This window comes from Salvelinus namaycush, chromosome 30, assembly GCF_016432855.1.
Source record: "Salvelinus namaycush isolate Seneca chromosome 30, SaNama_1.0, whole genome shotgun sequence".
NCBI lineage: Eukaryota > Metazoa > Chordata > Actinopteri > Salmoniformes > Salmonidae > Salvelinus > Salvelinus namaycush.
The window spans coordinates 10122795-10194883 of NC_052336.1; the positions used below are offsets into that span (position 1 = coordinate 10122795).

The 72089-nt window shown below is 43.0% G+C and overlaps 1 protein-coding gene and 1 pseudogene across 3 annotated transcripts; both read right to left on the reverse strand.

The window, feature by feature from the left end:
• Positions 1 to 21565: 21565 nt before the first annotated feature.
• Positions 21566 to 51470, reverse strand: LOC120024935 (ubiquitin carboxyl-terminal hydrolase CYLD-like). Of its 3 annotated transcripts, XM_038969306.1 has the most exons (19): positions 51093 to 51470; positions 48002 to 48378; positions 42558 to 42727; positions 39361 to 39604; positions 38084 to 38392; positions 36533 to 36638; positions 33467 to 33568; positions 32774 to 32890; positions 30948 to 31357; positions 30528 to 30693; positions 30211 to 30352; positions 29900 to 30022; positions 29640 to 29731; positions 29475 to 29541; positions 29166 to 29298; positions 24839 to 24947; positions 24561 to 24679; positions 23649 to 23865; positions 21566 to 23353 (listed from the first exon to the last, which is right to left on the reverse strand). In XM_038969306.1, the coding sequence occupies exons 2-19, from the start codon at positions 48077 to 48079 to the stop codon at positions 23169 to 23171; spliced, it is 2889 nt and encodes a 962-aa protein (XP_038825234.1). In that variant the 5' UTR covers positions 48080 to 48378; positions 51093 to 51470; the 3' UTR covers positions 21566 to 23168. The 3 variants fall into 3 exon arrangements, with proteins under 3 accessions (XP_038825234.1, XP_038825236.1, XP_038825237.1); XM_038969308.1 differs by lacking the exon at positions 32774 to 32890; XM_038969309.1 differs by lacking the exons at positions 32774 to 32890; positions 33467 to 33568.
• A 6296-nt stretch (positions 51471 to 57766) lies between these two features.
• On the reverse strand, positions 57767 to 62407 carry LOC120024792 (annotated as a pseudogene).
• Between the last annotated feature and the right edge of the window lie 9682 nt (positions 62408 to 72089).

A 72089-nucleotide genomic window follows, 5' to 3' on the forward strand; every position in this document is an offset into this window, starting at 1 on the left:
CTCCCAGAGGGTGACACAGATGCAGGTTTTGGTCCCCCACTCCCAGAGGGTTACACAGATGCAGGTTTTGGTCTCCCACTCCCAGAGGGTGACACAGATGCAGGTTTTGGTCCCCCACTCCCAGAGGGTTACACAGATGCAGGTTTTGGTCCCCCACTCCCAGAGGGTTACACAGATGCAGGTTTTGGTCCCCCACTCCCAGAGGGTTACACAGATGCAGGTTTTGGTCCCCCACTCCCAGAGGGTTACACAGATGCAGGTTTTGGTCCCCCACTCCCAGAGGGTTACACAGATGCAGGTTTTGGTCCCCCACTCCCAGAGGGTTACACAGATGCAGGTTTTGGTCCCCCACTCCCAGAGGGTGACACAGATGCAGGTTTTGGTCCCCCACTCCCAGAGGGTTACACAGATGCAGGTTTTGGTCCCCCACTCCCAGAGGGTGACACAGATGCAGGTTTTGGTCTCCCACTCCCAGAGGGTGACACAGATGCAGGTTTTGCTGTGAGGCAGTGAGCTGGTTGGTATAGTGTTGATGGTGGGGGGTAGACCTGGACCATCTCTCTCTCACACAGGCCCAAGGAGGAGAGGGGCGGGCTGGGGAGGGTTGGCTGGCTGGCCTGGTCCTGGTCCCCTGCTGCCAAATGCGTCTTAACACCTGGAGTCCTGGCTGGGCTCTCTGAGTGCTGCAGCATAATGAATTGTTAAAGGGGGCTCAATAGGGGCAATTCACCTGATAAAAAAAAAAGAGATATCGAATGTCGGCGAACACAAAAATGGGCCATTTAGAAGAGGCCCTGGTTAGGGTTATTGTGCAGTTAAGCTATAACCAGTCATTTAATGGGCTCTCAGTCATATGTTTTGATACCTGATTTATTTGTACATTTAAGCAATTGAGAAGAGGGCCTCTACCTTGTATAACATATGGTCTATCGGATTACTCATATGTGGCATAAGATTGTTTTGTGTATCATCTTTCTCATAGAGTGCATGCCACATATGTTTTCCAATTTCCCATATCACGTATGGTGGTAAACTTGTGAGATATTTGATAGCATGCATTATAGTGTAGTATAGCCTTGAAGTATTTTAGAGACACGGCTTGGAATAAGCACTGATCTTAACTGAACTGTTTTCTGCCTCTTACAATGAGTACTCTGCGATCACTGTGTTTGCTCAAAATAAGGCCTTTTGTGCATTGCTGCAGTCCGCTGTTTGCTGCAGTTGTATAAAGCTGTGACAAGGGACAACAGCAGTGTTGAAGAATACAGAGAGCTCTGAACCAATGAAGTGAAGTGAAAGAGAAAGGGGAAATGACAACATTCTCCTCCAGAGACATACTGCTGCAATGTCTCGTGTGGGTAGGATACTACTACTGGTCCCATTTCCTGTTCTGTCCTCCTGGGTCTGCTTGAGCATGACTGTGGTTTCCACTCAACAGTGGTCAGCTTTTAAACCACTCCTCAGGACCAGGAAGTTCAGTATGGGTAGAGTCGACGACATCCCTCAGAAACATAGTGATGTCAGAGAGAGGTAACTTGTGCCAAATTAGGCAACACTGGTATACAATAATGGTTTAGTAAAGCATAAATTGCATAAATCCCAAATGTAAAAAATTGAAGGTATAATGACAATTGTATGCTTCTGATAGAAAGCTGTCATTTTATATGGTCTTTATTGTTTGAACATTCCACCAATGCCTATTTCCTTTAACGACATGGTCAGGCTGAAATAATGGAGTGTTTTGCTCTGAGGTATTTCCCTTCATAATACAGCTCTTGTATCCTTCTAGGTGTATCATCAATTGAACCATATCTTGTCCTCGTTCTCTCTTGTGCTTTACAGTCAAAATACATCTTCAAAGCTGCTATTGTGGCAAATAATTGAACATATCAGTTCACAGAAGTTAATAAGGTATACTTTTGTAATGTAGGAGGCTTACATTGACAAACGGATTGCATTTACTCCTCACTGCCTTGCTTATTATCAGTAACTTGTAATATATGCAAATCTCCCTGCTTGAACTTTACAATCTTTCAGTTCAGGCCATTCATCTCTTTTTAAGTGTTCATTTGCATCTGGAGAGTGCCCATGCATCATGCCGTGTCATTTTGAAGGCAAATATTAATCAATTTTGCGTCTTGAATTGCCCCCAAGCTGTGCGTAATGGGCGATAGTGTGGCTGTTTCTCTGTCTGGATGGTTCTTCACGTACTTCTCTGTTCAAACTTATGAAGATAATTAAGGAGTGGATGAACATTCATCAGGAGCAGACGAAGGCATAAGCCTCCTTATCACGTGAGAGCACAGTTGCCCTGCCCAGATCTGGGGCTAACAGCTAGGACTTGATGCTTCTCTCTCTTATCCTATGATCAGTCATAGGAAGTAGACTCACTCAGTCCTATTGTTCATTATGGAGATATTGTAGAGGAATAATCATAAAATAAATTCATCATAGCAACTGGGATTATGACTTCTTCATGGATGAGTTGAAAAGCCAGCTGGCATGTTGGGAGTGTACTGGCAGTGTGTGTTTACTCACAGTGACTCGTTATAGAATTACAGTCAATGCCTTTTCAGACCTGTTCGAGTCATACAGTATTTAAGACTTTACAGTAATACAAACTGGCCTGAGTCATACCACCCACTGGGCACAGACGTCAGTTCAACGTTTAGTTTTGATTTACACTTGGTTGAGTTGTCAACTAACGTGAATTCAACGTGAAATCAACAAAACATTACCATGTGATTGGATTTAGATTAAAAGTTGGATGAAAAAAATACAAAAATCCCTTACGTTGATGACTTTTTGCAAAACCAGTCAGTTTTACACGTTGATTCAACGTCATCACATTGAATCTTTTTGTTGAAATGACATGGAAACAACATTGATTCAACCAGTTTCTGCCCAGTTGGCAGACTGTTTCAACAGATTTCGTTATTCTGATACAGTTCGCTAACACCAGTCACAACTTGTCCAATGGACTGCAACATCATTATTAAGTTACAGGAAATTGCCTATTCATAAATGTCATAGCTGAATAAAATACTACTATACTGCTATGTGTAAGGAGATTCCCTTGATTTGAATCGTGCTTATGCCTTAATGCTGTTTACTGTCCAACACGGCATTATAAGAGAACACTAATGAGCTTAAACATTGTGCCATGTTTGCTAGCAGAGTTACGGCACACGCGCGCGCACACACACACACACACACACACACACACACACACACACACACACACACACACACACACACACACACACACACACACACACACACACACACACACACACACACACACACACACACACACACACACACACACACACACACACACACACACACACACACACCAGGCAGTGGTACGCAGAATGACTCAGACAGGCCTTGGCCTCATTAAGGTTTGTTATAAGTGGTGAGATGGATTCCATCCGTGTGTGTCCATCTGTGTCTCAGCCTCCTGGGATATCACACTCTCTCAGGCATGGCACTCGTCCACACAGAACCCCCTTGTATTAGTCACACTGAATACATTGCAGAGCGTCATACTATGTCATACCACATCAGGCCAGGCACCCGTTTCTGAGGAGTGTGTGACAAACCACATTTTTTTGCTCACAGAACAATTGGCAAACTGCATGGAGGCTGAATCCTGATGAAAACACTCAATTAAAAGAGGTACATACACAGCAAATACAGAAGCCACCCCCGAGGGGCCACGCCCACACTACAAAGTGTCATCTGACCAGCCCACAGACAAACGATGATAAAGTGATCCTCTCATGACTTTGACAGGCATGACAGACAGCGCCGAGCCGGCCCATGCAATAACACACACTGTGGTTTTCACTGTGACAGCATGATCAAAGCAAACACCACCTCTGATAATGCTCGCAATTACCAGCAGACCCTTGTTTTGTTTCGCAAAAGAGTAGTGACACTTTTCAGAAATCACAAAGAGAATTTCGACATACTTTAAAATGCTCTAAATCTATAACATACATTAATGTTAAGACGTATCATCAATGAACATGTTCACCTTAAAAATATATATATATTTTGCTATGTAACTTGAACTTGTCTTGAGATGATTTAGCCTTACATTTTGAAACATTGTTACTGTTTCTCTGGGTTCATAGATAACTTTCTAGGCATCCTCACGATGAGGTACATACTGTATAAATCATTTTGCATGAGCTATTTCTTTGAAGTTAATGAAAACAGGTGTATTTGGACCTATGCATCCAATCACAGCCTAGGACTGCTGGTGACTTTTAAGCACTGGAAAGGACAGTATTAGATTTTTCAAGAAGTGGTAAAAATGTGACAAGCAAGGAGAGTGGGAAAGCAAAAAGATCAAGCATGTAATATCAGGTGAACAATAATCCCCTGGAGCAGAAATACTAATGTATTTTTTTATTTCACCTTTATTTAACCAGGTAGGCCAGCTGAGAAAAAGTTCTCATTTACAACTGCAACCTGGCCAAGATAAAGCAAAGCAGTGCTACACAAACAACAACTAAGAAGTTACACATGGAATAAACAAACATACAGTCAAAAAATACAATAGAAAAAGTCTATATACAGTGTGTGCAAATGAGGTAAGATAAGGGAGGTAAGGCAATAAATAGGCCATAGTGGCGAAGTAATTACAATTTAGCAATTAAATACTGGAGTGATACATGTGCAGAAGATGAATGTGCAAGTAGAGATACTGGGGTGCAAAGGAGAAAAATAAATAAATAACAGGGGATGAGGTAGTTGGATGGGCTATTTACAGATGGGCTATGTACAGGTGCAATGATCTGTGAGCTGCTCTGACAGCTGGTGCTTAAAGTTAGTGAGGGAGATATGAGTCTCCAGCTTCAGTCATTTTTGCAGTTCGTTCCAGTCATTGGTAGCAGAAAACTGGAAGGAAAGGCGGCCAAAGGAGGAATTTTCTTTGGGGGTGACCAGTGAAATATTCCTGCTAGAGCGAGTGCTACAAGTGGGTGTTGTTATCGTGACCAGTGAGATATACCTGCTGGAGCGCATGCTACGGGTGGGTGCTGCTATGGTGACCAGTGAGCTAAAATAAGGCGGGGCTTTACCTAGCAAAGACTTATAGATGACCTGGAGCCAGTGGGTTTGGCGATGAATATGAAGCGAGGGCCAGCCAACGAGAGCATACAGGTCGCAGTGGTGGGTAGTATATGGGGCTTTGGTGACAAAACGGATGGCACTGTGATAGCAAATTGGATGCAGTCTGAGTAGAGTGTTGGAGGCTATTTTGTAAATTACATCGCCGAAATCAAGGATCGGTAGGATAGTCAGTTTTACGAGGGTATGTTTGGCAGCATGAGTGAAGGATGCTTTGTTGCGAAATAGGAAGCCGATTCTAGATTTAATTTTGGATTGGGGATGCTTGATGTGAGTCTACAGTCTTACCAAACACCTATCAGGGGAACATCAGGGGAATATCAGGGGAACATCTGGCGAACAATAGTCCCCTGGAGCATAAAGGCAGAAAGAATTATATGAGGGGAACATCAAGCGAACAACTTCAGGGCTCCCGAGTGGCGCAGCCGTCTAAGGCACTGCAGCTCAGTGCAAGAGGCATCACTACAGTCCCTGGTTTAAATCCAGGCTGTATCACATCTGGCCGTGATTGGGAGTCCCATAGGGTGGCACACAATTGGCCCAGCGTTGTCCGGGGTAGAATTTGTTCTTAACTGACTTGCCTAATTAAATAAAGGTTAATAAAATAGTCCCTTGGAGCAGAAAGAATAATATCAGGGGAACAATAGTCCCTTGGAGCAGAAAGAATAATATCAGGGGAACAATAGTCCCTTGGAGCAGAAAGAATAATATCAGGGGAACAATAGTCCCTTGGAGCAGAAAGAATAATATCAGGGGAACAATAGTCCCTTGGAGCAGAAAGAATAATATCAGGGGAACAATAGTCCCTTGGAGCAGAAAGAATAATATCAGGGGAACATCAGGGAAACAATAGTCCCTTGGAGCAGAAAGAATAATATCAGGGGAACATCAGGGGAACAATAGTCCCTTGGAGCAGAAAGAATATTATCAGGGGAACATCAGGGAAACAATAGTCCCTTGGAGCAGAAAGAATAATATCAGGGGAACAATAGTCCCTTGGAGCAGAAAGAATAATATCAGGGGAACAATAGTCCCTTGGAGCAGAAAGAATAATATCAGGGGAACAATAGTCCCTTGGAGCAGAAAGAATAATATCAGGGGAACAATAGTCCCTTGGAGCAGAAAGAATAATATCAGGGGAACAATAGTCCCTTGGAGCAGAAAGAATAATATCAGGGGAACAATAGTCCCTTGGAGCAGAAAGAATAATATCAGGGGAACAATAGTCCCTTGGAGCAGAAAGAATATTATCAGGGGAACATCAGGGAAACAATAGTCCCTTGGAGCAGAAAGGCAGAAAGAATAATATCAGGCAAACAATTGTCCCTTGGAGCAGACAGGCAGAAAGAATAATATCAGGGGAATATCAGGGGAGCAATAGTCCCTTGGAGCAGAAAGAATAATATCAGGGGAATATCAGGGGAGCAATAGTCCCTTGGAGCAGAAAGAATAATATCAGGGGAATATCAGGGGAGCAATAGTCCCTTGGAGCAGAAAGAATAATATCAGGGGAATATCAGGGGAGCAATAGTCCCTTGGAGCAGAAAGAATAATATCAGGGGAATATCAGGGGAGCAATAGTCCCTTGGAGCAGAAAGAATAATATCAGGGGAATATCAGGGGAGCAATAGTCCCTTGGAGCAGAAAGAATAATATCAGGGGAATATCAGGGGAGCAATAGTCCCTTGGAGCAGAAAGAATAATATCAGTGGAATATCAGGCAAACAATTGTCCCCTGGTGCAGAAAGGCAGAAAGAATAATATCAGTGGAATATCAGGCAAAAAATTGTCCCCTGGTGCAGAAAGGCAGAAAGAATAATATCAGGGGAACAATAGTCCCCTGGTGCAGAATGGCAGAAAGAATAATATCAGGGGAACAATAGTCCCCTGGTGCAGAAAGAATCCATTCTGTTCAACATCAGCAGCCAGCCATCTCTTCTGTTAATTATAGTCATATCGCCCTATTGAAGTCTGCTGTCCCTTAACATATTCCACTTTATTTTGAGGCCTGTTTTCTCTGGTAATGAAATGTCAACTCTCTGCCGGTTCCCCCGTGTCGCAGAGTGTTGATCAAAGTGACCTTTGTCCCTGTTCTCTGCGCTTCGCAAATCAATACACACAGTCAACAACACCTTGACAGATGAAGGCACAACATATAATAAATGACAATTCACCATCACAATGGCCAGAGCATATCTGACACCTACTGCTCATAGCAGTCATTTTCAACACAATGCCAGCCTGTTATGTTCAGAGTGGGGTTCATTTGCCGGACCTGTCTCATTCTCTCACAGGTGTTGATATTACAGAGGAGCGACTTTGTTAAAAAAACACTTAATCTCACAGTCATACATTTGTCCTAGTATATACGCCTGTCCTGGCTAAGTGCTGACAGAGGGAATGGTATGACTACAGTTGTAGCTCTTTTTTTTATTATTGTTGTTGTCTTTCAGAAGAGAGGTTATATCGAAAGCAATTTTCCTCTTAAGGGAGCAAATTGTTCTAAGGAAAATTCTAACTACCGTCACTCTGGGATGATTGGCAGTGTGTTTGGTGTGGTTGGTTGTTGGCAGACAGGAATGAAGGGGGGAGGAAGAAAAAAGGGAGGAAGAAAAAAGGCACAGTGCATATTAAAAAATGTGTTGTGAAATTTCACACACTCCCTAGACCGGATGAAAATGGCTGCTGTTTTTCCAGGTGGGCTCAGATGGAGCGGTGGAAATCTGACGCATGTACTGTATGTACACAGGTTTAGAGAGAGGAAATGCAGTGTGTTCTATAGTCTACTTTATAGGGGGATTCAGGGAGGGAGAGAGAGAAGAGCCCCTCCAGATGCTCATTCATTGTGTAGGCTCCACAGTGGGTCATCAGAATGATAAAGACTGGCCTTTTTCTCTGTGTTTCACATATTTGTAAGGATCAAGAGGATTTGTTTCCGCTGGCAACCTTCCAGTCACCTGAGACAAAGGAGAAAATGGGAAGGAAAGGGACCCTTGGATTTCAGAAATGCTCTTAAACTGTCCCCTAACCAATGCAAATCCCATTAAGACACAGTTCCTTGTAGTCACTTCAAGAAGGTGTGAAAGTGTAAAACTAACCCTAACCCTAGCTTCATGTCTACATCCTGGTTCAACTCTAACCCTAGCCTCAACCACAACCCTAACCGTAGCCCTCAACCACACCTCTAACCCTAGCCTCAACCACAACCCTAACCCTAGCCCTCAACCACAACCCTAACCCTAGCCTCAACCACAACTCTAACCCTAGCCTCAACCACAACCCTAACCCTAGCCTCAACCACAACCCTAACCCTAGCACTCAACCACCACCCTAACCCTAGCCCTCAACCACAACCCTAACACTCAGCCACAACCCTGTTGGAGTTGTCTGCTCTGCTGTCCCCACCCTGCCTATCTCTGTCTCTTTCTTTCTCTGTCTCTCTGGCACACAGCTCTCGCCCTGCCTCTGTCTTTCTTTCTGTCTCTGCTTGGCTTTTTATTTATTTCTATTTAACCCTTATTTTACCAGGTAAGTTCTCATTTATAGCAACAACCTGGGGAATAGTTACAGGGGAGAGGAGGGAGTTGAATGAGCAAATTGTAAGCTGGGGATGATTAAGTGACTGTGATGGTATGAGGGCCAAATTAACACCCCTACTCTTACGATAAGTGCTATGGGATCTTTAGTGTACACAGAAAGTCAGGACCCCAGTTTAACATCCCATCTGAAAGATGGCACCCTACACAGGGCAATGTCCCCAAACACTGCCCTGGGGCATTGGGATATATATTTGACGAGAGGAAAGCATGCATCCTACTGGACCTCCAACACCACTTCCAGCATCATATCTGGAGTCCCATCTAGGGACCAACTAGGACCAACCCTGCTCAGCTTCAGAAGCAAGCCAGCAGTGGGATGCAGGGTGGTATGTTGCTGGCTGCTGCCCTGCCTATCTTTGTCTCTCTGGCACACAGCTCTCCCCTTGCCCTGCCTTCCCCTGCCCTGCCTCTGTCTTTCTTTCTGTCTGTCTCTGCTCTGCTCTGCTCTGCCTCTCTTGGTCTCTCTGTCATACAGCTCTCTCCCTGCCCCGCCTCTCTCTCTGCTCTGCTCCCCGCCTTTGCCCTGCCTCTCTGTCTATCTGGCACCCAGCTCTCCCCCTGGGCCCTTGAGCCAACAGGTCCCTGCTGCAGCTAATTGCCCAGACCAGACACTGACATGTCTCTTATTATAGACATAATGAATTATGAAAGTGACTGAGCAGTCGTCGTCGTCCCCCACTCATCCTCCTCCCTCACACCCCTCAATAAACATGTTTGTTTTGGGTCTGGCTCAACCTCATCCATTAATGTTATTATTTTCCCTAAACATTACATTGATTCAATTTAACACCAATCAATTTGAAATGGTTCTGACATTCAGATATGACCTTAAAACGAGGCGATCTAAGAACTATGATTAGGATTAAACTTTCAGCTAATGAGGTGATTTCTCTTCCTGGAAGTGCGTCAGACAAGACCCAACAGGAATGGTCAGTAAAAATTAGATCAATTATTGCAAACTGAACAGGTTTAACTTGATTACCCCTTTGCACCCGCTAATTTGTGTAATTAATAACCCTGTTTCGACCGGGACAAAGCAGTTTATTAATATCAATCTATATCTGTGCTCCTTAATGAAATGGCATGGGCAGGTCATCCGTTAGGCAGGTAATGTCATAATCAATGGTGCCAAAGACACATGTTAATTAATACCATTATTAATTGTTACAGTTATAGTTGAACGCTACACGCTGTCAGCTCCTTTGTCCTATTATGTATGGCAATCAGCGGATTGGAAATGGCAACGTAATTAACCATTCAGACAGGCAGTGCTGGGAATCCAAATGAGACGGTATCAGCTCTGACAGCTGGCAGGCGGAGCGCTGCACATACTGGGCGTCGAACAAAACCAGCATTATCCACTGACCCGGGAACAACAGGAAAAGGGATGTATCGCAAACTAATAAATACATTCACAGTAGCCGGCCTGCCATATCACACAAAGGCCTGATGAAATGCCTGCTTGATGCTTTTGTCTGGGTACAAGCAGTGCTTATGCGTTGGCTGTGCGTTTGGGTGGTGTAGTACTTCAGCCTGGCCTCAGAGCCATACGAAATATACTTCACGTATTTCTGAACACCTCCAAGACATATGATACCTACTAATGATCTAGTTACTTCAGACAGAAACAAAAGTAGGTTGGTTAGTCAGGCAGGAAGGGTTGGCGTAATTCGTGACAGTCTAGCAATCCAAATGTGTCAAAGCTAACCCTTCCCCTAACTCTTATTCCAAAGTTAAGGCTCTATAGAGCTTGACAGCTTGTAGCCTAGAACCCTGAAATAAGTTACCTCTTGTTCGTTCAGCCATCCCTATGGGAATGAATGGGGATAGAATAGGGTTTTGAAATTAACGCTGAAAATAAGGTCTGAGGCTTAGGAGATTTATACATTTTGTTCTATGAGATAATAGCAGTCAGTTAACATGACCTTTATGAATTATGAAGCCTTTGTGTGATTTATGTTTTTTATTAATACAAAAATTCTTCAAAATTCACAAAAAGACGTTAGCTGATAAGTTTTCCTCATAGGCTTTGTCCAACGAACCATGGTGGAGTTAGTGCCTACAAAAAAGACTTCATGACAATTTCTCTCTATTGAATCCACATTGCAGAATTAAGCGTGATTGAAATTTAAAGGCAATGTTCCCGCTTTAAAGGAGACTGCATTCAAGGTAAACGCTGCATATGTCGGCTCAATCGGAAATTACCTTTACATTTTTAATTGCAGAATCTGTAATGAATCAGCTTTACGCAAAAAAATATATACTAATTTAAACAGCTAAATGCATGAATTTAGTGCACTTTGAGATTAACATTGAGAGATTAGAATATTGAGAAATTAGATATTTTTCAGGTAACTTCACTTTACCACCTGCCACAGCAGACACTCCACTACTCAATTACAGTGGCTACTGTGAGTACTCTCTACTCTGGAACACTCTCTACTCTGGAACACATACAGTACTAGTCAAAAGTTTGGAAACACCTACTCATTCCACGGTTTTTCTTTATTTTTACTATTTTCTACATTGTAGAATAATAGTGAAGGCATCAAAACTATGAAATAAAGTGTTATAAAATATATTTAGATTTGTTTATTTGAGATTCTTCAAAGTAGCCACCCTTTGCATTGACAGCTTTGCACACTTGTGGCATTCTCTCAACCAGCTTCATGAGGTAGTCACCTGGAATACATTTCCGATAACGTGTGCCTTGTAAAAAGCGAATTTGTGAAATTTCTTTCCTTCTTAATGCGTTTGAGCCAATCAGTTGTGTTGTGACAAGGTAGGGGTGGTATACAGAAGAGAGCCCTATTTGGGAAAATACCAAGTCCATATTATGGCAAGAACAGCTCAAATAAGCAAAGAGAAATGACAGTCCATCGTTACTTTAAGACATGAAGGTCAGTCAATTCTGAAAATTTCAAGAACTTTGAATGTTTCTTCAAGTGCACTCGCAAAAACCATCAAGCGCTATGATGAAACTGCATCTCATGAGGATCGCCACAGGAAAGGAAAACCCAGAGTTTCCTCTGCTGCAGAGGATAAATTCATTCGAGTTACCAGCCTCAGAAATTGCAGCCCAAATAAATGCTTCACAGAGTTCAAGTAAAAGACACATCTCAACATTAACTGTTCAGAGGAGACTGCGTGAATCAGGCATTCTTGGTTGAATTGCTGCAAAGAAACCACTACTAAAGGACACCAATAAGAAGAGACTTGCTTGGGCCAAGAAATGGACATTAGACCGGTGGAAATCTGTCCTTTGGTCTGATTAATCCAAATTTTAGATTTTTGGTTCCAACCGCCGTGTCTTTGTGAGACGCAGCGGAGGTGAACGGATGATCTACGCATGTGTGGTTCCCACCGTGAAGCATGGAGGAGGAGGTGTGATGGTGCTTTGTTGGTGACACTGTCTGTGATTTATTGAGAATTCAAGGCACACTTAACAGCATTCTGCAGCGATATGCCATCCCATCTGGTTTGACCTTAGTGGGACTATCATTTGTCTTTCAAGAGGGCAATGACTCAACACACCTCCAGGCTGTGTAAGGGATATTTGACCAAGGAAGAGAGTGATGGAGTGCTGCATCAGATGACCTGTCCTCCACAATCACCCAACCTCAACCCAATTGAGATGGTTTGGAATGAGTTGGACCACAGAGTGAAGGAAAAGCAGCCAACAAGCGCTCCGCATATGTGGGAACTCCTTCAAGACTGTTGGAAAAGCATTCCAGGTGAAGCTGGTTGAGAGAATGCCAAGAGTGTGCAACACTGTCATCAAGGCAAAGGAACTGCTACTTAGTAGAATATATATTTTGATTTGCTTAACACTTTTTTGGTCACTACATGATTCCATACATGTTATTTCATAGTTTTGACTGTGACCTGTCCAATGAACCAAACTGATTAAAGAATCCCACAGTACCCAAACACACTCTCATTTGCTGCTAGAGAGAGAGAAAGTCTATTGTCTGCATCTCTCCATCACTTTCTCTGTGTTGTCTGTTGCTGTCGCTCGTCTGCCCTCTTCTGTTGCTGTCTCTTATTATTCGATGTTGCTGTCTCTTGTCTACCCTCACTCGTCCTGGTTGTAAAAAGTTTAAAAGTAAACATTTGTTTTAATAGTCATTTCACAGGCTTTTTCACCTCATCTGCAATTCTTTGTAAACCATTATTTACTTCTTCACTGTCTATATTTCACCTGTTATAATTTGTGCAAATAAATACGACTAATTATAATCTATAGAGCAGCTTGAAGTGATACAGTCTACTGTGTGCTCAACCCACCTCTGTTCTCTCTCCACCTGCCCTCTTCTGTCACTTTGTCTGTGTCTTGTCTGTTGCGGTCTCAGGTTCTTGTTTGTTACCATCTCCTTTGTCTATCTTCTTCTGTAATGGTCTGTTCTGTTCTTCTGGTATCTCTCTCCATCATATCCTACTCTTCTGTTGCTGTCTCTCTGTCTTGTCTGGTGTGTCTCTCTCCATCATCACTTACTCTTCTGTTGCGTTCTCTGTATCTTGTCTAGTGTCTCTCTCCATCACCTACTCTTCTGTTGCTGTCTCTGTGTCTTGTCTGGTGTGTCTCTTGACTTTGGATAGCCTAGCTGTCCAAGGGCTAGTTAGGGGCCGTCAATAAATTACACAATTAAATGAGACAATATTTTCATGTTGCACACCTTTTAGTATTTGTATATGATTTTCTACAATTTATAGTTAGTTTTAGGTTTTTCAGTCATTGAAATTTGGAGCTATTGGGATTGTAACATATTGTCCCATGTACATTGTGTAATTTACCTATGGTCCCTAATTAGCCCCATAGGGATATCCAAAGTCAACCCAAATATATTACAGGCATTATGATCGTGTCATGTGCAGCTGCACTCCTAATTGATGATTACTTGTGTGCTGCCAGCTGTGGACAGGACTGAAACAAACCCAACCTTAATTTAAGTTGTGATGCAGTCACAACCACAACTCTTACAAAACTCAGTTTTGGACGAGACAGACTGCCCTGCCCAGTCATGTGAAATCCGTAGATTAGGGCCCATGGCTGTGCCCCTGCCCAGTCATGTGAAACCCATAGATTAGGGCCTAATGAATTTAATTAAATTGACTGATTTCCTTGTACGAACTGTAGCTCAGTAAAACTGTTGAAATTGTTGCGTTTCCATTTTTTTCCAGTATATCATTTATACCATTTTGCAGATGCTTTTATCCAAATCGATTTACAGTCATACATTCATCCATTTTACATCGGGATTGAACCCACAATCCTGGCGTTGCAAGCACCATGCTCTACCAACTGAGCCATGCAATGAAATGCTTACTTGCAGGTTAACCTCTCAATAATGCAACAATAGAAAAAGTAAATAGCTAAGTGAATAGAAAGAGTAATAAAAATAAAAGCTCAATTAAATAATTTCACCAATTTAATACACTTTTATAAATAGTTACATAGTCTATATGGAAATAATAAATGTTTTATTTAACTAAGCAAGTCAGTTAAAAACAAATTCTTATTTTAAAATGACGGCAAACCACGGCCACACCCTCCCCTACCGGGATGATGCTGGGCCAATTGTGTGCCGCCATATGGGACTCCCGATCCCGGCCGGTTGTGATACAGCACGGGATCAAACCAGGATCTGTAGTGACGCCCCTAGCACTGAGATGCATTGCCTTAGACCGCTGCGCCACTCGGGAGCATAAGAATCATGATACAAGAATGTTTACCAGTAGAATGGACAGTTTATAAGACCTCTATGATTCATTTCATTTAGTCAGTTCTACCACCTCAACATTGCTCATTTAAACAGGGTTAACTATAATGTTGTAGTAAAGTTCAGCTTCAGTCCACAGGGGGGGACTTTGTCACTGTCAGAAGATGCAGTGCCTTCGGAAAGTATTCAGACCACTTGAATTTTTCCACATTTTGATATGTTACAGCCTTATTCTAAAATGTATTAAATAGTTTTTTTCCCCTCATCAATCTACACACAATACCCCATAATGACAAAGCTGGATGGTTGTATGGGGAGCGTCGCTGCACAGCTATTTTCAGGTCTCTCCAGAGATGTTCGATCGGGTTCAAGTCCGGGCTCTGGCTGGGCCACTCAAGGAAATTCAAAGACTTGTCCTGAAGCCACTCCTGCGTTGTCTTGGCTGTGTGCTTAGGGTCATTGTCCTGTTGGAAGGTGAACCGCCCCAGTCTGAGGTCCTGAGTGCTCTGGAGCAAGTGTTCGTCAAGGATCTTTCTATAATTTGCAGAGAGATCCCAGTCCCTGCCGCTACCATGCTTCACCGTAGGGATGGTGCCAGGTTTCCTCCAGACGTGTGGCTTGGCATTCAGGCCAAAAAGTTCAATCTTGGTTTCATTAGACCAGAGAATCTTTTTTCTCATGGTCTGAGAGTCTTTAGGTGCCTTTTGGCCAATTTCAAGCGGGCTGTCATGCGCCTTTTACTGAGGAGTGGCTTCCAACTGGCCACTCTACCATAAAGGCCTGATTGGTGGAGTGCTGCAGAGATGATTGTCCTTCTGGAAGTTTCTCCCATCTCCACAGAAGAACTCTAGAGCTCTGTCAGAGTGACCATCGGGTTCTTAGTTACCTCCTTGACCAAGTCCCTATTCCCCCGATTGCTCAGTTTGGCGAGGCGGGCAGCTTTAGGAAGAGTCTTGGTGGTTCCAAACTTCTTCCATTGAATAATGATGGAGGCCACTGTGTTCTTGGGGACCTTCAATGCTGCATACATTTTTTGGTACCCTCCCCAGATCTGTGCCTCGAAACAATCCTGTCTCGGAGTTCTACGGACAATTTCTTTGACCTCATGGCTTGGTTTTTGCACTGACAAGCACTTTCAACTGTGGGACCTTACATAGACAGGTGTGTGCCTTTTCAAATCATGTCCAATCAATTGAATTTACCACAGGAGGACTCCAATCAAGTTGTCGAATCTAGCTACAGAAACGAAACCCATCGAATACACTCGCTGGAAAAAAAACTTTTCCTCACTTTTTTCCTTATATAAACTCTCCTTAGCTTGCCCATTCACTGAATATACAGTTAAATAACTCTGACTGACACCCAATAGATTAAGGATGCTGAACTCTAACGCTAGCATGATGTGTAGTTATGGAAACTCAGACTGAAATGTAAAATAACATTTTTTACCATCAAAAGGTTCGGGGCTGGACCATAAACATCCGGGGTTAAAGCCCAGAACCCCAGGCCTAATGTTGCCACTGCCCTTAAGCCAATTCCCCTGTTTTTTTAGTTCTCCTAACCTTTGTAGTTTGTTCCCCTAACCTGCAACGTAAATTCTCCCCATAATTCTCCTTTGTTGTTAGCACGCAACAAACAACCTAGTTTCAGATAAAGACTTGCAATACTAAATGCCCTCCATAATGTATAAATTACACCATCCAATTCGTATGCTACGACCGGGTAAGATGTATGATACTATACACCCTCAAATTCCTATTATATTTTGTACGACCGCTATTCCATTCATAACGTAACATATCATATGAAAGGTCACCACAGATTTACGTACAGAATAATACGAATTGCCATGAGACAACATTGTATACTTAGTCTGTCCCCATCCCCCTTCTTTAATTAAGGATCGGACCCTTTAAAAAAAAAAAATCGCCTAAAATGACATACCCAAATCTAACTGCCTGTAGCTCAGGACCTGAAGCAAGGATATGCATAGGAAACACTTTGAAGTTTGTGGAAATGTGAAATTCATGTAGGAGAATATAACACATCAGATCTGGCAAAAGATAATACAAAGAAAAAAACATGTGTTTTCTATTTTTTTTGTTCCATCATCTTTGAAATGCAAGAGAAAGGCCATTATATGATTTAGGAGTCTAGGCACAATTTAGATTTTGGCCACGAGATGACAGCAGTATATATGCAACGTTTTAGACTGATCCAATGAACTATTGCATTGCTGTTCAAAATGTTGTATCAAGTCTGCTCAAATGTGTCTAATTTGTTTATTGATACATTTTCAAGTACATAACTGTGCACTCTCCTCAAACAATAGCATGGTATTCTTTCACTGTAATATATCCTGTAAATTGGACAGTGCAGTTAGATTAACAAGAATTTAAGCTTTCTGCCCATTTAAGACATGTCTATGTCCTGGGAAATGTTCTTGTTACTTACAACGTCATGCTAATCACATTAGCTCCACCGTCCCACGGTGGGGACACTGATCTTAATACAGAAAAAAGGGCTTTTCTCTTTTCTGAAATGATCACACTCATTTCTCTTCTTACACCTCTCTGAGAGCAGGGCTGAGTTCTCCTGGGTTCTCAGAGACTGTTATTGGTAAACATCCAGACAGGCAGATGCTCTCTCAGAGATCTGTTGTAAACAGAGTAGTTCTAACCCGCCCTCCTCCGCAGTTCAACCTGCCCTCTGCACCCCCCACATGACATGTACTTCTTAGAAGTATCATCCTGGAATGTGTATAGTCAGAGGCCACCATACAACCCAAACAACAGGTATTTTGTGTACATATTGCTTCAGTTAAGACCAAAGGCCAATCACTCAGCATGTGCTTTGCTGATATTATGTCTGATGTCTTGGCTCTTGGTATTTGCAGAGGGTCAACTGTAAATAGCACATTTAAAAGCTATGTAAAAAAAAACTCCAGTCATGGGTTTCAATCAGAGCTCTAATGTTATTGATACCATTGAAAATGGTTCTGGAATGAATTCCAAACAGTCTGATCATTGTTTGGTATTTAATTATTAACCTTTGCATGACCCTCAGTATATTTAAGCAATAAGGCCCAAGCAGGTGTGGTATATGGCCAATATACCACGGCTAAGGGCTGAGTGCTAGGACACAGCCCTTAGCCGTGGTATATTGGCCATATATCACAAACTCCCGAGATGCCTTATTGCTATTATAAACTGGTTACCAACATAATTAGAGCAGTAAAAAAATAAATGTTTTTTTTCATACCCATGGTATATGATCTGATATACCACGGCTTTCAGCCAATCAGCATTCAGGGCTCGAACCACCCAGTTTATAATGATTGATCATGACCAATGTTATTTGGAATGGAAAGTGAATTTGACATGTGGAGGCACTGTTCAGGGCAACTGTGCTATATTAGAAATGGTATAGAAACTCTGAGTTTCTCCTATCCAACATGCATTATACCCCATACAGCAGACAGATGGTATTGGTGCAAACGTCTTCCAGGAACAGTAAGACAGGACTGAGAAAGTGGGTGGCTGAGGGCTAAAACACACACACATAATGGTGTGGCTATAAGGACTATCTGAGTTGACCTTTGTATTTTATTCTTATTTTTGCACTGTCTCTGTGCACTCACAGGGCCCTACACTCTTTGCACACTGATACTCCAACACACAAAACACTCACTCCCATCATATACATACTTTTACACTGACTCTATATCCTGATGCCTAGTCACCTTACCCCTATACATATCTACCCCTAATGATCCAGTATCCTTTCACATTATAAATATGCTACTGGAACTGAACCTGTATGCTTACTTACTTTATCGTGTTCTTCTTATTTCTTATTTTATATCTTGTGTGTCTTTGTTCTACCTTGTTATTTTTAGTATTACATTGTTATTGATTACTGCATTGTTGGGGTTAGAGCTTGGAAGAAAGGCCTTTCACTGTACTTGTGCATGTGACATTAAAACACTCACTCATATTTAATCTGGAAAGCAGCTTGCATGCCAATCCAGTCAGCACCTGTAAACAATGCAGTGTTAAAGGTAGCAGCAGGAGGGGAATAGGCAGTACACAGGTGTGTGGGCCTACACGCACACACACAGACACCACCAGTCCCATCCCACTGCCATTGCTGCCACGTCTTGCTGTCACTCCCAGCCCTCTTATCATTACAGGCACCATACAGACCCCCAGTTGGAGCCACCGGCCCAGTGCCATACAGACCCCGGTGGGAGGCCACCAGCCCAGCCTGCACCCCCCGTACACACACACACTACAGAGCAGTGATGGGCAATAAAAACACTTCACACCTTAAGTGAAAGATACGACTTTAAATATTTTACGCACATCCTGCATATGCAATTTGCCCACACCTGGCTGTTAGAAGGAACAACATCTGGCAACAGTTGCTTTAGAGGCAATTAATTCTTCATCCGTCACTAGCATCCTCCTACTGAACATCATTTCAGAGGGGGGAGTTGTTGTGTAAGCAACACAGGTATGTGAAGAGATACATACATAAGTGAGTGAACCGGTTCATCTGTGGAGAGCAGAAGGGAGGTGTAGTACTTGACCCTCATGTTGCATCAAATAGAACAATGTTTTCTGTTCCAAGACGCATGCGTCATTCCTACATCAAAATGTTGAGGTATGATTACAAACTCATTTTGGCAGGGAATAGTATTTGAATTAGATTAGTGTTTAGAGTTGGAGTAGTTTCTCTGTGGCAAAAACATGTCATTTAATTTAAGTATGAAAAATAACTGCTTCTGCAGCTGGCCATTTGAACAGGATTGCGAATGAATGGAAACTATCTTACAACACATATTTAAAAGGTCTCAAAGTGATTGAAGAACTGCAGAGTTAATACTTTCAGTTCTAAACATTAGTTTGATTGCACTGCTTTGACTTCATCAGACTGTGACCTTTAAAGCCACTAAATAAAACCCCTTATCACAATAGAGTTAAAACAGCACCTAAGTGGTATATTGAGTTAGGACTGATTGGCTTGAAATTGTTCTCTCTCAGCTCCCTTTTCATCTTTAGTGTCGGAAATCACTGTTTTCCTGTTGTCTGAATGGGCTTTTACATTTACCTTCTCTCTCCAGGCTCTGATAGGATTTCTTTGTTTACTGGCTGTCTTTCCCATGGGAATGAGACTGGATTTCAAGTGCAATGAATGCTGAGAGCAAACCAACCATTCTGCATTCCTATGTATAGTAGACAGGCAGCAGAATCACAACCTGATGTGATGGGAGGCTGTTTACAATAAAAACCATACCGCCCATGTCTTTTTCAAGGTCCCGTGCATGGAGTAGATGGGAGAATACCAAGAACAACATCAGCCAATCTTGGGAAAGTATTAAAAAAATAACAAAATAGTCCCATATTTTAACTCGGGACTGACTATTATGAGTGAGAAAGAACAGGAAATTCAGCCATAAAAAAAATACTTCAAACACAACACCAAAATAAAAGTGAGAAAGTGATCCTGAGAGTGTCTGTCTGGGCTTCTGTTGTGTGTGACCGTACCATAAGTAGACAGGGGTTGGAGAAGAATATAGCCTGGGATCCGCAATGAATATCGCGTTGCTTCACTTCACCTAAACAGCACAGTAGTAAAAGCAATATTCTGTGTGTTTTCCAGGCTAAGTAAGTTCTAGGTCTTTCCAGAGGCCCAATCCACCAGTGTAATATTTGCTCCTGTCCAGTGGAGAGAATATAGGTTGTAGACCCTGCCCCTTTCCCAGCAGCTCCAACCCAGCGGTGTTGGAGGGCCACTGGCTGTTTATCATAAACAGCCCAGCAAGGTCCATCTGCTTTGATTTTATTTTGCATTCTCCCCCAGGGCCTCTGAGCTGGAGTGAGAATAACAATACTTGAGCCCATCTGCTCCTGAAGTACCAGTCCCGGCTAAATTATCACACGCTACGAGCGGCTGGCATATGCTGTGGCATTAAGATACAAGAGGGCATTGTGGCGCCAGCTGTTGTGTTGACAAATACTTATCTGGCACTTCTGAAGTCAGCTTGCTAAGCTGGTTTCAAGTTTGACTAAAAACTAAATGGGTGTAAGGTGTGTAAGAGGGTTCCTGTGGGGGAAATGTATATATAATATAGGTTGATTTATCTATTTGTTGCTAAGTGTCTGGGGAATTGGGTCATAGGGTATATGGAAGTCAATCCCAACATATAGGCCACGGGGATAATAACAATGACAAGCCAGTCACACAAGTGGTCAAACAAACTGCCATCTTAAAACAGATCTGTCATTCTTTATTGTTAAGAATATTGCACCTAATTTGTATTTATTTCCTGGACAGCAGATGATTGACTGTTGTTTTAAAGAGGCCTAAACTGGGGCCCATATTGTAATAATCCTATGACTAAAGGCATAAACCCACTTGCTCACACATTGTCAACTGCTCAAACACAGATGAGACTTTTCTCAAGCGCTTGAAATGCTGCAGCCCTCAGACAGGCACTGCAAGTCACTCACTAAGCTGGAAATGTAGCCATGCACCCGCTGGGCACACACTGGTTGAATCAACGTTGTTTCCACACCATTTCAATAAAATACCATTGAACCACGTGGAATAAACATTGAATTGATGCCTGTGCCCAGTGAGTTATGACTAACTCAAAAAGCATACCCTTTTCCCCATTTTAACAATGATTGATTAGAGATATGTTTAAAACATGTAAAGTACTTCTGCCTTTTCCAGTAGACTAGTTTGAGGTGATAAAAAGAAGAAAATAGAACCTTGTGTTAAATGTGCTGTCTTGGCCTCGAACTCCCTGTCGGACCAGTGTCCAGCTGCTGTGTCTCTGCCCACGGGGAGGTTAGTCCCATCTGCACCCCGTCTCTCTGACAAACGCATCGACCAGAGCAGAATCCCCGCTGTGCTGAGCCCCTGCAGAGACACCATGCTAATGAGACCTGCACCTCTGTGACAGGTGAGGACACAGACACCAGAGTTGTCATCAAACTACACGACAAGCGTACCCCAATGCACGCATACTCAGATGCACAAAACAAAGCAAACTGCCAGGCACATGGCAAACATCTCCAACACACAAATAAACACTTTTCATAACTTTCAAAACGGGGGTTTTAATTTTGTTAACATTTACGAGAACAGCATTGACATTCATTTCCATCCGTTATATACGTTTTATACTTTACAGATAGATGCACAAGTCAAATGTTCATAGATATCCATATCAGAGACTCACAGGCTCCCGTGGAGTAAAGAAAGTCCTCCTGTCTGTCTGTGACGAGCATTAAACTTCAGCAGTGCAGAAACAAGCACACACAGTAATAATGTCCCCTTTGAGGGTCCCTGGGAAAACAATCACAATGGGGCTTTGTGGAGGTTGTAATCATCAGGAAACCAGGATTGAACCTCCTAAATCAGGCCTACATCATGACATTAAACTACACTACCCAGCATGCCACTGGTGGTAACATTCAGTAGTATTAATGGGACGGCATGAATCACAAGAACTCACTTCAATATCTGGTGAGAGATGGGAGGAGTTCCAGATAGCTTATATTTAATATATTTTTAAAATTTCCTTCAAAAAATAAAAATACGAGAATGTAAATATATTCAGATTAAAATATAAATTAGGAATATACTGTATTTTGAAGTTACTTGATTTTGATCCACGGTTGGGGAGTTAACTGTCACAAATGTATGAAAAAGACACAAAAGGCATATACTATTGTCTCATCAGATAGATAAGTATTGAAAATGACAAATGGCAAGCAGGGGTTTTGCTGTCTTGAGTGCAGGTAAAAGTTTAGACATGAAATAATTTTGTTTTCTGACACACAACGCCTTGAGACTTACAAAACAGAAAAATCTAAATAGAAAATTTCAGTTGAATTTTTCCACAAACTGTTAATTCAAAAACACCTGCCAGGCTTTAGAGTACCTGACCTGTCCTCTGACTGCATGGAGAACTGTCATACAGCCGCCTTTACCATATATCCATTTGGAACACACACACTTTCATGAAATCTACAGGGTATAATAGGTAAATATGCCACCCAAAGTATTCTGGTTGATCCTAATGCTATATTCGGTTGACACAAATATACTGTTGGTGGTGGTACACATCTGACATAATGGATCATGGTACTAACTAAGGATGTCTTAAGACACGCTGTTTAAACAGTATACACATGAATTATGGAGCGCTCCAATCTCTTACACTGATTAAGAAAAGCAGGACTCCCCCTGCTTTAGGTAAATGAGGTGGCCTCTGTCCTTCCATTAACATTGTTTGTTTTTGTTTCGCATGTTTGGTCAGCTGAGGAGAGCATGCCGTCCCCCTCTCTCTCTCCTCTTCCTCTCCACAGGAAGAGAATAATATTCAGCGGGCTTCTCGTGTCTCCATCGACCGCCGTCCCCCACCACTCAGCTACGAGGCACAGGGAAGCTACTGACGTCAAGATCAGCTTGTTTTGTTGTTCACCACAGAGGGAAAACAAGAAGAACAACACTTCAACAAATGCACAGTGCAAATAAGCTTTTTCTTTTCTCTTTTATAGTCTCTTCACTTTGGGCAGAGTAGACTGAGGAGACAGGGGCAGGCATTGAGGAGGTGGTGGGGACACAGGGAGAGAGCTCTGGACTGCAGCTCTCCCGTCTGTCTGTCTGGGAGTCTCTTGCCCCGGGGGCTCTACTTGTACAGGCTCATGGTGGGGCTCTGGTACATGCACATGTAGGCGTCACACAGTAGACGGCGGGCCTGGCCCTGGATGCTCTTGGGGTCCAGGGCGTGCAGCTCCTCAGGGGTCATCTTCAGATAGGCCCCCACCTCCGGACATGGAGACACCTGGGGGATGTTGAAGCCATTCTGCCCTCCTGTGGAACAACAAACACAGACAGAGCACTCAGATCTGTGGTATTAAAGCAATGGCAAGTGTTCTAGTTATATTTCTATGCAATATAATTTCTATTTGTGAATGAATCCAAAATATTTACTATTGAGCTGAATATCTATTCATAATTATGAACAATGAGACAATGAGACAAACAGCCAATATCAGAAAAATAGCTGGTTTGACAGTTCATAATAACTTTGTAAGTGATTCAAAATATTGCTTCCCCCACAACAACAAAAAACAAAAAGTTATCCAATAACTTTTTCTCCCCATACCGTCGCGGTCGGCCATACTGTCGAAGAAGAGCCATGCAGAGTCTTGGTGGCCGTACTTGACGAAGGCCACGTAGTGACTGGTCTCGATGCAGAGCACGGCGAACAGCTCCATCCGCTGGCGAGGGTAGCTACCCTGCCGCCACACACCCTCCTGCAGTTCCTTGGGGACGGACAACTTGCCGTGGCGATGGGCCTTCCTCCTCAGGTGGAGGTGAACCTGAGAGAACACATACACGTATGACATAATGGTTGGAAATAAGTATTTACCTATTTCTTGGGGATTTTGTAAGTATTTCTATGCACTAGTTATAAATCGGTCTAATAACAGTTCTCACAGATCGATGGCAACTACAGAGTAAAGAATAAACTGGAGAATGACAAGTTTCACAATTCATTAGTTTAAAAAAAATACACATATTCACTGAGTTTGGCAAAAATATTCACAAATGTGCCTCAAAGTTCAAGGTAAATATTTTGTCTTCATCTATAAGTTATTTAAGCAATAAGGCACAAGGGGGTGTTGTATATGGCCAATATACCACGGCTAATGGCTGTTCTTATGCACGACGCAACGCGGAGTGGCTGGATACAGCCCATGGTATATTGGTCATATATCACAAACCCCTGAGGTGCCTTATTGCTATTATAAACTGATTACCAACGTAATTAGAGCAGTAAAAATAAATGTTTTGTCATACTCGTGGTATACGGTCTGATATTTCACGTCTGTCAGCCAATCAGCATTCAGGGCTCAAACCACCCAGTATATAATACAACTTAGAAACTCAGTCATTCCTTAGGACTTGTCGCCCCCAAGTGGATTGTACTGGAACTACACTGCTTTACAACTACTACAAGTCCCTGATGAGATCCCCTTAGTTTCTATGTTGGTGGAATGGCACCCTCTGTTACCTGTGTATTGCACTTTTCACAGAACTGTTTTATCTTCCCGGCAGTGATGTCACCATCCTCGTAGCACTCCCTGCATTCATACAGAGCCAGACCCCCGCAGATTCGACACTCCCTGGGAGCTGAGAGAGAAGCACAGGGTTGAGGGTTGACTATTACACACCCACACACAACCATATGTCGATCGAGAACAGTAGATTTCTGATATGGAAAACAGTTATCACATTCAATAATGATAATCCAACTACAACCATATTCAAATAAAATAAAGTTTTACGCACTGTCTTCAAGTAAGTCTGTGATGTCTAACTCTAGTGAGGGGAAGATCTTGTTGAACATCTTGAAGTCCTTCCCAAAGCGAGGCATCTGGATGATAAGGCAGGAAGGAGCCTGAACAGAGAGAAGACGCATGAAGTCACCAAATCAAATTTTATTGGTCACATACACATATTTAGCAGATGTTATTGGGTGTAGCAAAATGCTTGTGTTCCTAGCTCCAACAGTGCTGTAGTATCTAACAATTCACAACAATCTAAAAGTAAAAGAATGGAATTAAGAAATATATAAATATTAGATCGAGCAATGTGGTAGTGGCATTGACTAAAATAAAGTAGAATAGAATACAGTATGAGATGAGTAAAGTAGTATGTAAATATTATTAAACTAGTGTTCCATTATTAAAGTGGCCAGTGATTCAAAGTCTATGTACAGTATATAGGGCAGCAGCATCTTTTATTTGTATTTATTTAACCTTTATTTAACTAGGCAAGTCAGTCAAGAAGAAATTCTTATTTACAATGACGGCCTACCCCGGCCAAACCCTAACGACGCTGGGCCAATTGCGTGCCGCCCTATGGGACTCCCAATCACGGCCAGTTGTGATACAGCCTGGAATCGAACCGGGATCTGTAGTGAAGCTTCTAGCACTGAGATGCAGTGCATTAGACCGCTGCGCCACTTAGGAACCTCTAAGGTGCAGGGTTGCGTAACCAGGTGTAAGACAGCTAGTGATGTTTATTTATCAGTCTGATGGCCTTGAGATAGAAGTTGTTTCAGTCTCTCGGTCCCAGCGTTGATGCACCTGTACTGACCTCGCCTTCCGGATGATAGCCGTGTGAACAGGTGGTTTATGTCCTTGATGATATTTTTGGTATTCCTGTGATATCGGGTGCTGTAGGTGTCCTGGAGGGCAGGTAGTTTGCCCCCGGTGAGGCGTTGGGCAGACCGCACCACCCTTTGGAGAGCCTTGCGGTTGAGGGCGGTGCAGTTGCAGTACCAGGCGATGATACAGCCCGACAGGATGCTCTCAATTGTGCATCTGAAAGTTTGTGAGGGTTTTAGGGGCCAAGCCAAATTTCTTCAGCCTCCTGAGGTTGAAGAGAAGCTGTTGTGCTGTTGTTTTTTTTAACGTTGAGTGAGGTTATTTTCCTGGCACCACTCTCTCAGGGCCCTCACCTCCTCCCTGTAAGCTGTCTCGTCATTGTTGGTAATCAGGCCTACTGTTGTGTCGTCTGAAAACTTCATGATTGAGTTGGAAGAGTGCGTGGCCACGCAATCATCGGTGATCAGGGAGTACAGGAAGGGGCTTAGCACGCACCGTTGTGGGGCCTCTGTGTTGAGGATCAGCGAAGTGGAGGTGTTGTTTCCTACCTTCACCACCTGGGGCAGTACATCAGGAAGTCCAGGACCCATTTGCACAAGGCGGGGTTCAGACCCAGGGCCCCGAGCTTAATGATGAGCTTGGAGGGTACTATGGTTTTGAATGCTGAGCTATAGTCAATGAACAGCATTCTTACGTAGGTATTCCGCTTGTCTAGATGGGATAGGGCAGTGAGCAGTGTGATGGCGATTGCATCGTCTGTGGATCTATTGGGGCGGTAAGCAAATTGAAGTGGGTCTAGGGTGACAGGTAGGGTAGAGGTGATATGATCCTTAACTTCTTATGGCTGCAGAGGCAGTATTGAGTAGCTTGGATGAAAGGTGCACAGAGGTGCCCAGAGTAAACAGCCTGCTCCTCAGTCATAGTTGCTAATATATGCCTATTATTATTAGTATTGGATAGAAAACACTCTGAAGTTTCTAAAACTGTTTGAATTATGTCTGTGAGTATAACAGAACTCATATGGCAGGCAAAAACTGAGAAAAAAATCCAAACAGGAAGTGGAAATTCTGAGGCTGGTGGATTTTCAACCAAGATCCCATTGAAATTACAGCGAGATATGAATTTGTTTGCACGTCCTACGGCTTCCACTAGATGTCAACAGTCTGTAGAACTTTGTCTGATAACTCTACTGTGAAGTGGGGCCGAATGAGAGGAGAATTAGTCACCACTGCCATGAGGTGACCATTCTTTGACCATGCACGTTCACATGAGGGAGCTCCGTTCCACCGCTCATCTGAAGTCAATGTAATTCTCCGGTTGGAACGTTATTCAAGATTTATGTTAACAACATTCTAAAGATTGATTCAATACATCGTTTGACATGTTTCTACTGACTGTTACGTAACTTTTGGACATTGTCACGTTTTAGTGAACGCGCTTCGTGACTTTGGAATTGTTTACCAAACGCGCTAACCAAAGTAGCTAATTGGACATAAAAAAACCGGATATTATCGAACAAATCAAGCATTTATTGTGGACCTGGGATTCCTGGGAGTGCATTCTGATGAAGATCAAAGGTAAGGGAATATTTATCATGTAATTTCTGGTTTGTGTTGACTCCAACATGGCGGCTAATTTGACTATAGTTCTGAGCGCCGTCTCAGATTATTGCATGGTTTGCTTTTTCCGTAAAGTTTTTAAAAAATCTGACACAGCGGTTGCATTAAGGAGGGGTATATCTATAATTCCATGTGTATAACTTGTATTATCATCTACATTTATGATGAGTATTTCTGTTGAATAGATGTGGCTATGCAAAATCACTGTAACACGCCAATGTAAACTCAAGATTTTTTTATATAAATATGAACTTTATTAAACAAAACATACATGTATTGTGTAACATGAAGTCCTATGAGTGTCATCTGATGAAGCTCAAAGGTTAGTGATTCATTTTGTCTCTATTTGTGCTTTTTGTGAATGCTATCTTTCGCTGGGAAAATGGCTGTGCTTATTCTGTGGCTTGGTGGTGACCTAACATAATCGTTTGTGGTGCTTTCACTGAAAAGCATATTTGAAATCGGACACTTTGGTGGGATTAACAACAAGATTACCTTTAAAATGGTATAAGACACATGTATGTCTGAGGAATTTTAATTATGAGATTTCTGTTGTTTTGAATTTGGCGCCCTGCACTTTCAATGGCTGTTGTCATATCATCCCGTTAACGGGATTGCAGCCATAAGAAGTTAACTAGCCTCTCGAAGCACTTCATGATGACAGTCATTTAGTTCAGTTACCTTTGCTTTCTTGGGTACAGGAACAATGGTGGACATCTTCAAGCATGTGGGGACAGCAGACTGGGATAGGAAGAGATTGAATGTCCGTAAACACTCCAGCAAACTGGTCTGCGCTGAGGACGCGGCTTGGGATGCCATCTGGGCAGCCTTGCGAGGGTTAACACGCTTAAATGTCGTATTCATGTTGCCCACGGAGAACGAGAGCCCACAGTCCTTGGTAGCGGGCCACGTCGGTGGCACTGTGTTATCCTCAAAGCAGGCGAAGAAGGTGTTTAGCTTGTCCGGAAGCAAGACAGTGTAGTCCGTGATTGTCTGTAGACCCTGCCACATACATCTCGTGTCTGAGCCGTTGAATTGCGACTCCACTTTGTCTCTGTACTGATGTTTTGCCTGTTTGATTGCCTTATGGAGGGAATAACTACACTGTTTGTATTCGGCCATATTCCAAGTCACTTTACCATGGTTAAATGCGGTGGTTCGCGCTTTCATTTTTGCCCTGAGCTCATCTACTTTATTATCCAGAGACTGAACATTAGCGAGTAATATAAGCAGTGGATGGTGTGCACGCCTCCTGAGTTGGACTGGAATTCCACTCGGAATACCTCTTCTCCGCCGGCGGTGTTTTGGAGCAGGCTCTGGAATAAGTTCAATTGCCCTGGAGGGTACGAACATCCAATTCGGGAAAGTCGTATTCCTGGTCATAATGCTGGCGAGTTACCGCCGTTCTGATATCCAAAAGTTATTATGGCTGTATGTAATAACACCCCAAAAATTTTGGGCTAATAACGTAATAAATAACATACAAAAAAACTAAATACAGCAAAGTTGCTTTGGAGCTAGGAGCAGAGCTGCCATATCTGTCGGCGCCATCTTACCTTACTGAGGAACAGCCGTTAAATAACAAACAAATCCTGAATATAAAGCACTTGATTGGTGACAGCAGAGCAAACAACATCCCACTTAAATTCTCCAAAAGAGAACTGTGTGTTCTCTACAAGCTACTAATCCTGCCAATTTCCCATAGTACCTCAGCCTTTCATTGATTAACTCAGCTAATCATTAGAATTGATAGTCAAGTTGACTCTCCCTTCATGCTCCTAGAATGAATTGCTTCTTGATTGCAATCAGCAAATGATTCACCCCTGAGCAACACAACCACTGACAGACAGTCAGCCAGCCAGAAAGACATACAGACAGACAGGTCACCTCAGCAAATTTGAGGTCACTGTTGATGAAGGACCACTCTATGAGCTGCTGGCTGGTTGGCACGCCCACTTTGTCCTTCTTATCCATGAAGATCTGGTAGAAGTAACAGTCCTGAACCTTCTGACCTGCCGATCTAGATACGACAGACACAAACAGGATATCATGTGTAATACATTAGAAATCATACTCATTTGAGCTCAGATTAGATTTATGTCTAAATATTCTTAAATGTATATATTATTAGCAGAAATAGTTTAGAAAAGCAATAACAAGATGATATGTTGAGGAGTATGTTTAATGTAGACTGACCTCAGCTTGAGTAAGGGGTCCACCCTCAATATGTGATGGAACAAAATATTGAGGAACTCCTCAGGATCTGTTAGGTGACAATTGAGTTTATAACACTTAGAACAAGTTCATGACATGTATAACAAAACCCCAACACTTTAATATTTTGATAAAGGCATTAGACACCTTTTTCTTCAGACGTGAACCCTGAGGCAGCTTCTACCTTCTCCAGTATCCTTCTGAGCTTCATCACTTTAGTGGCACACACATAGCCATGTCTACAAGACAAATAAAATAGACAAGACAAATCTCAGTTATGATACTTGGCTGGGTCTAGAAAACGAATGAACGTGCTTATAAATGACATGTTAAGCATTGGTTTGCCACATGACATTATACTGAATGAATGTGTCTGAACAAAACACGAAGAGCAGTTTCCTACTTACATGCGCAGGGGGTTGACTATCTCTGTGCGTAGCAGCTCCTGTGTCTCTCGGTAATACTCTACGTCAGTTTTGGACCTCGGCCTCAGCAGAACTGTGTCCAGGACTGAGCTGAAGGAAAACAGGCTAAAGAGGGGAAAGGAGGGAAAGAGGAAAAAGGTGTGTCCATACTTTTGACTGGTCATAATATATATATATATATATATAAAAATGGAAAATCACATTTTTGACTACACTGGGCCTTTAACTACAGTGACATAGGAATGAGGAGGTTAAGAACTCTATAATAATACACGCAAGGAATATGTCCTCACCAGAAGAGTGTGGAGTCCAGGTAGCAGGAGTTGTAGTGTCCCTGGATACCTTTCTTCTTGCCCACCATGATGTCTAGACCGTCATTCTCAGTGCGTGGAGGAGTGTTCTCATGCACCACCTCACTCAGATAACCCCCGAAAGCTGGACAGACACAAACAGTGAAGTTTAAGTTGACAATCCTGGGCAGGACTGCTTAGCTGGGTGGAAATGTTCATGCATTGCCTTTACCTGTCCAATCCTAGGAAGTACCTAGGATAGGGGCTAGGGGTCAATTTGTAATTCAGCATAGGACTGACAGGTGACACCAGTGACTCACCAATAGAGTTGCATCTCTCTATGGGGTTGGAGGAGTGGTGTAGGGAGGGGAAACGGGAGTCAGGCCGGCAGCATTTCAGCTTCACAAATAGGGCCTTCTTGGGCGCGCAGCTGAAGTAGCGGGTACCTTGAAAGGTGCCGTCTGTACAGCCAACACACTCTTCCTCCTGAGAGAGCAGAACCAGACAAGGCCAGAGTGCAGTTAGCTGTATGCTATTACACCAAACATATAGCTAGTAAGGATACTGGATTTGGATGATTCTACAATTCTATGAAAAAAAAAATTGGTTTCTCTGAAGTTCTCCTTAAATCCTTAGTACACTTGTTGTGCCAATGTTATTGGGATAAACATAAGACAAAACAGCCAGGTCTCAGAGGCTACAAAGAGACAATCCTTCCTGTCAGTGTAATGATCTCTCACCAGCTCCAGGCCAGCCAGTGGCTCTGGTAGTCCCGGGGGCAGCCCCACCCAGCGGATGACCCCACATAGGGGCGGGTTCTCTTTCACCTCCACCAGGGACCCCACCTCCAGACCAGGCACACCCCCACCCCCGCGAGAGCTGGGGGGTGAGGGGGGCCGCGGAGAGGGAGGGGTACGGGACGGGGGCTCTGGCATCTGCATCTGCTCTCCCATCACTGACTGCACGGAGAGGGAGAGGGGTCCATGGCTCATGCTGCCATTGGGCCCCGTCTTACGGCTCAGGCTGAAGGGCAGGGAGTGGAACTTGTTGTCATTGGACAAGGAAGCAGAGGGCGGGGCCCTGGTAGGAGGTGTGGCTTCATTGAAGTCAGGGGGCGTGTCTGTGAGGGACTTGGCAGGGTCCTCTCCGACTGCAGAGGAAAACAACAGACAATCAATTTTCACTGCAGCAGACATTACACTGACAGAGATCTTCTATCATTGTGGACTCATCAGATATTAATTTGACTTTTTTGCCAACGTTGTGAATAGGGAGTGTGGAGGTGGTGTCACAGCTTCATATCAGCATTAGCAAACCAAATGTAATGTTGACTTATAAACACTTTCACTATAAAGTGTATACACATTTTTACATTCACTGTAAACATAACCACAAAATGTACCTTGTGTGACAACCTCCCATGAGAGTTGAAAAATGTAAATATTTGTGTCACTGTGAGAATGTGCTGAGAAAATCTAAATGCCTCCACATGGAGACAGCCACAGAATAATCCAGAAGAGATGGGTGAGTCACAAGATCATCACATCACCAATGGAAAATACAATACACCATCAAATATGAATATGATGGACCTGAACATATGGGTAAGAAGGCAGTGATGAAAAACAAAACAGAGGTGATGAAACAGAACAGAGGAAACAGCTGTGACAGGATTTCTCTCATTCCTGCGACATAGAGGAGTCATCTCCACTGGGTCTTCCTCACCCTAGAGTCACCCCTCACCCCCACTGATAGCTCCATAACTTTACACACAGGCTTTACATGACTCAATGATTTTTAATCCCTTGGTTTCACTTGTGTAATTATCCATTCATCACCACCATGCTGTAAGGAACATGATCTTTGACCCCACGTAAACTACCTACCTAAACTACCCCACACTATCCCCCATGAAACATATCTACATGTCCTCACTTAAACCCAGTACTGAAGGCTTTCACTAATGCTTACAGGAAACTATCAAGAATAAAGTACAGTACTTTACCTAATTTAAGAAAAAATGCAAGACATTATTAAAAGCCTTTTTGTGATTTGATAAAGACCATGCCACAGCAATTACACCATGCAGGTGGACCTCACAGTTAATGGGAATGAATAGATAGAGGACTCTCAGTGAAGGGTGTTGATCAGGGCCGGGACAAAACCAGTATCACGATACTCATTAGTATCGTGGCAAGGAAACAAAACACAAAGCGGATTTAACTTCTTTAGAAAAATAATCCTCATTATGTTGTCATCCAGTCACAAGTATTTATTTTCCAAACTATAGAACACACTATTTTACATACAGCAGGTATTTTAAAAAGGACCAAAAGAGTTTGATCTGCTTCCTGATTTTATTTTTGCCATGGAAAAAGTATCTAGATACTGGTATCATCACAGCCCTAGTCTTGATAGCAAGCTTTTTTAATCAAGTTAAAGATCAAACGCATTCTTTATTTGTTCACTGATTGGTAAATGAATACTGTAGAACAACCATGCATTAACGGGACCCTGCTATCAAGACAGATGGGAGTCTCAGTACTGTATCTTGCTGGGGCTTTACCTTCATCAATGTACCATGTGCTTTTGGATTTGGCCTGGACTGGGTGGTCAACAGAGCTGCCATTTAAAGTATAATACAACTCTGACTTGCTTCTACTCCCACACTGAAGACCTAAGCCTGGAGATAACACAAGTCAACAGAGAAACAGAAAAGAAGCAGGTATGTGTTTGCTACAGTGGAGGCTGCTGGGGAGAGAACAGCTCATAATAATGGCTGGAATGGAGTGAATGGAATGGTATCCAACCCATGAAAACCATGTTTTTCATACCATTCCATTTACTCCAATGCAGCCATTATTATGAGGCGTTCTTTAATGACAGCGGGATAGGTGGGGAGAGGAGGGAGAGAGAAAGGCATAGAGAGAGGGAACGGAGGCAGATTGTCAGCACACTGAGCAGGTCAGTAGCCATGCAAGGAACACAAAGGTTCGGTAACTCTCACCACTCCACACCATTCACATCAGCTCTGGAATCCAAATTGGCCATTCACACAGATGTAATCTGGCAAAACTTCTATTTTCCAAAATTTTGTCATCATGCCTCATTGATATGATTTCCCTCAACATTCCAGATATGATTTCCCTCACAACATTCCAATGACAGAACCCTCAACCAATATCACATCAGCACACTAACACCATGTTAAAGTGTTATAGTGTTAGCTAGTACATCCACTTGAAGCCAACAGCAGTACCTTTGCTCTTTGGTTTGCTTTGGCCAGAGGAGGACTTGTCACTGCTGCTGCCTCTGGGGGTAAAACTGTGCTTCTGCAGCCTCTGGTCCTGCATGGAGTACTCTGCAAACAAACAGTCCAGTATAACAACAGTGTGGAACAACACTGATATACCCATCCCCCTGTGCTAAAACCCTACAGTGCACAGCCGTGTGTCTTGTTGCAGGTGCTGGCAGATATACAATATATATATATATATATATATATATATATATATATATACACCCCCCCATCATAGCACCATTACAAAGTACAGGCCTGCTACAACAGGAAATAGGCCTAATAATGATTGGTGGCTGTGGAGCCTGGTAAAGCAGTGGGAAGGGCTTTATAATTGTACAAAATAGCAATATTTACTCAGTTAATCACAAAGACTGATGCAAAGTGAAAAGCATACTTTCACTCAATACCATAGACTTCAAGTACAGGTGAACATTATCAGTCTTAGTTTTCAGAGAGCAAAAAGCTTTTCAAAGAGAAAATGCATTAACGGAATATACGCCCCCTTCCCCCCACAACACACACACGCTTCAAGTATGTCCAAGAAGACCAAGAATGTCAAAGCATCTGAACCATTTTTGGGGTTCAGAGTCAGACAGAACACACAAACAAATCAATAAAACCAATGGCGAAAACAAGAGGCTGAGAGGAGCAGCATCTCACTTGACTTTCAAAAACAAGCAGAGCCATCAAACAAAAGAGCCTCTGTTGCTGCTGCTGCTGTTACTGCTGCTGCTACTGCTGCTGTTACTGTTACTGCTGCTGTTACTGTTACTGTTACTGCTACTGCTGCTGTTACTGTTACTGCTGCTGTTACTGTTACTGCTGCTGTTACTGTTACTGTTACTGCTGCTGTTACTGTTACTGTTACTGCTGCTGTTACTGTTGCTGCTGCTGCTGTTACTGTTACTGCTGCTGTTACTGCTACTGTTACTGCTGCTGCTGCTGCTGTTACTGCTGCTGCTACTGCTGCTGTTACTGCTGCTGTTACTGTTACTGCTGCTGTTACTGTTACTGCTGTTACTGTTACTGCTGCTGTTACTGCTGCTGTTGCTGTTACTGCTGTTGCTGTTACTGCTGCTGTTACTGCTGCTGTTACTGCTGCTGTTGCTGTTGCTGTTACTGTTACTGCTGCTGTTACTGTTACTGCTGCTGTTACTGCTACTGTTACTGCTGCTGCTGCTGCTGTTACTGCTGCTGCTACTGCTGCTGTTACTGTTACTGCTGCTGTTACTGTTACTGCTGCTGTTACTGTTACTGCTGCTGTTACTGCTGCTGTTACTGCTGCTGTTGCTGTTGCTGTTGCTGTTGCTGTTACTGCTGCTGTTACTGCTGCTGCTGCTGTTACTGTTACTGTTACTGTTACTGCTGCTGTTACTGCTGCTGTTACTGCTGCTGCTGCTGCTGCTGTTACTGTTACTGTTACTGCTGCTGTTACTGCTGCTGTTACTGCTGCTGCTGCTGCTGCTGTTACTGTTACTGTTACTGCTGCTGCTGTTACTGTTACTGTTACTGTTACTGCTGTTACTGTTACTGTTACTGCTGCTGTTACTGTTACTGCTGCTGTTACTGTTACTGTTACTGTTACTGCTGTTACTGTTACTGCTGTTACTGTTACTGTTACTGCTGCTGTTACTGTTACTGTTGCTGTTACTGTTACTGCTGCTGTTACTGCTGCTGTTACTGTTACTGTTACTGCTGCTGTTACTGTTACTGTTACTGCTGCTGCTGCTGTTACTGTTACTGCTGCTGTTACTGTTACTGCTGCTGTTACTGTTGCTGTTACTGCTGCTGCTGCTGCTGTTACTGCTGCTGTTACTGCTGCTGTTACTGCTGCTGTTACTGTTGCTGCTGCTGTTGCTGCTGCTGCTGCTGCTGTTACTGCTGCTGCTGCTGCTGTTACTGCTGCTGCTGCTGCTGTTACTGCTGCTGCTGCTGCTGTTACTGCTGCTGCTGTTACTGCTGCTGTTACTGCTGCTGCTGCTGTTGCTGCTGCTGCTGCTGTTACTGCTGCTGTTGCTGTTACTGTTACTGTTGCTGTTGCTGTTACTGTTACTGCTGCTGTTACTGCTGCTGCTGTTACTGCTGCTGCTGTTACTGCTGCTGCTGTTACTGCTGCTGCTGTTACTGCTGCTGCTGTTACTGCTGCTGCTGCTGTTACTGCAGTTACTGCTGCTGCAGTTACTGCTGCTGCTGTTACTGCTGCTGCTGTTACTGCTGCTGCTGTTACTGCTGCTGTTACTGCTGCTGTTACTGCTGCTGTTACTGCTGTTACTGTTACTGCTGTTACTGCTGCTGTTACTGTTGCTGTTACTGTTACTGCTGTTACTGCTGCTACTGTTACTGCTGTTACTGTTACTGCTGCTGTTACTGTTACTGTTACTGCTGCTGTTACTGCTGTTACTGCTGTTACTGTTACTGCTGTTACTGTTACTGCTGCTGTTACTGTTACTGTTACTGCTGCTGTTACTGCTGCTGTTACTGCTGCTGTTACTGTTACTGTTACTGCTGTTACTGTTACTGCTGTTACTGTTGCTGCTGTTACTGCTGCTGTTACTGTTACTGCTGCTGTTACTGTTACTGCTGCTGTTACTACTGCTGCTGCTGCTGTTACTACTGCTGCTGCTGCTGTTACTACTGCTGCTGCTGCTGTTACTACTGCTGCTGCTGCTGTTACTACTGCTGCTGCTGCTGTTACTACTGCTGCTGCTGCTGTTACTACTGCTGCTGCTGCTGCTGTTACTGCTGCTGCTGCTGCTACTGTTACTGCTGCCAGCAAAACACTAACACACAACACTCTGGTGTGCACTCACACCACACCACAAATACTACACTCATAACTGCCTGACTGACTATATGGCTAATAGGCAATACCTGAAGCTTCTTCAGTTATCATTCATAGGATAAGGGAGAGAATATTAAAAATATATAGATTTGCACTTGGTGAAATTGCTATAAATTGAAATAACTATATACATTTGATGTGAGGAAAAAAACGAGAATAGACTACCGGACTGCTGGACTCACCTGGCATTATGTCACAGATGGGCACTAGACGGGTGTGTTCCAGACTGGCAAAATTACATAGCAGCTTCCCGTCGATAACACCATCCCAGTCCCCAATAGGATTGTCCTGGAAGAGGCGGAGACAGCAACCGATTACTGCTGCGGGCGTTCCTCATCTCCTACAACCTGTACTTACAGTCCCAGTCTCAGCAGCAGTCCTGTCATCACTACGATAGCGCTTCTCTATCCAGTCAACTACCTCCTCCACCCAGTAATGGTCCTCTGTCTGCTCTTCTCTCTCCAGTCAACTACCCCCTCCACCCAGTAATGGTCCTCTGTCTGCTCTTCTCTCTCCAGTCAACTACCTCCTCCACCCAGTAATGGTCCTCTGTCTGCTCTTCTCTCTCCAGTCAACTACCTCCTCCACCCAGTAATGGTCCTCTGTCTGCTCTTCTCTCTCCAGTCAACTACCTCCTCCACCCAGTAATGGTCCTCTGTCTGCTCTTCTCTCTCCAGTCAACTACCCCCTCCACCCAGTAATGGTCCTCTGTCTGCACTTGAACTTCAACACCTCTCTTAACTTTCCCTCTCTCATTTCTCAAAATGTACCTCCCCGCGTCTCAAAACAGAGGGGTGCTTATTCCAATCCCCAGGAAGCAGGGTCAAAGTTCTCCAGTACTGGTTGCTCCACTCCACCACACTAATCTATGTACTCTTGGAAGGTTGACCCCATTGTTGGCAAAAATAGATCCAAATAAACAAAAACGTTACACAAATATCACCTAATGCTAAGCTGTTTTGTATATGGCGTGTCAGAGTGTTGTTGATGTTCCCTGTATGCTGGGCGAGGCTGGAGCAGCGTGGATGGAGCAGTGGACTCTCCTCTCCTTTCCTCGGCTGCCGGGCCAACCCGCTGGCCCTGTGCCATGCTACTGGTCATACAGCCCAGTGCTGTAGCTGCGTCCCCTATGGCACCCTATTGCCTATTTAGTGCACTACATTTGGGCCCATTGGCCTCTAGTCAAAAGTAGTTCACTGCATAGGGAATAGGGTGCCATTGGGGACGCAGACTGCAACTTTACCTCACTCCCCAGCTCCCCGCATGACTACTGCCCTTTGTGTGTGTCCCAGGCCAGAGTAGACCGAGTAGGCTCACTGCTGCTGCTACTAACAACCTGCAGTCAAATGCCTCTGTCATTATGCATGTTCCCCTTCCTTAACTGCTATGCCATCTGATTACATTGGCAACATCGACACCAGCAGCTGGCTAAATAAACATTATGAATTATCTTTGCTTATCAGGATAGACAATCAAATCATACAAACAACATTACAGGGGCTACTTGAACTAGCCTTTTACCTAAATTGAGATGTAATTTACAAATTGTTAGCCATGTTCTATAAATACAGCATTATTATATATGTTTACCTAGTGTTAACAGCAGAGGAGAAGGTAACCTCCATTCTCACAGTATTTACATTGCCAGTCCGCCATTCTACAGCAGACAGGAGCAGGTTGAAGAGGTCCCACTCAGTAAGGCCCCAGTATGGGACCAGCGTCTCAAGCCTTACCATGTCTACTCCCACATAGTACCCCAGGCTCTCATTCCCAGGCAGCAGGTCACAGAAGATGATGGTTCCTCTCTCCGGTCCCTCTCTGGTCTGGACCAGGACCCTGGAGTTGATCTCCAGCTGATGGAAATCCATCTCTTCCTCCACCAGGGTGACGTGATCCACCTCTAGCTCTCCCAGCTCCTCTTCCTCGTCATCCCACAGCTCCAGCTTGTCCAGGGCAACAAACACCCCGCACTCATCCTCACAGCGGAACAGCTGTCGGCCCTGGTAGGAGCCCTCTGTGAAGCCCTGGCCTCTGCCCTCCTCCTAAGTAGAGGCATAGGTTACATACAGTATGTTAAACGTGGGATAACCTGTGAGTGCCAGTCGCATGTGGCTTACTCAGACACACTAATCCTTCCCCTAATCCTTCACACAGTAATGCCAAAGAATTTCCCTGACCCTTAACGTCTTCAGTAACCCTTACCCTAACCATCACAGGAAAAGCCTAGCACTGGGCTGAGCTGATACAAGAGGCATGAGCTGTCATTACAGTGAGCTGCCTATTCAGCATTCCACAGGGGAGGGAACAGGGAAGTGATCATCATACATCTGGGATGATGAGGGTTTCAGATCGATAGTGCGGAGGGCATAACAGCATACTCAAAATGTTTCATTGCAGAGAGTAGCCGTCAGGCACCGAACTGAATAATCTTTGCTCTTACACAGGGATAATGGACAGTTAAGAGGGTGTAGTTACATGATCCTATACACTGCAACACTGCACTTCTTCTTGAGTGCCATGTAGGGCTTTTCAGTATTGGCATCATTCAATTTATGTTTGTATGATCAAGATAAGTAAACATTGTTGACTGTAAATGTGTGGTTAGTATTCTCAATCGTGATACAAGTCTGGCATTCAATCAAGACGCTGATCTGAAACCCAATAATGTGCTAAACCCTTTATAGTGAGCAAGGGTCAGCCTCTCGTCCGGCTCCACCCACTCACCCAGCCTACAACTGGACACAACATTGTGCTCCAATAAACAAGCATTTGTAGCCCGCTATTTTACTGCATCTTTACAGAACGTAGGCTACGGCATGAGAGAGAGTCCATTTACTAGCTTAACTGTTATGAAATCCTCAGGGAACATTTCACAAAAATCAAATTACAGGCGATATCACACATAACTGAAGTTCCCTCTGTGACAAATAAAGTTATTCTATATACGTAACTGAGGGTCAATTGCTTACAAAGTGCATTTTAAAAGAACAGTAAAGATGAGGTTTCTCACCAGCAGCTCCACTCCAAACCAAACCCCGGAGAGAGCCCTGTCTGGGAGGAGAGATCCTTTAAATCGGACTACCCCGGGCAAAGGTTCATCCCCCGAACGCAGCTGCACGCGCACCTTGGAGCCACAGTCGATGTCTCTGGCCCGCTCTAGCCGGGGCTTGTTGCACAGCAGGGCATAGCGCTCCTCACAGTTGGTGATGGGGAACAGCAGCTCAGCTAGCTTCTCATCCAGCTCCAGGACATCCCTGAATTGAATGAATTGATTGCAAATCAAAACACACAACAACATGTACATTTGAATCCCAGAGGAAAACACAAGAAAATTTGAAAGTTACAAAAACATGTCAATATATCATACACTATAGGTACAAAAGTATGTGGACACCCCTTCAAATTAGTGGATGCTGCTATTTCAGCTAAACCCGTTGCTGACATGTGTATAAAATCAAGCACAGAGCCATATAATCCCCATAGACAAACATTGGCAGTAGAATGGCCTTACTGAAGTCAAAGGATGCCACCTTTCCAACATATCAATTAGTCAAATTTCTGCCCTGCCCCAATCAACTGTAAGTGTCGTTATTGTGAAGTGGAAACGTCTAGGAGCAACAACAGCTCAGCTGCGAAGTGGTAGGCCACAAGCTCACAGAATGGGACCGCGAGTACTGAAGGGTGTAAAAATTGTCTGTTCTCGGTTGCAACACTCACTACCAAGTTCCAAACTGCCTCTGGAAGCAACGTCAGCACAAGAACTGTTCGTCGGGAGTGTCATGAAATGGGTTTCCATGGCTGAGCAGCCGCACACAAGCCTAAGATTACCATGCGCAATGCCAAGGATCGGCTGGAGTGGTGTAAAGCTCACTGCCATTGGATTCTGGAGCAGTGGAAACGTGTTCTCTGGAGTGATGAATCACGCTTCACCATCTGGCAGTCCGACAGACAAATCTGGGTTTGGCGGATGCCAGGAGAACGCTACCTGCCCCAATGCATAGTGCCAACTGTAAAGTTTGGTGGAGGAGGAATAACGGTCTGGGGCTGTTTTTCATGGTTCGGGCTAGGCCTCTTAGTCCCAGTGAAGGGAAATCTTAACACGACAGCATACAGTTACATTCTAGATGATTCTGTGCTTCCAACTTTGTGGCAACAGTTTGGGGAAGGCCCTTTACTGTTTCAACATGACAATGTCCCAGTGCACAAAGCGAGGTCCTTACAGAAATGGATTGTCAAGCTCTGAGTGGAAGAACTTGACTGGCCTGCACAGAGTCCTGACCTCAACGCCATCAAACACCTTCGGGATGATTTGGAACGCCGACGGCGAGCCAGGCCTATTCGGCCAAAATCAGTGCCCGACCTCACTAATGCTTTTGTGGCTGAATGGAAGCAAGTCCCCGCAGCAATGTTCCAACATCAAGTGGAAATTCTTCCCAGAAGAGTGGAGGCTTTTATAGAAGCGAAAGGGGGGGTACAACTCCATATTAATGCCCATGATTTTAGAATGAGATGTTTGATGAGCAGTTGTCCACATACTTTTAGTCATGTAGTGTACAGTCGTGGCCAAAGGTTTTGAGAATGACACAAATATTAATTTCCACAAACTTTGCTGCTTCAGTGTCTTTAGATATTTTTGTCAGATGTTACTATGGAATACTGAAGTATAATTACAAGCATTTCATAAGTGTCAAAGGCTTTTATTGACAATTACATGAAGTTGATGCAGAGTGTCAATATTTGCAGTGTTGACCCTTCTTTTTCAAGACCTCTGCAATCCGCCCTGGCATGCTGTCAATTAACTTCTGGCCCACATCCTGACTGATGGCAGCCCATTCTTGCATAATCAATGCTTGGAGTTAGTCAGAATTTGTGGGTTTTTGTTTGTCCACCCACCTCTTGAGGATTGACCACAAGTTCTCAATGGGATTAAGGTCTGGGGAGTATCCTGGCCATGGACCCAAAATATCGATGTTTGGTTCCTCGAGCCACTTAGTTATCACTTTTGCCTTATGGCAAGGTGCTCCATCATGCTGGAAAAGGCATTGTTCGTCACCAAACTGTTCCTGGATGGTTGGGAGAAGTTGCTCTCGGAGGATGTGTTGGTACCATTCTTTATTCATGGCTGTGTTCTTAGGCAAAATTGTGAGTGAGCCCACTCCCTTGGCTGAGAAGCAACCCCACACATGAATGGTCTCAGGATGCTTTACTGTTGGCATGACACAGGACTGATGGTAGTGCTCACCTTGTCTTCTCCGGACAAGCTTTTTTCCGGATGCCTCAAACAATCGGAAAGGGGATTCATCAGAGAAAATGACTTTACCCCAGTCCTCAGCAGTCCAATACCTGTACCTTTTGTAGAATATCAGTCTGTCCCTGATGTTTTTCCTGGAGAGAAGTGGCTTCTTTGCTGCCCTTCTTGACACCAGGCAATCCTCCGAAAGTCTTCACCTCACTGTGCGTGCAGATGCACTCACACCTGCCTGCTGCCATTCCTGAGCAAGCTCTGTACTGGTGGTGCCGCGATCCCGCAGCTGAATCAACTTTATGAGACAGTCCTGGCGCTTGCTGGACTTTATTGGGCGTCCTGAAGCCTTCTTCACAACAATTTAACCGCTCTCCTTGAAGTTCTTGATGATCCGATAAATTGTTGATTTAGGTGCAATCTTACTGGCAGCAATATCCTTGCCTGTGAAGCCCTTTTTGTCCAAAGCAATGATGACGGCACGTGTTTCCTTGTAGGTAACCATGGAAGAACAATGATTGCAAGCACCACCCTCCTTTTGAAGCTTCCAGTCTGTTATTCGAACTCAATCAACATGACAGAGTGATATCCAGCCTTGTCCTCGTCAACACTCAAACCTGTGTTAACGAGAGAATCACTGACATGTCAGCTGGTCCTTTTGTGGCAGGGCTGAAATGCAGTGGAAATGTTTTGGGGGGATTCAGTTCATTTGCATGGCAAAGAGGGACATTGCAATTAATTGCAATTCATCTGATCACTCTTCATAACATTCTGGAGTATATGCAAATTGCCATCATACAAACTGAGGCAGCAGGCTTAGTAAAAATGTATATTTATGTAATTCTCAAATGTTTTGGTCACGACTGTATGTCAAATGTGAGTATTGTTGTTTTTCGAACTTTGTCTTGTCTTTTTTAAATTTGCTATATAGCATGATAGTGTCACTATCCATTAATTAGACCAACCGCTCATCCAGGCTCAGCACCACGTTGGTCTGGTCCAGGACGCGTAGGCTCCTCTTGCCCTTGCTGGGGGGTAGCGTGCGCCCCAGGCTGTTCCTCTCCTGGCAGGCCTGTCCCAGGCTGCCCCGGGGTATCCTCTGGGTCTTCTGGGGAGGCTTCTCCACTGTACACTCCTTAGCAGAATTGTGTTGACTTATTAAGGGACTCAGGCTGTGTTAGAAATGGCACCCTATTCCCTATTTAGTACACTGCTTTTGACCAGGGCCCATTGGGCTGATGTAGTGCATTATATAGGGAATAAAGAGCCAATTCAAACATAATCGAAGATACCCATTAGTACATCAGGACTTACCTTCCTGAGTTGACTCTCAAACACACAATAGCCGAAAAAACAAAATATGAAGCACAAAAAATAAACCCTTTTCGATACACAGGCCTTGATAAATAAATAAACAAATATGAACAAAATCTTGAATAAACCCAAAATTCAGGAATTTCTTAAAGAGCAACTGCTTTTAAAAAGCAACGAATCCCTTTTAAACCTATGTGGCATCATATGAGCCAGAAAAAGTTTTTCTAGTGTCAGACTACAAAGTGTAAATAGGATAATTTTGCTCATAAAGTCAGTCTAAAACAGAGTTTGGAACATCTGTGCGTCAATGGGTAAATGAAGATAGGGTTTTGATTTGATGATGTCCATTAGTCCACTAACATGGGGTGAACAGCTGCGGTGATTACTCTCTACCCCATAGCATAGACAGCAGGTAGCTTATTTAAACAGTCTCACTAATAGCCATAATGGCGCTGTACAACGTGACCGTGTGTGTGTTTGAAAGAGTATTTTCCAGTTAGAAACCATTTGTTTACCTTTATTAGACAACTTTGTTCCAATATTTCTGTAATTCAGTGATATTTATTCCCATTGTAATTCGTTATGGATCCATAACTAAATAAACAAACAAACATCGGCATTTTGAAAGAGTATTTTTATCATTATTTTATTAACGAAAGCATAAAGATGCCATTATTAGTTACATTGTTTTAGTTTGAACGTGCAGACTGGCACTAAGAACAGCGGGAACGTTTCCCTAGTCAGCAGCATTATTAGTGCAATGCCCCTTAAAGTGTTGTTCTGTGCTACCCAGTGTGGCGGGGTGGGGGACCACCCCCCTTCCTCCCCCATGGGCTAGGTCTGTCTTCTGTGCGAGGCTCTGCAGCCCAAACCCATGCCGCCTGCCCTCGTGCCTTGAACCTCATGCGCTTTCAGTGGATACAGCTGGAGAACGGCAAGGCAATCCCATTGTGCGCCACTCTGGAACCATGACCAGTATATACAGTTGAAGTCGGAAGTTTACATACACCTTAGCCAAATACATTTAGACTCAGTTTTTCACAATTCCCGACATTTAATCCTAGTAAAAATTCCCTGTCTTAGGTCAGTTAGGATCACCACTTTATTTTAAGAATGTGAAATGTCAGAACAGTAATAGAATGATTGCTTTATTTCAGCTTTTATTTCTTTCATCACATTCCCAGTGGGTCAGAAGTTTACATACACTCAATTAGTATTTGGTAGCATTGCCTTTAAATTGTTTAACTTGGGTCAAACATTTTGGGTAGCCTTCCACAAGCTTCCCACAATAAGTTGGGTGAATTATGGCCCATTCCTCCTGACAGAGCTGGTGTACCTGAGTCAGGTTTGTAGGCCTCCTTGCTCGCACACGCCTTTTCAGTTCTGCCCACAAATTTTCTATGGGATTGAGGTCAGGGCTTTGTGATGGCCACTCCAATACCTTGACTTTGTTGTCCTTAAGCCATTTTGCCACAACTTTGGAAGTATGCTTGGGGTCTTTGTCCATTTGGAAGACCCATTTGCAACCAAGCTTTAACTTCCTGACTGAGGTCTTGAGATGTTGCTTCAATATAAAAACACAAATTTTCCTTCCTCATGATGCCATATATTTTGTGAAGTGCACCAGTCCCTCCTGCAGCAAAGCACCCCCACAACATGATGCTGCCACCCCCGTGCTTCACGGTTAGGATGATATTCTTCGACATGCAAGCCTCCCCTTTTTTCCTCCAAACATAACAATTAGAGGTCGACCGATTAATCAGAATGGCCGATTAATTAGGGCCGATTTCAAGTTTTCATAACAATCGGTAATCTGTATTTTTGGACACCGATTTGCCGATTTAAAAATATATATTTTTTTTAACACCTTTATTTAACTAGACAAGTCAGTTCAGAACACATTCTTATTTTCAATGACGGCCTAGGAACGATGAGTTAACTGCCTTGTTCAGGGGCAGAACGACAGATTTTTACCTTGTCAGCTCGGAGATTCGTTTTTGCAACCTTCCGGTTACTAGTCCAATGCTCTAACCACCTGCCTTACATTGCACTCCACGAGGAGCCTGTTACGCAAGGGCAGCAAGAAGCCAAGGTAATTTGCTAGCTAGCATTAAACTTATCTTATAAAAAACAATCAATCTTAACATAATCACTAGTTAACTACACATGGTTGATGATATTACTAGTTTATCTAGCGTGTCCTGCGTTGCATATAATCGATGCGGTGCCTGTTAATTTCTCATTGAATCACAGCCTACTTCAACAAATGGGTGATGATTTAACAAGCGCATTTACGAAAGAAGCACTGTCGTTGCACCAATGTACCTAACCATAAACATCAATGCATTTCTTTAAAATCAATACACAAGTATATATTTTTAAACCTGCATATTTAGTTAATATTGCCTGCTAACATGAATTTCTTATAATTATGGAAATTTTGTCACTTCTCTTGCGTTCCGTGCAAGCAGTCAGGGTATATGCAGCAGTTTGGGCCGCCTGGAACATTGCGAACTGTGTGAAGTCCATTTATTCCTAACAAAGGCCGTAGTTAATTTGCCAGAATTGTACATAATTATGACATAACATTGAAGGTTGTACAATGTAACAGCAATATTTAGACTTAGGGATGCCATCTGTTAGATAAAATACGGAACGGTTCCGTATTTCACTGAAAGAATAAACGTTGTTTTCGAAATGATAGTTTCCGGATTCTACCATTTTAACGACCAAAGGCTCGTATTTCTGTGTGTTATTATGTTATAATTAAGTCTATGATTTGATAGAGCAGTCTAACTGAGCGATGGTAGGCACCAGCAGGCTCGTAAGCATTCATTCAAACAGCACTTTCGTGCATTTGCCAGCAGCTCTTCGCAATGCTTCAAGCATTGCGCTGTTTATGACTTCAAGCCTATCAACTCCCGAGATTAGGCTGGTGTAACCGATGTGAAATGGCTAGCTAGTTAGCGGGGTGCGCGCTAATAGCGTTTCAAACGTCACTCGCTCTGAGACTTGGAGTAGTTGTTCCCCTTGCTCTGCATGGGTAATGCTGCTTCGAGGTAGGAGCGAGGAGAGGGACGGAAGCTATACTGTTACACTGGCAATACTAAAGTGCCTATAAGAACATCCAATAGTCAAAGGTATATGAAATACAAATTGTATAGAGAGAAATAGTCCTATAATTCCTATAATAACTACAACCTAAAACTTCTTACCTGGGAATATTGAGGACTCATGTTAAAAGGAACCACCAGCTTTCATATGTTCTCATGTTCTGAGCAAGGAACTTTAACGTGAGCTTTTTTTACATGGCACATATTGCACTTTTACTTTCTTCTCCAACGCTTTGTTTTTGTATTATTTAAACCAAATTGAACATGTTTCATTATTTATTTGAGGCTAAAATTATTTTATTGATGTATTATATTAAGTTAAAATAAGTGTTCATTCAGTATTGTTGTAATTGTCATTATTACAAATAAAAAATAAAATTGGCTAATTAATCGGTATTGTCTTTTTTTGGTCCTCCAATAATCGGTATAGGCGTTGAAAAATCATAGTCGGTCGACCTCTAATAACAATGGTCATTATGGTCAAACAGTTCTATTTTTGTTTCATCAGACCAGAGGACGTTTCTCCAAAAAGTACGATATTTGTCCCCATGTGCAGTTGCAAACCCTAGTCTGGCTTTTTTATGGCGGTTTTGGAGCAGTGGCTTCTTTCTTGCTGAGTGGCCTTTCAGGTTATGTTGATATAGGACTCGTTTTACTGTGGATATAGATACTTTTGTACCAGTTTCCTCCAGCATCTTCACAAGGTCCTTTGCTGTTGTTCTGGGATTGATTTGCACTTTTCTCACCAAAGTACGTTCATCTTTAGGAGACAGAACGCATCTCCTTCCTGAGCGGTATGACGGCTGCGTGGTCCCATGGTGTTTATACTTGCGTACTATTGTTTGTACAGATGAATGTGGTACCTTCAGGCGTTTGGAAATTGATCCCAAGGATGAACCAGACTTGTGGAGGTCTACAACTTCTGGAGGTCTTGGCTGATTTCTTTTGATTTTCCCATTATGCCAAGCAAAGAGGCACTGAGTTTGAAGGTAGGCCTTGAAATATATCCACAAGTACACCTCCAATTGACTCAAATGATGTCAATCAGCCAATCAGAAGCTTCTAAAGCCAAGACATAATTTTCTGGAATTTTCCAAGCTTTTTAAAGGCAGTCAACTTAGTGACCCACTGGAATTGTGTGTTAACAAGACATTTGTGAAGTGGTTGAAAAACGAGTTTTAATGACTCTAACCTAAGTGTATGTAAACTTCCGACTTCAACTGTATTGTCCTGCTAATAACAGGGTTAATAATATATCTGTAAGAATATCCAAGGGGTTTTTATATAATTCTAAATTAATAATAATCGCTTTGTTTAAAAAATTATATTTTGGAGATGATTTTGTTTTCAAATAACGTAAAATGAGTGAGAAAAAGGCCATTCTTGAACATTGGATGAGACATTGTTACTAATTTGTAAATAAAGCCAGTTTGTTATTTAGAATAATTTATTTCTGTTTTTAGAGTGAGAGAAACCAAAAACCTACAGTCATCTCAGTCTCCCAGTCGAGGCCGGCACGGGTATTGAACCAGCATCTGTAGCAACACAGCTTGCACTGCCTTAGACCGTTGCACCACTCAGACGCTGTGCAACGTGCCCGGTCGGGAGTGGGCTACACTACTACAGTAAGAGAAAAATAATCCTAACAAAATAAAATAATGAAAACCTTAGTGTAAAAACAGTTTTAGTAAGTAATACTGAAGTCGTGCACAGTTATCAGTTTCTATTTAGGTTTATGCAGGTTTATCCAAAAGCATAATCAGTGCTCTAACTCCCCCTTGCGCTGGTCTGGAGCAATGAAGTTGTGATGCAGGGTACCGTACTTAAACACAAATTAACTCTAAGTAACGAAGGATAATCTCAAAACTTTTAGTGGAACAACCACATTACAAGAGTGAAATCAGTTTTTTTCTAATGAGCAACAGAAAAACACACGTGACAGTCGGAATGTTCAGTGGCTCTTTAAACATATGTATATTTACCTTGACCACCATGTAGAAGCGCCAGTCCTCCCTGAATCCTCCACTGGACTTCTCCTGGCTCCACAGGGCAGAGCTCATGGCTTTAGGGGCTGGGGCAGCTGGGGCATAGCAGGGGGAAATACAGGGTCCGCCTGTCTAACTAACCCAATATGAAGCCCCTCTCGCTTCCCTTTATGGACGTTCCTCTATCCCCAAAGCAGTGACAAGGGCATAGCAAGGGTGAGAGAGAAACTAGGCCTACCACCTGAAGGGAAGTTTGTCTGGTTAGAGAGTAGACAGAGAGGGTGTTATGGTCGCTCACAGGCTCCTGCTGGCCTGGGGTGCCCTCATAACGGTCTCAACTGTCTGCCTGCATGCCCCAATGTACTTCGAAGGACCTGTGTATGAAAAGAAAGGCATGGTGTTATTATGACAATGTTGTTAAAAGGTAATGGAAAGCCTCCGGGTTAATTCTATTAAATCACTGACTTATAAATCCCAGATCAATTTCTCCCCCCCCCCAAAAAAATGGGCCTATGGCTAGGCTATATTAACCCAAATAAGCATTGAGTTGTTTTTCAAAGATTTGCAAGAAATTGGCCTTTTCGGGAAAATAACAAAACATTTAGGCAATAGAAATCTGGGATAAGCTCTGAATAAATGGCATTCAAAGATTAAAATTGGTATCTAAACAAACAGGATGTAGCCTCATTAGAATGTAGACCTAATATCTGAGTGAAGCCTGATTGCACCATTAGCTACAGGCTGCTACTGTACCTCATAAAACTGACGGTGAAAACCAGTTGAGCACAAACATGATTAGGCCTAACAGTGTACTACCGGTATCTTGCAACCAAATAGGCCAAAAAAAATGTACTACCTGTATTCTGATTCCTGACAAACCTATTTGACATAAGGGTAAAATCGATTTGAATTCAATCGCTTTTTGACAGCTCCCCTTTTGATTTGAACGAAACCTTCCATACATATTTGCCCAGTGTAGAAGTGCTCAGAAAGTGACTTTTTGTAGCTGAATGCAAAAACATTCTGGAGATAAAGGTTCTCAAAGTTGACTTTCTTTGCATACCCCACCATACCATGAAACAGCAATGTCTTCATCACTGGAAAAAATAAAGAGTTTGGGATTGATATAATTTAAAAGCTTACAAATAGGGTTGTTAAACTATTTAATAGTTTCTGGAAAAAGAAAATGGCAATTATATTACGTTTCTTTTCAAGAAATAATAAAATAGTTTGACAAGCTTTTAAATGATATCAAGCTGAACCACTTATCTTTTCCAGTGATGAAGACACAGATGTCTCATGGTGTGGTGGGGTATGCAAAATGGATCAACTTTGAGCACTTTTATCTCCTGAATGTTTTGGCATTCAGGTACAAAAAGTAACTTTCTTAACACTTCTTCCATGGGCAAACATGGAAGTGCATAGAAAGTTGACAGGGATGCTGTCCAAAAACTGATTGAATTCAAATGGCTTTACCCTGAAGGCAATTTTGAAGCAGGCAGATAATATGCTCAAAACCTGTTGATACTCTCCTCTTAAGATGAGAAATGGGTGATGCCACACAGGCCTTGGTACTACTGTCAGTATTAACAGAAATGGAATCTAAGCCAAGCGTTATTCAAACACACTGTTATAAACATGTTACTCAAAACACATTTTGGATTTCCCCTAGCTGTGTGTTAAGGGAGCTGTGAGGGGGAATTCACAGACTAAAGCAGTCAAACGCCTCTTCCTGACAAACAATAGAGTCACCTGTATTACAGTGGCGACTTGTTTGACAAACCCAATATGAAAGGGGGATCCAAGCACCACTGACATGACTCCTCTTTATGGTTCTCTGGCCACTCTCACATCTAGGCTATTCACACCTCATGTCTGTGCATCAAGCATCAATCAAGCAACTTTAGGCTCTCGAGTGGTGCAGCAGTCTAAGGCACTGCATCTCAGTGCTAGAGGCTTCACTACAGACCCTGGTTCGATTGCAGGCTGTATCACAACCAGCCATGATTGGGAGTCCCATAGGGCTGCGCACAATTGGCCCAGCGTCGTCCAGGTTAGAGTTTGGCCGGGGTAGGCCGTCATTGTAAATAAGAAATTATTCTTAACTGACTTGCCTAGTTAAATAAAGGTTAAATAAAACCTTTAAAAAAAAAAAAAAATTCAATAACAGGGTGCAGCTGTGTTAGCCTTGGTTTGCATTGCAACTCCTCTTAGGCTGTGTATCTATGCTTAACATCAATTTTCACATTTCAAATTTCACAGAGGACTTGTTGTTTATCATGCAATGTTGACCATGCCCCTATTTGAGCTTGAGGAGGGAGCATGGAGTGAGCAAAAGAACGTGACAGAATTTTACTATGTTGTGATGTTATTCTAGCAGTCTACCATAAGGAAGGAGTGAGGGCAAAAGGCCTTCTGCCCTTTCAAAATACACATTATTGAATGACCCTTGGTCAACAACATGCACTACTGCATGTCAGATAATGCCCAAGTAAGAAGCACTGCTTACTTGGGCATTATCTGACATGACAACTACATCTGAAAGTAGCCCACTGGTCCCGTTTGCTTTGCCTTTTAACAGTGTGAATGTGTGATGTATAATGTAGCCACGTACTGATGGTGCTGACATCCTGAATATAAAATGACTGGGATGCAACACTGACTATCTAAACAACACACCATCATGTTTCCATTTTCAATCACAACATTCAAAAGCCCCAACAGATTAAATACAATATTATTAACAGCAGAGTAATTGTATCATTATTGCAGTTGTCTTGCAAGTTCCATCAGTGACATCACTGAATAAAGCCAGTCAGCAGCAGCGAGTGATGATGACGCGTGAGAGAAGAAGGAAGAATGTGTCACTGCCAGGCCTTGCTAAATCATGGCTGAGGAAGGACACTCATTGAGAATACACCCATGGAACATGTCAATTAGTGTAAAACAGCACATATACTAGCACATGTTTGCTGTAGGGCTAGCTAGCCAGTATAGCAAACCATGCAATCTGACGTATGACGAGGAAGCAAACACGAAATGTAGCTATCATTTTGACATAACGTCGTTAGCTAGCTCGTTTTCTTACCTTATTCAAACGTCAGTTCGGTGCTGGAGTGTCATGTCACCTGCTCATTCCAATGCTGTCCTTTAGTAGCTGAGGTTTTGATACGTTTGTACAATTAACTGGCTAGTTTGTTGATAGCAAACCAGCTGAGAACTGATATGACAGCCTCGAAATTAGCTAGCCAAAGTAGCTAGTATTGCTGGCTAGCTAGCTGCCACCATGCAACACAGAGCATGGTATCTACGGCATTTAATGTAGATAACTATTTTTCTGAACGACTCTTAGACTATACTATTAAATACTGACAGACAAACGAAGCAGCCCTTATAGCGAGAGCAATAAATATTATTTACAGAACCAATAGACACCGAAATGTATATCGCCTGAGAATGTGCCAATTAAAAAAAACATTGGCCAATCTGCATCCATCACAAGTGCCAATTGGCTGGGCTTCAGGTTAGTCATTAAGTCCCACCCCCCGGGGTTTTCCCACGAGTTTGGTTGACGGGTATTGAAGAATCTGCGAATGAGGGGTTCTCTACAAGCATTTTCAAAACCGTGCTACTAGTCTCTCTGGCAGACGGTCTTCACTAGTTACCACAGCCACAAAGTCATAAAACCCACATATTTCTACAATGTATCTTCTTAAAAAGTGAATATAAACCTAGCCATAACCTTAACCACACTGCTAACCTTATGCCTAACCTTAAATGAAGACCAAAAGGCACATTTTCGTTTTCGTGAATTTTTACGGAATTGACCATTTTGACGTTGTGGCTGTGGTAACTAGTGATAACCCTGGCAGACCCTGTACACTAGATTACTGATAGGGGGCGCTGTGTTGAAGCCACTATGCCTCCATCTTGGCCTGATCTTAAAGTGATACCCTCTATATGCAATATTCCAGTCAAGGAAAAAGTAACATACCTTGGGATTACTATATATTTGGGGCGGCAGGGTAGCCTAGTGGTTAGAGCGTTGGGCTAGTAACCGAAAGGTTCAAATCCCCGAGCTGTCGAACAAGGCAGTTAACCCCCTGTTCCTAGGCTGTCATTGGAAATAAGAATTTGTTCTTAAAACTGACTTGCCTCGTTAAATAAAGATAAAATAAATAAATATAAGGATCAACATGAAAGATGCTTATTAAATTTCATACCTATTATTGAAAAAAACTAAAATAAATTGAACCAGAGGGATTTATCCTTGAAAGGTTGAGTATTGCTTTCTAAAGCTGAATGTATCTCCAGACTTACTTATGCAGCCCGGCCTCTACATGTTGACAACAAAATAGTTAAAGCTGTTGACCATATGCTTTTCAACTTCAGCTGTAAAAATCATACACATTATAATTTGGAAATCTGTCGTTATGAACACATAAGAATATGGTGATTTTCCTACTTTGAATAATACTTTTAAGATAAATTGTGCTAAACATTTCTTAAAGAATCCAATTTCATTTTGGAATTTCATCCCTCAATATAACTTATCCCGTTTTGGTGGCCTCAATTTTAAGTTACTTTGTAACTATAACATTGATAAGATTCCTACAAAATTATCTGCTTTTCATAGACAAGCATTCTTAGCGTGGTCGTTATTATATTAACACATTGCTTCCCCGCATAGGTATTCCATTTGAAACAATACGGATATTTTGTATAGAAACAAGTCTTCATTTTTTTAGAACAGGTTTTAGAACTGGTTTAATAATCATATCCTGCTGGTGAGTCAACTTTTTAATGCAGGATTGTTACTCAATTTTTCTTGTTACAATATCCCTGTAACACCTAGAGAGTTCACTATAGTCTTTGATGCTATTCCATCTGGAACTATCATGTTGTTTAGAGGTGTAACCAGACCTCACCTTCTTGACCTACCCTCGCTTAATCCAGTTGACTCTCCAATAGGAAACATTTGTTTCTGCTTACTCCCTCAGAACAACAGTTCTATACGTGCTTTATTTCAAATGGATATTGTATCCATTCCTTGTCACAATTTACTGGAATACATTTGTCAATAATATCTGTTGGAAAAAAGTCTGGTTATTACCACACAAATACCTGCTTGTTAACAAGGTCAAAGAGGTCTCTTTCAGAATAATCCATAAGTATTACCCTTCGAATCATTACCTGAAGAAACTCAAAAAAGACATTAACATTAACTGTACTTTTGTGTTGAGCATCCAGAAACAGTTTTGCATTTATTTTGGCATTGTCTACATGTAAATACATTTTGGAAAGTTATTCACAGTTTTATTGTCACGGCTGTCTAAGGGTGAGAGAGTGGACCAAGGCGCAGCGTGTGAAAAATACATCTTCTCTTTATTATAAAGAAGAAAAACGAAACAAAACAACAAATAGACGAACGTGAAGCTATATAAATGAACTAAGTGCACACATGCAACATAGAACATAGACACAGACAATTACCCACAAAACCCCAATGCCTATGACTGCCTTAAATATGGCTCTCAATCAGAGACAATGAACCACAGCTGCCTCTAATTGAGAACCAATCTAGGCAGCCATAGACATAACTAGACAACTACACTAGACACTACAAAAACACATACATTCCCCATGTCACACCCTGACCTAACTAAAAAACATAAAGAAAACAAAGAATACTAAGGCCAGGGCGTGACAGTACCCCCCCCCAAAGGTGCGGACTCCGACCGCACAAACTGACATAGAAAGGGGAGGGTCCGGGGTGGGCCCCATCATGGCGGCGGCTCGGGTGCGGGACGTGGCCCCCACTCCACCATTGTCAATACCCGCTTTGGTAGCCTCCTCCAAATGGCCACCCTCCAAATTAACCCCACTGGATTAGGGGGCAGCACCGGACTGAGGGGCAACACCGGAATGAGGGGCAGCTCCGGACTGAGGGGCGGCAGCTCCGGACTGAGGGGCGGCAGCTCCGGACTGGCTGACGGCTCTGGCTGGTCATGGCTGGCTGACGGCTCTGGCTGGTCATGGCTGGCTGACGGCTCTGGCTGGTCATGGCTGGCTGACGGCTCTGGCTGGTCCTGGCTGGCTGACGGCTCTGGCTGGTCATGGCTGGCTGACGGCTCTGGCTGGTCATGGCTGGCTGACGGCTCGGGCTGGTCATGGCTGGCTGACGGCTCGGGCTGGTCATGGCTGGCTGACGGCTCGGGCTGGTCATGGCTGGCGGAAGGCTCGGGCTGATCCTGTCTGGCGGAAGGCTCGGGCTGATCCTGTCTGGCGGAAGGCTCGGGCTGATCCTGTCTGGCGGAAGGCTCGGGCTGATCCTGTCTGGCGGAAGGCTCGGGCTGATCCTGTCTGGCGGACGGCTCTGGCTGCTCCTGTCTGGCGGACGGCTCTAGCGGCTCCTGTCTGGCGGACGGCTCTAGCGGCTCCTGTCTGGCGGACGGCTCTAGCGGCTCCTGTCTGGCGGACGGCTCTAGCGGCTCCTGTCTGGCGGACGGCTCTGAAGGCTCATGGCAGACGGGCGGCTTTGCAGGCTCATGGCAGACGGGCGGCTTTGAAGGCTCAGTCCAGACGGGCAGTTCATGCGGCGCTTGGCAGACGGACAGTTCAGACGGCGTTGGGCAGACGGGCAGTTCAGGCGCCGTTGGGCAGACGGGCAGTTCAGGCGCCGTTGGGCAGACGGGCAGTTCAGGCGCCGCTGGGCAGACGGGCAGTTCAGGCGCCGCTGGGCAGACGGGCAGTTCAGGCGCCGCTGGGCAGACGGCAGACTCTGGCCGGCTGAGACACACTGTAGGCCTGGTGCGTGGTGCCGGAACTGGAGGTACCGGGTTAAGGACACGCACGTTCAGGCTAGTGCGGGGAACAACAACAGGACGCACAGGACTCTGGGGACACACAGGAGGCTTGGTGCGTGGTGCCGGAACTGGTGGTACCGGGCTGGAGACACGCACCATAGGGCGAGTGCGTGGAGGAGGAACAGGGCTCTGGAGACACACTGGAAGCCTGGTGCGTGGTGTAGGCACTGGTGGTACTGGGCTGGAGCGGGGAGGTGGCGCCGGAAATACCGGACCGTGCAGGCGTACTGGCTCCCTTGAGCACTGAGCCTGCCCAACCTTACCTGGTTGTATGCTCCCCGTCGCCTGACCAGTGCGGGGAGGTGGAATAACCCGCACCGGGCTATGTAGGCGAACCGGGGACACCATGCGTAAGGCTGGTGCCATGTAAGCCGGCCCGAGGAGACGCACTGGTGGCCAGATGCGTTGGGCCGGCTTCATGACATCCGGCTCAACGCTCAATCTAGCCCGGCCGATACGTGGAGCTGGAATGTACCGAACCGGGCTATGCACGCGTACAGGAGACACCATGCGCTCTACTGCGTAACACGGTGTCTGCCCGTACTCTCGCTCTCCACGGTAAGTACAGGGAGTATGCGCAGGTCTCCTACCTGACTTCCTGACTCCTACCTGACTTAAGCCCCCCCCCAATAAATTTTTGGGTAGTACTCACGGGCTTCCAGCCTTGCCTCCGTGCTGCCTCCTCATATCGCCTCCTCTCGGCTTTCGCTGCCTCCAGCTCAGCTTTGGGGCGGCGATATTCTCCTGGTTGAGCCCAAGGTCCCTTACCATCCAATTCGTCCTCCCATGTCCAGAAATCCTGTGTAGGTGGGTCCTGTTGCCGCTTGACACGCCGCTTGGTCCGATTTGGGTGGGTAATTCTGTCACGGCTGTCTAAGGGTGAGAGAGTGGACCAAGGCGCAGCGTGTGAAAAATACATCTTCTCTTTATTATAAAGAAGAAAAACGAAACAAAACAACAAATAGACGAACGTGAAGCTATATAAATGAACTAAGTGCACACATGCAACATAGAACATAGACACAGACAATTACCCACAAAACCCCAATGCCTATGACTGCCTTAAATATGGCTCTCAATCAGAGACAATGAACCACAGCTGCCTCTAATTGAGAACCAATCTAGGCAGCCATAGACATAACTAGACAACTACACTAGACACTACAAAAACACATACATTCCCCATGTCACACCCTGACCTAACTAAAAAACATAAAGAAAACAAAGAATACTAAGGCCAGGGCGTGACATTTATAACTGTTAATATTCTTGATGACTTTGTTTTTTATGGGAGAATATGCTGCTCGGTTTCCTTAACTATAATAAGGATAATGAAAAACAATTTTATCTCATAAATCTAATTGTGCTAATGGCAAAATGTCATAATCATAAATGTAAATTCACTAATAAAAAAACACTCTTACGTGTTTTCTATAAGGAATTCGAGCAGTACATTAAGACCATTCTACATTCTTCTAATAAAAAAGCTGTTAAAACAATCAATATGTGCATCTTTTAAGGTCTTTGTATAATATTTAATTTGTTGTACCCCCTAGCATATGTTATCATTGTCTGTTTGTATACTTCTTGTATGTATACTGGTTTATCTGCAAACCCAAAAAATTATTATAAAAAAATCTTGGCCTGATCTTGGTACTCCCCCGCCATTGTGATCTACATCAATTTTTGCCAAATTTATTCTATTACAATCACCTTCATACATAGGTTTAAATTATATTGTGAGCTAAACACAAAAATTAAAAAACATATAAAAACATTTTCGTTAAAGTATCACCTTAGAGATTACTAATAATACTGTCACCACTACAACAACAAAATACTTAAATATGTAATTGTGTCCTTGAAAAGTTGAATTGAAATACTGTAGAATTACACATTCCGTTGGAGGACTGCTCCTACTGGGGAGTGCCAATATGGCCGACCAGGGGCTTCAAAGCCAATACAATGGCCAATACAAACCATCAGCAGTACAGGGTTTATATTCATAATTGATTGCCTCCCACATTAACAGTGCTGTTGACAGGTCTGGGATCCACTATAATGTGACTTGTACAGTGTACACAGATTAATGTCATTCAAACCAGGCATGTGTGTGTGTTGACATGCAAATTACTTGTTCTGAATGCAGAAGGATGTGCAAATATTGATAAAAGCAGCATGTGAATTCTTCATATTATATTTTGGAGAAATTATATTTCATTAATTGTACTCTGAATTGCTGTTTTACTTCAAATTAAAGCTGCAATATGTAACTTTTTGGGATTCTCTACATTATACTTGCTTGTTGCCACAAACTGAAATTAAGCAAACTATTAGAAATTTAGCAACCAGCAAATGGCAGAGAGATATCTGCATAGTGCATCTTTAAAATGTAATAGCCTACATTAACATTTCTCTGTAGGCAAGGTGACATAACAAGCCGTTCTTTCCCCACCATAGAGCACTGACACAATAGGACTAATGTAATCACTGTTAGTGATTCACTGATAAAATAAGAGTCATGTCACCGCTGAATCAACCCGTGCTATCAAACATACTGGCACTGCCAGTCGGTGTACAATAGGGTATATAAGAATACTGATGTACCAGTTCAAATACCTGACTGTTATTTGATAATTAGCCAGAAACAATAGGGTCACACAATGGTGCTTACTTAAAACAAGTGTCAGACCAGTTCCTTATCACAATGACTAATATGACTAATATGAAAAGAATGCTACCAAACAAGCTGCCTGTAGTAGCAGAGCAGGTCAGAAGTTGCTACTTATTGTGAATGGATAAAACAAGCTTGCCCACACTGTTTACATCATTGAGAACATCACATCCAACATGATCCATAATGTACATAAAAACATATAAATATCACAACTACCATTTTAAGGGAAATGCTACTAAAGAAGTTACATAAATTACAAACAGACATACACATGGCTGTAAACAATAATACTCCAGTATAGTTGACCTGCACTTGGTATCATCAGAATGTAAGCCTGGGTTCCCGCTGTGTCATCTCCTCCACCTCTTCTGGGCTGAGCTCATTACCTCTCAACCTAGAAAGAAAACAATTATTCTCTTAACTCTAATTTACAGTCTTTGGATTAGAGACCTTCTTAAGTGATTTGAGATCCATTCTTCACGTGTATGGGGAGGTATAGGAGACTACAACATACTGTACTGTATGTATAGGACATAACACTTTGTAAATTACATTTCTCAGCCAGTATATAACTGTCTAAATGATTAAAGCATAATGTTAACATACCACACTGCCTTCACACTAGTGTTGCTTTCAAGAGCCAGTATTAGACACTCCACACCTGTTCTTGTGATGCAGTTTTTGGTTAACCTGTGGAGGGCATGAGAGAGCAGAGTGAAAAATGTGTTTAGCACAACCACAACTTTCAAAATGTCAGTTGAGGCAAAACGGAACGTGGGTAGCTGCAAAGTCCTTTTCAGTATTCAGGATGTGCTATCAATATACTCACCACAGCTCCTCAAGCGTACTGTTCTTGATGAGTGGGGCAAGAGCACATGCTCCTGCACTGCCAACACCATTGTCTACCAGGCTGCCATGAAACATACATCTGACAGTAAGATTTATTCCTATGTTGAAGTATTTGAATGATAACAGGGCTGTCTGGACATATAGTTGCCCATGATAGTATGGATGTGTTAGTAATGTTCATGGTTCAACCTATCACTAGTCTAACATTACCTGAGCCACACCAAGGTTTGGCTGTCCTTTAGAGCATTGGCAATGGCCTCTGCACCTTTATCACCTATTTTATTTCCCCAAAGCCTAAAAAACGAAGAGATTATTAAAATTGTAAATCAGATATTACAGCATTGTGATAGGCATAAAAACAACTTTGTCATTCTCAGAGAGATAGGGTAGTCTGCTTCCTACCCCAAGAACTGTAGTGACCGATTGAACATCTGCATATTTGACATAGAACGTTTACAGCCACCATATCCTAGCTATAGGTCACCTGACAGTGGAAAATAGATTTGGACATACTCACGCAATCTTCTGAAAACACTCACACTGGATGCCTTTTTCAATCAATTTACAGATTCCCTCATCTGATATGTTATTGTGTCTCAGGCTGAGGGAGTGAAATAAAAAATAATCGTATTATTAGGCCTTAGTTTAGTGTCCTGTGTGTTATGTTACTGGCACAAGGTAACATGTTTATGCTAAAATAATCCCATAGTGAATGTCATAGTAAATAGCATGGTAAAGCTTTCCACACTTACTATACAGAGTGGCAGACATGCAGGCAAGGCAGCAGCTGCTCCACCCCAACGTCTCCTACGTAGTTGTAGTCTAGCTGGAGCCCCACAGGGTTCCTAAGGTGCTGGAGCAAGTAGGCCAGTGCAGTACACTCCAAAGGGCCTATGTTACAATAGGTCAGCTTCAGGTGTTCCACCTCTAGCTTAGCCATAGTGTCTCTGGCGATCCTGCTGTCCTGCATCTCATGGATGCACTTGATGAGCCACACGAAGCCCGGCATGGCGTGCATGCTCTTCTCCCCCTCCACGGGCCGAGGGATGGATTTAAAGTGCTTCTGCATGCCTTTGGCCAGTCACCACCTGCTTGGACTTCCTGTCCAGAGTGGGCCCAGGGCAGGAGAGGAGCAGCAGGCTACGGTGGCGCTGAGACAAGAGCCCAGACACAAAAGTAGCTGTTATCTGGAGGTTTGGGGTCTCTGCTGCCGTATTGGCCTCCTTCAAGGCCCCTTGTTGGGTCAAGCAGTGCCCCAGACATGCCCTGTGAAAGCCAGACTGTTGCTGCCTGTCCTGGGGCTGAAAGAGCTTAGGGATGGTGGAGCGGTCCGAGTTATTGTTCAGGACAACGTAGAGAGCAGCAAAGAAGCACTGCATGGTAATGTGCAGGAACTGGTAGTGTTTGCAGTTAGTGGAGGAGGAGAGGTCTTTACTACGTATGAGGAGCCCCATGCAGATATCTTCCTCGGCCACACAACACTTCTGTAGCCCTGTGCCTGTGAAGATGTAACAAGAGGCCCCCAGGCCCTCCATGGCTAGCTGCCCCAGATGCAGGGCAGTATCCTGGTGCTCCTGCACCCATCCTATCCCCATGGTGTTCCTCTGAGAGGCCCGGCGCTGGAAGAAGTGCTGCAGGATCATGAGGTAAACATCTGTGATGGTCTGGGGACTGCCCTCTCCCTCTCCACAGCCCAGCAGCTCCTTATAACACTTGGACACAATCTAGCAGAAAACAGGGATGTGACACAGGCCCAGTAGAGCTGTGTTGCTTCGTAGAGATTCCAGGACCCTGGTGGCCAATGTCGGGTTGCGATGATGCTTCCTCACGAAGCAGTCGATCCCGCCGAGCGAGAAGCCTTTCAAGAGGACTTCCTTGCGAATGTACCGCTTCAGGGCAGGACCCACTGCCTCCGGCCGGCTGGTCACCACCTTAGGATGGGGATAAACTTTATTGTCCCTGAGGAGAAAATTGTCTTGATACAGGAACTGCTTTATGCAAAATAAACACTATACACACTAAGCACAGTCGACACATACATTACGCATAAAAATCCTACACATCTCATTTAGCCGTATACATAAAACATACCTTCCTCACCCCCTTCATGAGGGATCAGCAGCAAGTTGAAGAGCAGGGTGGAGGCGGGGGCACACTGGGTGGGGCAGCAGTGCCTCTGCTCTGAGTCTGAGAAGCTCTGCATGAACTCATCCAGGCCGTCGAAGGTGAAGAGGATGAGGTGCGGATGGTCCAGGATGAACTGGAAGATTCGGTCCTGGTCCCCGTCCGGCCAGCAGCAGTGAAGGAACAGCAGCTCTCTGAGAGACAGCTCCCTCTGCTCCGAGCTCAGCCTGCGGCAGCTGAAGGGAAAGAGGAGGAAGAAATCATGTAGAGCCGCCCCCCTGGCCCAAAGGAGGTGTAGCCTCTGGAGAAGGGTGCTCTTCCCACTGCCTGCCTCCCCAGAGACTAGCACAGTGTCAGCCTCCTGGTTCAGGGTGCCCACCAGGCCCACCATGTCCTCCAGCCCCAGAGCACCAGTCTGGGGCTGGGCCTCACTGCCACCCTGGGCAAGCTCCAGCTGACCCTCTGTGACCCTCTTTGTCTTCTAGAGACAGACTGCTGGTTCCTCCAAACGTGCTGAGGAAATGTGACTGGGCCGACAGTGCTGTGCAGCTTCTTCTGATAGGACAAGCACTCTGCAGCAACACACAAATAATACGAATGATTGAAATACACAGGACATCATAGCAAACAATACAATATCTAACAAGTATTAGTGTAACATCTATGTATTAGTGCTATATGCAAATGTCTTGCAAGTAGCCGTGTGACTTTTAGTGTTGTGATATAATACAATACCTTTGGGAGGAGCCTCTTGGTTAGATGGTGAGGGATGGTCTTCTGTTTGCTGAAAGTATTGCAGTAGTGTCAGGACCCGGTTGCGAACTCGGGTCTCTGGTGTGAGAAACAGTCACTTAGCAAACTGAGCCACTAATAGTTGGCAGAACCCAGAAGATGAGGCAGACACAGCAGTACTTGAGACTGTGTTTTAATAAAGAAAAAAGGAAAGTTCTTCAGGCAAAAATATAAATCCACAACGTCAAAAGTAATACCAAGAGAAAAAGGTAATCCTCCAAGTCAAAAGGTAAATCCACAAGGTGGTAGGTACAGCAGGAAAAAGCCTCAAAAGATAATCAAAAATAAATAAACGAGAACAAAAACAGAGTACCACAAGAGAATCCAACTGGAGTAACAAATGTACACAGCATTGCTGGGGCTGGGTGCTAACATTCAAACACAGATCAAAGAACTGAGGAAAACTAAGGGTTTAAATACATTCAAGGGAAACGAGGCACAGGCGCAAATAATAACTGGAAACAAGGGAAAACAAAAGGGTCAAAAAAGCACAATGGGGGCATCTAGTGGCCAAAACCGGAACAATCCTGGCCAAATCCTGACAAGTAGGACCTTTGTTGCAGGCTCCCCCCTTGATCTGACCTGGTAGAAGCCTTGCCTACATGACAAAGAAGTCAGTTAATTCACATTCACCCATACTATCTGAACCTAAATAACATGTCTAATTACAAAAAACTCTAAGGACAGCATGACCTGTTTGGATGTGCAAACATGAACTTAATTCCAAGAGGGACAGGGAAGTTGTGTAATATCATTGTACTCTACATCATACCAGGCATGTAGACATAAATAAAGCTTTTATACTGGTCTCAGGGTGCGGTTGGTTACCTGTTGTGAGGGGGTGTACACAAGTAGCTGCACTTCATCGCAATCAGATGGTGTAAAGCTGCCCGTATCCAGCAGGACCTCCAGAGCTCCTTCAATAGGGTCCCTTAGCCTCCTCACCAGACCAGGCCTGTCTGTCTGGAGGGTCTGGATAGCTGTACCATGTGGTTATTTTGTACCTTCTCTAGTATCTTCTAGATCGGCAGTATGACAGTTTCCAAAAGATAGGCCAGCTCGTTGGGCCTCAGGGAGGACCTGGTTGAAAGCAATAAAATTAAATAAAAATGTAATGATCTGTATCTATGTAATGACCTGTATCTATGTAATGATCTGTATCTATGTAATGATCTGTATCTATGTAATGATCTGTATCTTTGTAATGATCTGTATCTATGTAATGATCTGTATCTATGTAATGATTTGTATCTATGCAATGATTTGAATCTATGTAATGATCTGTATCTATGTAATGATCTGTATCTATGTAATGATTTGTATCTATGTAATGATTTGTATCTATGTAATGATCAGCAGGTCGAGGGTTAGAAGCAGCCAGGGTGTGGCTGTCTGATGCCCGGAAAAGAAGGCAAGAAGGCAAGTGTAAAGAAAGAAGAAGATAGTGATAAAAAGATAGAGAGAGACAGAGAGAACAAGATAGAGAGAGACAGAGAGAACAAGATAGAGAGAGACAGAGATAACAAGATAGAGAGAGACAGAGAGAACAAGATAGAGAGAGACAGAGAGAACAAGATAGAGAGAGACAGAGAGAACAAGATAGAGAGAGACAGAGAGAGCAAGATAGAGAGATACAGAGAGAACAAGATAGAGAGAGACAGAGAGAACAAGATAGAGAGAGACAGAGAGAACAAGATAGAGAGAGACAGAGAGAGCAAGATAGAGAGAGACAGAGAGAACAAGATAGAGAGACAGAGAGAACAAGATAGAGAGAGACAGAGAGAACAAGATAGAGAGAGACAGAGAGAGCAAGATAGAGACAGAGACAGAGACAACGAGAGCGAGAGCAGAGAGAAAGTTTCAAGCTAGACACAGGGATACCGGAGATGTTATGGTTAAAAGGAGTGACAGATGTGGGATTTATTAAAGGAGTTTTACCTGTAACTGTTACTCCTAAATTATTTTATTGACGTTATTGAAGGCAGTATTTATTGAAACCAGAAGTAATAGCAGGGGTTATACCTATGTTTAATTAAATAATGGATAATGATGTTATTATTGGAGGAGAAGATGTTTTTTGAAACTTGTCCATGTTTTCAGTCCGAAAGGCTCCACTCTTAGTGGGATAGAGAATGGTGCTGGACTTATAAGGAGTAAATAGAAGTATTATTTTAAGAGTTTCTTGTGTCCCTGATTCTAGTACTCTCCTAAATCTGGTAAAATTAGATAGTAGATTTTTCTCTGTGATTGATTTGGTAAATTCGTTTTTCTTACATTTTAGTTCACCCAGATAGTTAATGGTGGTTTGGATTCCGAGTTTTATTCTCCTTTAGGTAGTTAGCTGTTGTTTTATGTAGAGGATATTTTTGTGAGAAATTTAACACAACAAGGCTGTAAAATTTATATTATAGTATTATTATATATTTTTTAGTTGAATAAGGTTATAAAGTTAGCAAGAATAAATTGTAATTATGGTAGACTTATGTTAAGTATTTAGGACATATTTTAAGCCAACAGGGCAGTGAAATAGATAGAGATAGAAAAACAGTGATTTTATAAGCGTTAAAATTATTTATGAAAGAAATATGTTGCAGTTCTTAGGGATGGCAAATTACTGTAGATAATGGATCCCATACTATGCAACATATATTAAAGTATTGATGGGACTGATTTAAGTTTAACCCATGTTATTGTTGGATAAATTACAGTGGACTCCCGAAGGAGAGATTTCATTGGTACAGATAAAACATATGCTATGTTTAGCATTCGTTTATGGGAAAGAAAAGACACGTAAGAAAGAGAAAGAGCGTCAGACAGATAGTAGGAAAGGCAGACGGAGAAGGGCTCCCCCGCACCTATGCTGAGACCTTGATGGTTTGGGAGTAGTAGGAAGAGGAGGGGGGGCCAGGAGGAGAGCAAGATAGAGAGCAGAAGGCAAAGAGAAAGAAAAGCAAAAGAAAAGCCATGGAGATTCAGAATGGATGGAGGAGGAGGATGGAGAGAGTGGCCAGTACCCTATGATAGCATTGCCAAACCCACGGGCTGGGGATGATGGGCCACCGGTCACTCTGGATGTATACAGGGCATGGACACAGAGAGATGTGGTCCGAGCCAAAGAGGGTGTAGTGCATCCTAAGACAGGTATAGAAGGGTTCAGAAGAGATCTGGGAGGTCTAGCAGCCAGCTTTAAGCTAGAAACAGGGGAGATTGAGAGAGCAGTAAGACAGCTGGTGGAGAAGGACTGGGCAGCGGTCTGGGGACAGTGGGTACCTGGACATAATGATTTGGTGGTATTGCCCTGGGCAGCAGATGGGCCGTATGTCAACAGAATAACACAGCTGTGTAATAATCTGAGGGAACACTATCACCGACATACCGATTTTCCCAAGGTCCACGAATGTAAGCAGGGAGACAGTGAGACCATAAGTCAGTACCTAGAGAAGCTGAAAGATGTATTCAATGCCAACAGTGGGTTAATAGAGCCACCGGTAGCCCAGGGGAACAATACAGCATATCACCAGCTACTGAAAATAGCTTTCCTCAGTGGAATGCGCCCAGAGATAAGTCATACCATGAATAAGACTCTAGTAGGGTGGGGAAGAGCAACTCTAGCAGAGGTAAAGAGATATGCCGTTCACTATGAGCAGCATGGGAAAAACGACAGAACTAAAAAAGAACAGAAGGGAGTAGAGTACCTGATAGCAACCCTAGGGGAAATAGCGGGGAGGAGCAGAGACTGTAGACAGAAGAGGAAAAACAGGGAAACGCAATGACAGAGACGGAGAGGATCTGTGTTTTAATTGTGATAAAACAGGACACCTGCTATGAGAGTGTAAGGCTCTCCTGAGAAATGAGGGACAGAGATAATACCGTGATAGACAGAAAAGACAGAATAAGAATAGGAGGAGACAGGAAGACTCCGAGTAGGAGAGAGAGAGCAAGGACTTATTGGATCTAGACTGTGAAGTGTTTGAATTGGCTTAGCTTTAGGATATTATTTCGTGGAAAGACTGTCTGCCCCATTAGTTTTAAAAATATGAAAAGTTAGGAGGGCAGGCAGGTATTTTAGTTTTTATTTTATGTTTATGTTTAGTAAGTTGCTAGGAAGAGATATGATGATTTTGTTGAACGTAGTTGTTACCCCAACTGAAAGGGGGATGAAAGCTTAGGTGGTTTCAGGAACTAAGGTGTTAGACACTGAACCATTGCCCAGAAATGATTCTACACAGCAGGCCGAAATAGTAGCATTGACTAGAGCCTGCGAAATAAGAAAGGAGAGAAAGGTTACTATTTACACAGACAGCGCATATGCATTTAAAACCATACAAAGCAGCACAGATAAATCTTAAAGAAGATAGGACAATTGACAGAGAATTGTTACAGGATAGCCAAGAATGAACACCCCAGATGTGGAAAAAGAAAAGGGTAATTCTATGAGATAATGTCTGGTATAAGGATCATTTATTTATTTTTATTAAAGTTACTGTTTAGATATGCAGTAATATTGACACATGGGTAAAGCCATGTGTCAACAGGGGGATGGTAGAGCAGGTTAGGAAACATTTTGTGGCCTATCGGGCCTATGGTATAACTAACTACTTGGGGAAAAAATTAAAGATTTGTTCACGATGTGTTATCTGTGCACAGAATAATCATCAAGGTAGAGTAAGAGCACCACTGGGGGAATACCCCCCAGGTAGAATATCCATTCCAACAATTGGAAATGGACTTCATTGAACTATCTTGAAGTGAGGGAAAGAAGTGGTGTTTAATAATAGATAAATATATTAAATGGGTAGAAGCGTTCCCAACTTACTTGGCGGACACGATTATGGTAGCTAAAATATTAGGTCCAGATATTATCCCTAGAGTTGGTTTACTAGGATCTATTTCTTTAAACAACCGATTACATTTTAGCTAATCAGGTAGACCATATAGAATTCCCGAATTGGGTGGACCAGAGCAAGCAGATATAGAAATAGAACATACCCTAGCAGAACACATGAGAATGTTGTTTGTTAACCACACCCGTATGTCAAAGCTTTTGTGTCCTAAAGGCGAGTTAAAGAAGAAGGTGATTCCCTCGATCCAACCGGGAGACTGGGTGTGGATTCAATCCTTGAGGATAAAAGACTGGAAGCAGCCCCGTTGGGAAGGCCCATACCATACCACTGTTAACCATCGCCTTTGCCATTAGAATAGCGGAGAGAGCTACTTAGGTCCACGTTACCCACTGCAAAAAGATAGGAACACATACAAACATTGCTGAACACACACAGAGTTAGGGGGCAGAACCGAGTACCAATAGGGTCCGGGGGTTACCCCCCTAACAAAGATTCCCTTTCCTGACCTATCATCACTGTGTGTGCTCATAGAGGTGTGAGTATGGGGTGGTTCCTAGCAGACCGACTAAGGGCAGGAGAGGGTTGGCGGTTTTTGGGAATATTAGGGACTCTGAGCTGCATCATAGTCTTGGTAATCTTTCTGATACATCCAGATCCACCACCTTCCGGTACTAATTATACGACGCCGTTGTCATTGATAAGAAGTAAAAGACAAACTATTTAACACACTGACCATCAAGGACGAGTGACTTACAGAATAGGAGTCAAAGAAGGTCAAGATGTAGGATTTAAGGTAAACATTAAACAATTCCCTAGGAAAGCAGACAACTGTACAGGGATTGGGATGGCCAGATTGAGATACTCGGCCAACCCACCTCGGTTCACTTTAACTCCTGGTGAGTACCAGTGTTATAGACACAAGAATGGCACCAGGAATTTATGAGATTTTAATGGATGTAAGTCTGATAGTTAATGTGACTGACTTTGGAAGCACAGGAGAAAATTCTTAACCTCACAGCACCTATAACTGATGTATGGTTGGCTTGTACCAGCAAAGGACGCATACGACAGAAACTACCAAAAGGGTGGTTAGGTACTTGCGCCCCGGTGCTATTGGTCCAACCAGTTAGAGTTAGTCATCAGAGGCCAGTCATAGGAGGCCAAAGTAGGCACAGGAGGAGTTTTGACCAGGATGGGAGTAGCCCGGTCTAGATGAATGCTATTGGCATCCCCAGGGGAGTTCCAGATGAATACAAAGCTATGAATCAAATAGGTGAAGGCTTTACCACTACGTTATTTTGGTGGTTGACAATAAATAAAAATGTGGATTGGATTAATTACATCTATTATAATCAACAGAAATTCATGAATGACACCGGGGATGCAGTTATCTGACCAATTATCCGCCACCTCCCTCATGACCTGGCAAAATAGGCTGGCTCTCGATATGTTATTGGCAGAAAAGGGCGGGGTATGTAGAATGATAGGGGTTCATTGCTGCACGTTTATTCCTAACAACACATCACCAGATGGGACAGTTACAAGAGCTCTAGCAGGGTTAACGGCTCTAAGTGAAGAATGGGCTGAGAACTCAGGGGTTAATACATCTGTGACAGGGTGGTTCGATGAAATGTTTGGTAAATGGAAAACTATAGTAGCTACCATTTTGGGGGATGCTATTGTTTGTATGGGTATGCTCGTATTATGTGGTTGTTGTCTTATTCCCTGTGTTCGAGGCTTGGTGAGCAAGGCGTTGGTGAATGCAGTGACTCAGCAGATGTTGAGGTACGGACCTATTCCAGACTCCGACCAATGGGATGAGGCCTGGTGGACACTGATGATCCCTTCGATGCCGATAATTTACAATTAGAAAAAACTTAGTTCTAACGTGTGAAGGTTATAGTGGAAATCTCAAAAGGAAGAGTTATAACTGGAAGTAGAAATATAAATATACCCAGGTGAGGTGAAATAGACGTTGTAAATACATTTATGGGTGTGATGATGTGATTTTTTTAATAAACAAATGTTGTATCAAGATGTAATATTTAGTCAAAGGGTGGATTGATAGAATAATTTGTATGTTTAAGATAATGACTAAAGTATTCCACCCTGAAACCATATAATTGTATGGAATATGTTAGAGTCATAATTCAATAATGTGTGTGACTAGGCCATTGTGTTACTATTTTGCAATATGAGCTGGGTATAGTTGAGACATCCAAGGCCAACTGAACTGTCGACTTGTGAGAACTCTGAAACCAATAACAGGAAAGAGGCCTCCCCAACCTAGGTAGGGGAGTAACTGTTAGAAAGGGCTAGGCTTGCAGAAGATAATGAGAAACTATGTGTTAGTATTGTTGAAAAATACAGCCCACCTAAAGAGAGGTGGAGTTTCTACTGATGTGAGTTCATGTGTGTGTGTGTGTGTGTGTGTGTGTGTGTGTGTGTGTGTGTGTGTGTGTGTGTGTGTGTGTGTGTGTGTGTGTGTGTGTGTGTGTGTGTGTGTGTGTGTGTGTGTGTGTGTGTTATAAAAAGATTGTGTTCTCATTTTGAAGTGAGAGCGCTCTCTGAATAAAGTATTGATCTATTGCAGAATCTGAGATTTTGTCTAATTCTTTATTAACCGGAGATTTACGACCTCTGGGGAATAGACAAAGCTTGAGTGATAGTTGAGTTCAACCATTGGGATAAAAATTCTCATGACAGTCTATAAACCAGATAAAGTCAAACAAGTTTAGAGAAGGCAAAGAGATAGCTAAGGGTTGTGATTGCACAATTGTCATACATTGAATTTTGCAGAGAGCATGTGAGAAATAGGTGAATCCAAAACGTGATGATAAGCCTCAAAGGCAACCGTGACACCTGCATTCAACTTTGCATCTGTAAAATAAAAATCCTTTATGCTGAATAGACCATGGATAAAATTGTAACTTGCGTTTCAGCGGGAGATTTGTCTGATTTCTTCGAGATCATCACCTGTCTACTCGAGTCCTGCGAAACAGAATGGTCCACTCAAATGGAACAGGCTGAAATCCGTCAACTCCTGTCTCACTTCCTCATTCCACAATTCCTCATTCCTCATGCCGCTAGATTTCCCGCTGTAAATTATGGCTTTTTCCTAAACCATTTAATAACGAATCTATAAACATATTAACTTATTGTTTCAACGTGAAGCATTTGCAAGTTCTCTGAAAGTATTGTATTACTGAGAGCTATTGAATTATGAGAAACTACATGTGCATGTACCTTTTATCTAAAGGGAAAGTGAAAGTGACATGTCAATGAAACGTTTAGAATTTGTTTAAATCCTGGCTCTTTATTCCAATGATTTAATGTCCCTTCTAATAGGTCTCAGTCAGTGGCGACTCGTTGTTCATGGCAGGTGGGGCAGAGACACACATTATTAGCAAAAAAATACAATAAAAATAAATAAATGTTATTTTGGTGTCACATATCAGTTTGAAAACAATGTAAAAATATATATATATCATTGAGTTAATAAAGCTGCACACAAACATGGTCTCATTTTTGTTTTCTTGAGTAAGGCAGCTCCAAAATACAGTGTTTCAGCCTAGCTCAGTGCTTTCTGTGGTGGTGGGGCAAGCCAGTAGAAAATACGTAGTGTTTAAGGGTAGTGCCAGAAAATTCTAGCCCCTTGGGTGCTGCCATAGACTTACATTAGAAGTGCCCATACAATAAGGCTCAAGGTCATTGGCCACAGATAAAATGATGTGAAATCACTTTATATGTACAGTAGCTTTGATTGAACTGATCATGTCAACATCATACTTTCAAAATCTTAGCTAGCAGTCATCATCATGAATTAAGTCGACAATCTACTGGTAAATCCTTTTGAATCTTTGTCATATGAAGAGAAATAATGAAGAGAAATTATAGATAAAACGTATTGGTGCTCATCGGCCATTGGACATAAACATTACACAACAAGTTGGAAATCACAAATTCAACAATGAGTGGTTTGGAAGGAATCAGTGGCGGTGGCTAACTGCAAGCATTGCAAAGCAATCACTATCCTGCTATTCAGTGGAGTGGCAGTGTCGTCCCAAATCTGGGATTAAGGGGCTCTTTTCCAAGTTTAAAATGATTAACATTCAACATTGGCTATGCTGTCAATGAAGCATGATTTGTGCTGCGCTCAAAACAACTGTTAACTCGGAACTGCAAAACTTGACTTCAGTGAGTTCAAGACAACTGGGAAATCAGGAATAAACGAGATCCGACTGGGAAAATACGTTTTGAATGGTCATCCAACTCGGAAATGTAAATCTGTTCTCTTTCGAGAGCTACGACCTGAAGATCAATTAAATCATCATGATTCAAAAACAAATATTTTTCAGAGTTCCCAGTTGTTTTGAAAGCGCCATAAATCCAGAGAATGCCAGACTTTGATGACAACATTTTCCCACAAAGGACCACCGCGCCACTTTCCTGTTCAAGTGAGCACAGTACAACAAGGTGAGTCCAAAAATGAATTGTATGCTGCTGCATAAATGCTGTAATATTCCAGGGAGATATGTCTATTGTAACTAAGAAAGTAATAATAAGTGTATGTTGTGTAGTAACATGTTAGTAGGCCATATGCCTCACCCTAATAATTTGGCATATTGACCTCTCTTAATTGTGCCTACTGTTCTGACTTGGTGGTGCACATGTAGCCTATAACCTGTTTTAGAGAAATGTAATCATTGAATATTGTAAGAGCTTTCATTGTCAGCTTATATGCCCCCTTTATTTATCCTACAGATCTGACTTGGTGTACAGGGCGAACACTGTAAGAGCGGCACATGTTCTGAATTTCAAAAGTGCTAAACAAATAGTTATATTGACTACGTCCATCCTAGCTTGCTCATTAATGTCTTAATCCCCTCATGCCATAGTTTGTACATCTCAATTGTCATTAGAAACCACATTTGTTTAAAACTTATTGTGAATAGGGGGGCGCTGTTTTCACTTTGGGAAAAAATTGTGCCCAAATTAAACAGCCTCGTACTCTGTTCTAGATCATACAATATGCATATTATTATTACTATTCGATAGAAAACACTCTGAAGTTTCTAAAACTGTTTGAATTATATCTGTGAGTAAAACAGAACTCATTTGGCAGCAAATTTCCATACAGGAAGTGAAAAATCTGAAAACGAGGGTCTGTGTCAGGGCTTGCCTATTCAACTGGTTTTTATTTATCGATCTGTATGCACTTCATACGCCTTCCACTAGATGTCAACAGGCAGTAGAAGGTTGAATGGGGTGTCTAGCTAGATGTGAGGCCGAATAAGAGCTTTTGGAGTGGCAGGTCAGCTCTTTTGTCAGTTTTCGACGGCGCGCGAGGGAGCTCCACGTTGTCTTCTGAAAAGCGTTCGGTATACACGGCGAATTGCTCCGGCTCTGATTTTATTTGATACATATGAGAAAAACATCATAAAGTAGGATTTTTCAACCGAGTTTGATCAGTTTATTCAACGTTTATTGGTAATTTTGGAATTTTTTGTTCCATGCGCAAACATTTCTTGGACACGTGAGCTCCACAATGCTAGCCAAAGTTGCTAATTCGACAGAAGAAATGGACATTCTAAAACCAAACAACGATTTATTCTGGAAATAGGACTCCTTGCACTACATTCTGATGGAAGATCAAGAAAGGTAAGAGATTATTTATGATTTTATTTCGTATTTTTGTGGTAAATGTTGGCTCCAACAAGGCGGAGAATATGTGAGCGCTGTCTCACAATACTGCATGCTGTATGTTCTACTAAAGTTATTTTTTTAAATCTAACACAGCGGTTGCATTAAGAACCAGTGTATCTTTCATTTGCTGTACATCATGTATTTTTTAGTAAAGTTTATGATGAGTTCTTTGATTAGATTAGGTGACTGTCCAAAATATCTCCGGAGATTTTGGTGAATTGTTGCTA

Excerpts from the sequence above, each read along its gene's own strand:
- LOC120024935 (XM_038969306.1), bottom strand. The coding sequence starts at position 48,079 with ATGAGCTCTGCCCTGTGGAGCCAGGAGAAGTCCAGTGGAGGATTCAGG. Across the intron at positions 38,393-39,360 it reads GGTTTGGAGTGGAGCTGCTG|GAGGAGGGCAGAGGCCAGGG; the intron begins GTGAGAAACCTC and ends GCCTCTACTTAG. Across the intron at positions 29,542-29,639 it reads GTTCACGTCTGAAGAAAAAG|ATCCTGAGGAGTTCCTCAAT; the intron begins GTGTCTAATGCC and ends GTCACCTAACAG.